The 71,723-nt window shown below is 40.4% G+C and overlaps 2 protein-coding genes across 3 annotated transcripts; one reads left to right on the forward strand and one right to left on the reverse strand.

The window, feature by feature from the left end:
- The first annotated feature begins 595 nt into the window (after positions 1-595).
- eif4e2 (eukaryotic translation initiation factor 4E family member 2) lies at positions 596-38,189 on the forward strand. 2 transcript variants are annotated; one of them, XM_043702381.1, is made up of 7 exons: positions 597-724; positions 8,635-8,749; positions 12,144-12,278; positions 20,080-20,184; positions 25,422-25,574; positions 33,160-33,296; positions 37,030-38,189. In XM_043702381.1, the coding sequence occupies exons 1-7, from the start codon at positions 705-707 to the stop codon at positions 37,067-37,069; spliced, it is 705 nt and encodes a 234-aa protein (XP_043558316.1). In that variant the 5' UTR covers positions 597-704; the 3' UTR covers positions 37,070-38,189. The 2 variants fall into 2 exon arrangements, with proteins under 2 accessions (XP_043558317.1, XP_043558316.1); XM_043702382.1 differs by lacking the exon at positions 20,080-20,184 and having other exon boundaries at positions 596-724.
- Positions 38,190-51,765: 13,576 nt separating this feature from the next.
- On the reverse strand, positions 51,766-64,158 carry LOC122556322 (phospholipid scramblase family member 5). Its single transcript, XM_043702947.1, has 7 exons — positions 63,753-64,158; positions 61,919-61,993; positions 61,222-61,414; positions 59,075-59,186; positions 58,223-58,322; positions 52,305-52,363; positions 51,766-52,220 (listed from the first exon to the last, which is right to left on the reverse strand). The coding sequence occupies exons 1-7, from the start codon at positions 64,156-64,158 to the stop codon at positions 52,194-52,196; spliced, it is 972 nt and encodes a 323-aa protein (XP_043558882.1). The 3' UTR covers positions 51,766-52,193.
- Positions 64,159-71,723: the final 7,565 nt, after the last annotated feature.

Consider the following 71,723-nt stretch of genomic DNA (forward strand, 5'->3'; position numbering starts at 1 on the left):
CGCTCTCTGGGTGGTCCAAAACCTGCTGATCTTCCAGCTGAAGGAGTTGACCCCGAGTGAGTGTTGCAGACTGGCACATTCCATGGTCCAGGTCTATGTGTTGAGGGACGCGCTGAAGCTTGGAGCAGCTGCCGCTAAGGCGCGGTGGGGAAAGACCACTGTGTAAAGTCTGCCTGCCTAACGAAGAACAGGGGGCCCATGCAGTCATTTGGGCTCTGCTGACGCCTCAGCTAATTATATGGGAATATGATCAAAAAATGTACAGACCTGTATAAAAATGATAAGTTTTGACCTCTGTATGTAAATGTTTACGTACGTATGGCATGACCAATTGTACAGACAATCAAATTATTTATGAATAAAGTATATTTTTTAAAAAAAAAAGGTATCTCCAAATCGTTCGTTCTCCCTCCACTTTTGGTTGAATGCCACCATCTGCACACCTCTAACCTGGTACTCCTCACCTTTCTTTCCTACCTGCCTCTCCCCAACCCATGTCGCGCTATCACCTAACCGTGCCGCTTCCAACGGACCAGCCGCTCGCGCACCGAGCTGATGAGGTGGAAGCCATCACGTGCCGCGTCCCCGGATGTCCCGGGCTCCGCCTCTCAGGTGAGCGCGCAGCTGCAGTTCGAGCGGCTGCTGAAGGGGAGTGTCCCCGAGTGAGAGAGCGTTCTCTCGCTGGCCCGCCCGGTGTTAACACCATGAACAACAAGTTCGATGCGTGAGTCATTGGTTTCCCTTTCTCTATGTCCCACACAAACATTTCTTCTGAATCTTATCTCGGTATTTGCGGCCTGTCCCGGGACGTTTATTCATCTTTTTTTTTCCCCAAGACCTTTCAAATTGCCGCCTGCAGGGCCGCATTCGTGTTCGGGCTGTGGGACCTCCTGTGTGGCTCAGTGATTCCGATGTCTAACCGTAGCGAGGAGGCTCTTGTAAAACAACCAACCCTGAAATATCAGATGCTTCCATTAGTCTCTCCGTGCGAACTCATTTATACCGAAATCAATATATTAACATCTTCAACATTTTGAAATTAACATTGTTTTTCTCGTTTATGTTTTGTCAATAGGTTTGGCATAATTTGAAAGGACATTGTGTTTTTAAGGGTTAATGTTGCCGAAGATCTGAGTACCCTATAACTGCTTTAAAGCAAGACGCAATAACGTCCATAGCGGCTTTTTGGTTCTAGTACATAGATCGCTACATTTCATGAACAAATGCGGTGAATAATCCAAAAGGGTAATAGAATATTACCATTATGCTAATATCTAGTTGACTAGGAAACAAGGTGCTAGAAGCCATTTTTCAACCATACAACCATCTGGTATGAACTGCTGTGCTCTTCCAGCACCACTAATCCAAAATCTGGTTTGCAGCATCTGCAGTCATTGTTTTTACCTACCTGGTAATACATGCCGAGAAGCTTGAGTAGTTCCCTGTATTGGATTGGACATGGAACAAGTGAAACGTAGATTTACTGGAATTACATAAAATCAAAACGCTGCGGACGATGGAAATCTGAAACAAGCACCCCGAATGTTGGAGAAACTCGGCAGGTCTGGCAGCATCTGTGGAGAAAGAAACAATTAACGTCTCCAGTCGCATGACTACCTCAGAGTCCAAACATTGACTTCGGGCGGGATTAAACAAGTTACAGTTGTAGCTGCTGGAATTTAAAATATTGAATAGTCATTGAATTGAAGTTAACAGATATTAAAGGGAGTGCAGAGGGAAGTATTTTACTGAGAGACTGGAGTTAAGAATTAGACCTAGTCTAAAATTTTAAGCTAGGTCTTTCATGAATTATATTAGGGAACCCTTTGACATTTAAAAGATGGTAAAAGTTTGGAATAAATAACTATAAATAACAATTGAAGTTAGCTAAATTAAGTTTAAAACTGAGTTGATTGGTTTTTATTAAACATTCCAAATCACTAGAAGCAGGTTATTACATTGCTGTACATGGGAATTTGCTGTGTGGAAATTAGGTCACATTTCTTACATTACAAAAGTGACTACCCTTCAGAAGTACTTAATTTGCTGTAAAGCATTTTGAAATTGAGTGAATGGAGAAATGGCAGATGAAATTTACTGCAGAATAGTGCGAAGTGATTTGTTTTTATTGAAATCCTGCTGGAAGGCAGTATAAAATGAAGGGTGCAAGAGTAGGGAGACTTGAGTGTATACTATAAATGCATAAATCTGTCAAGGTTACGACAGGTTTAGAATATGGTTACTAAAATGTGCAGCACTCAAACCTTTGTCAATGAAGGCATAGAGTATAAAAGCAAATAAGTGTTTGAACTTGTATGAAACATTGATTGGATCTCAACTGATTTATTATGTCCAGGTCTGAACACCAGACTGTAGGGAGGAAGTGAAAGTATTAGAGTGCAGAAAAGATTCATGAGAATGAAATTCAGTTGCATACATTGAAAAAGTTGGGACTGAGAGGTTGAAATGAGATTCAAAGTTTGGGAGCAGATTTATAGCTTGGGTGCTCATTGTTGTGGTTCTGTTCGCCGAGCTGGGAATTTGTGTTGCAGACGTTTCGGCCCCTGTCTAGGTGACATCCTCAGTGCTTGGGAGCCTCCTGTGACCCGCTTCTGTGATGTTTCCTCCGACATTTATAGTGATTTGTACCTGCCGCTTCCGGTTGTCAGTTCCAGCTGTCCGCTGCAGTGGCCGGTATATTGGGTCCAGGTTGATGTGCTTATTTATTGGATGAGTGCCATGCCTCTAGGAATTCCCTGGCTATTCTCTGTTTGGCTTGTCCTATGATAGTAGTGTTGTTCCAATCGAACTCATGTCATCTGAGTTTGTGGCTACTAAGAACAGCTGGTCATGTCGTTTCGTGGCTAGTTGGTGTTCATGGATGCCGACCGTTAGCTGTCTTCCTGTTTGTCCTATGTAGTATTTTGTGCAGTCCTTGCATGGGATTTTGTACACTACATTGGGTTTTGCTCATGCTGGGTATCGGGTCCTTCGTCCTGGTGAGTTGTTGTCTGAGAGTGGCTGTTGGTTTGTGTGCTGTTATGAGTCCTAGTGGTCACAGTAGTCTGGCTGTCAGTTCAGAAATGTTTTTGATGTATGGTAGTGTGGCTAGTCCTTTGGGTTGTGGCATGTCCTCATTCCGTTGTCTTTCCCTTAGGCATCTGTTGATGAAATTGTGGGGGTTTCCGTTTTTGGCGAATACATTGTATAGGTGTTCTTCTTCCTCTTTTTGCAGTTCTGGTGTACTGCAGTGTGTTGTGGCCCTTTTGAACAGTGTCTTGATGCAACTTCTTTTGTGTGTGTTGGGGTGGTTGCTTTCGTAGTTTAGGACTTGGTCTGCGTGTGTGGCTTTCTTGTATACCTTTGTGGTGAAATCTCCGTTACGGTGTTCTCTGTACCATCACGTCTAGGAATGGGAGTTGGCTATCCTTTTCTTCCTCGCTCGTGAATCGGATTCCTGTGAGTGTGGCGTTGATGATCCGGTGTGTGTTCTCTATTTCTGTGTTTTAATGATTACACAGGTATCATCTACATATCTGACCCAGAGTTTGAGTTGAATTTGTGGTAAGACTGTTTGTTCTAACCTTTGCATTACCGCTTCTGCTATGAGTCCAGAGATGGGTGAAACCATGGGTGTGCTGTTGATTTTGTTCATATTTGGTTGTTGAATGTGAAGTGTGTTGTGAGGCACAGGTCCAGTAATTTGAGTATAGGTTGATCGGTTCCCAGTCTTGTTGTCTGTTCTGTATGTCCAGCAGGTTGGCTATTGTTTTTCTGGCTAGGGTTTTGTCGATAGAGGTGAACAGGGAATTCCTAGAGGCATGGCATTCATCCACAGATTCAATCAATAAGCACATCGACCTGGACCCAATATACCGGCCACTGCAGCGGACAGCTGGAACTGACAACCGGAAGCGGCAGGTACAAATCACTGTAAATGCTGGAGGAAACATCACAGAAGCGCTTCACAGGAGGCTCCCAAGCACTGAGGATGTCACCTAGACAGGGGCCGAAACGTCTGCAACACAAATTCCCAGCTCGGCGAACAGAACCATAACAATGAAATGAGATTGTTGGAGGCAGACAGAATCATAATGAATCTGGACAGAGTAGATAGGCAAAGCTATTCCCATTGGTAAAAGGATTGAGAAACCATGCAAATTTAAAGCACTGGCTGCACAATGTTTTTCCTGTAAGGACTATTTAGGATCTGTAATGCATGCTTGAGATTATGGTGGAACTAGGACCAATCAAGGTGTTCAAGAGTGAATTTACTTTTACAGAGAATATGTTCCGATTCATAAAATGATAAAGAATGACCAGGCACAGATTTCAAATGATTTGCAAAATAAGTAAATGTGATGTGAGAAGAAACTTGCTTATTTAGCAAGGGATTTTTTCTGGAATGCACTGCATGCACTGAGTCAGGATCAACTGACACACTTGAGGACAGTAGGTGTTTATTTAAATGGAAATAACATGCAGAATTATGGTGTGGTGGCTGGCGAATGGCACCAAATCATGATGCTCACCTGAAGAGTCAGTACAGATCTAAAGGATCTGTGTCATATCAATTCTATGATTCTATAATCCAAACCGACGATCAGATCTCTTCTTAACCTTTGTTGCTTAATAAAGAGTCTTGCATTCTTTAGTTTTTCCTCACAGAAAAAAACTTGTCTTATACATCTATTACATAATCTTGACATCTTTCTTTAACTTTAGGGTGACCAAGCCATGATACCACATTTTGACTTAGCATAATTTTCTATAAGTATACTATTACGTCTTTGATTTTGTACACTAACTGATTCATAAAACCTAGGACCCATTTGCACTGGTACTGAAGACACTAGTAGGACAAGAAAAAAAGGTTTTGTGAAAAACTCTGAACAGTTAGGAGCTAAATTAAAAAACGGCATATCTAAGCTAATAATCTCTGGATTACTATCTGAGCCACAGACAATTTAGCATAAACCAAATAAAGTCAAGGAGTTAAGTGCATGGCTCAAAGATTGGTGAGGGTAGAATGGCTTTCAGTTCATGAAGGTGCTGGTAATGGGGAGAAGGGAACCGTTCTGATGGGATGGGCTTCACTTGAACTATGTTGGGACCCAGTGTCCTGGCAAATTGAATAGCAAGGGCTGCAGAGAGGGCTTTAAGCTAACTAAGGTTTGAGAGATGCAAAGTGTAGTTTTACAAAACAAAAGGATATGATGGAATAACAGGTCAGTTATTTGGATAGCAATATTCAGCGCAGGACAGGAAACTACAGAGTATACATTGTAAAGAAGCAGTAAATAAGGTCAGAAGGGGAAAACATTTTTTAAAAGAGCAACATTAATGACTCTTGATTGTGCGTAGTAATTGAAATAAATAGATTAATTGACCACACAAATACATGTTAATAGGTATGATATTCTAGGCATTATGGATATAGTTTTGCATGAAGCTAAACATTCAGCGATACATGATCTTTCAAAAGGACGGGCAGGAAGGAAAGGGTGGAGGATAGCATTGTTAATACAAGGGGATGGAATAAGTACGATAGTAAGAAATTATCTTGAATTGGAAGATGTAATACCCATATGAGTGGACATTAGAAAAGAAGACCCTTGTAGGAGTAGTCTATATGTTCCCTTAGAGCAGCAATGTAGTGGGACAGAGAATAAATCAGGAGATAAGGAGAGCATTTAACAAAGGCATTATGTTAATCATGGATGACTAGTCAGATTGGCAGATGAAGCAATGAGTCAGAATTCATAGAGTGTACAAAGGACAATTTCCTGGAACAACATGTTGTAGATCCAACAAGGGATGAGGATACTTTGAGTCTGGTAATGTGTAATAAGGCAGGTTTAATAAGTTGTCTCAGAGTAAGAGATTCCCTTGGGAACAGATACCATAACATGGTAGAATTTAGTCTTCTGTTTGAGAGGAAGGAACTTGGTTTGGAAACAATTATGCTAAAATTAAATAAGGATAATTATAAAGGGATGAGGACAGAGGTATCTGGAGTCGATTGGGAAAAGAGTTTCATGGCAAAGACAGTTGAGGAACAATGGGAGACATTTAAGAAATGGTTGACTCACAGCAAAGACAAATTCCAGTGAAGAGAAAGGATTCTAGGAAGTGGATAAGCGGGCCATAATTAACCAGGAAAATTAAGGATAGCATTAGATTGAAAGAAAAGAAAACATAAGATATAGCAAAGATTAGTGGTAAACCAGAAGATTGGGAAGGTAAAAAACAGGAAAAAATAAACTTTATGTAAACTTGCTAGTATTATCAAAACAGACAACAATAACTTCTTTAAATATATAAAAAGAAAAAGAGAAGCCAAAGAGAACATAGGCCCCTTAAAGCATGAGGCTGGCGAGGGGGGAAAAAAGGGAAATAAGTAAATTTGAATAAATGCTTTTCATCAGTCTTCGCAGTAGAAGACACTAAAAGCATTCCAAAATTACTAAATTCCTAACTTCCTAAAATTACTATAAAGTTACTAAATATTAGTATCAAAAAGCTTCACATGGTCAGGAAGGAGAGATCAAATCCAGAGTAAGACACAGCGTGATTGAGTGTATAATTTGGAGGCAACATGCGAATATAGTGCAGAAAGAAAGAGTTGTGTTTTTAACTTGTTTTTTTTGGATCATAGTTTGTAAGATTTTTTTTTAACAGGATAAATTGAAGCCCAGAATCGGGCACCCAGCACAAAAGCATAATATCGCAGGTAAATTATAAGTTAATTGGTTGGTGATAGCTACTCATTTGACTATTATTATAGGTTAGTTTCAAATTGAAGGTAAACAGGTGAAATATTTACAGGCTACAAAGTATGAATTAAAGGGCAAGTATGATTTTTCAAAAAATATTTAGGAACTAAGTAATTAAAATAGAGATGCTGGGCCAGATAATGTATTATAACTACATAATATAATAAAGCAGAGGCAGTATCGCTTCATGATAGGGAAATTATGCCTGACAAATTTACTAAAATTCTTTAAGGAAGTAACAAGCAGGAGAGCTTTAAGAAAAGTGATAGATTTGGATTTTCAGAAGGCATTTGATAAGATAACCACACATTAGGCTACTTAAAAAGAGAAAAACCCATAGTGTTGGAGCTACTACATCCTCATGAATAGAGGATTGGCTAACTAATAGAAGACTGAGTGGGGGTAAGAGGGGGCATTTTCAGGCGAGCAATCTGTAACTAATAGTGTGCCACATGGATCAGTTCTGTGTCTGCATTTATTAACAATATAATGACTTGGACGTAGAAATTGAGTATACATACAACAGTCAAGTACGGGATGACACACAAAGTAGGTGAGAAGGTACATAGTGAGAATGAGACAGAATCTGTAGAGGGATATAGACATAAGTTGGCTGATGGAATACAATCAATTATTTTTCCCAGTGTGGGGAAATGTGAGGTTATGCACTTTGGCAGAAAGAATAGAGGGAGTGTCTATTAATTTTATGGAGAAAAATTGCATGAATCTATGAAATAGAGTGATTTGGGAGTCTTCATCCATGAATCATAAAAAGCTCACACTGAAATTTTGCAGGTAATAGGGAAGGCAAATGGAATGTTGGCTGTAGAAATAAATGAGGAAAGTGAGGACTGCAGATGCTGGCGATCAGAGCTTCCTGAAGAAGGGCTCATGCCCGAAACATCGATTCTCCTGCCCCTTGGATGCTGCCTGACCTGCTTTTCAGCTCAGTGTTGAAATAAATGGAAAGGAATATAAAAGTGTAAAACTAAATGGAACTTTTCAAAACACTAATGAGACCATACTTAGAATACTATGAACAGTTTTGGGCCGCTTATCTGAAGAAAGATGTACTGACATTGGAAGCAGTCCAGAGAAGATTCTCTTCAATACGACTGAACTCCCAAAACTTCTGAATTTATTTAATTATATTAATTGCCTTACAATTTGCCATTTGAAAGTCAATGAATATATTCTAATCTTATAAGAATTTTGAGTCTGTATTGTATATTTAACTGACACTCATCTATCTACTTAAACAACACAGAATAGAATGGATATTTATTAAATTGGGAACCAATACGAGACCAAGACTCAGGAGTTTGCAGTAACAGCAGGACACGGTAAAGAAGCTACCTGATGAAGGAGCAACTGCCGGAAAGCTAGTACTTCCAAATAAACCTGTTGGATTATAATCTGGTGTTGTGTGATTTTTAACTTTGTCCACTCCAGTCCAACACCGGCACCTCCATATTGTGGGATAGTCATTCTAATCATAAATAGCATATTCCAAACTTGCCTTGACCATTGGGTATTATAAAATTATGGTTTGAACAGTAGAAGGAGCAGTTAACTTAGAACAGTCCCTGTGAAATTTTAATTGCAGTGGCTTTGGTTGCATTATTTATTGAAGAAAATATGTGGAATTGTTTTGTCAGGCAGACTGGTTAATGTTGCATTTGCTCTCGCTGCTTGCAGCATTATATGCCAGACAATTTTGTAAGCAAAAATAAGTATGCAACATATTGGTACAACTATTACTGATTTCGTAGAGTTGAAATGGATCGTTATGCTGTTGCTAAATAACACTCTTAACCCATACTAGACAATTGTATCAAACTGTTTCTTCATTTTGTAGTTTAAAAGATGATGACAGTGGTGATCAAGATCAAAATGAGGATACCCACACACAGAAAGAAAATGAGAAGGAAAAGACAGACAAGGAGAAGACCCCAAACAGTACCAAACGAAAGGTAAGAACATCGAGGCACACACTGAAACAGAATGAACAGCCACACAAAATGAAGACAGACCACTGGACCCGAAATGTTGACTTTGCTTTCTCCCCATAGATGCTACCAAACCTACTAAAATTCCACAGCAATTTCTATTTTTGTTTCAGATTTTCAGCATCCATTCTTTGTTTTTGTTTGTTTAGCCATACAAAATGTGTTGTTGAAGGAACAGCCAGCTCACAGTCAGACTCTGCTGAATAAAAGGACAAAATATTGACAGCTGATCTGTGGTGGGTTCATAGATAGTTTTACTTGCCTAATTACTGTGGAGTAATTCTTAAAGTTTGAATGGGATAACTGTTGGATGGTGAATTATGACCAACTAAATATGGTCTGTAATATGCTACAGAGCAGGAGGGAAGCAATTGGATCAAGAAGCTTGACACCACCTAGGACAAAGCAGCCCGCTTGATTGGCACCACATCCATAAGCATCCACTCCCTCCACCACTGACGTTCAGTAGTAGAAATGTATATTCGCCATAATGCATTGCAGCAATTCACCAAAGATCCTCAGATAGCACCTTCCTAACCTATGATCACTTCAATCTAGAAGGACAAGTGTAGCAGATACATTGGGATATCATCCTGACTTGGAAATGTATTGCCGTTCCTTCACTGTCACTGGGTCAAGCCCTCGAATTCCCTCAGTAAAGGATTTGTGGTTCTACCCACAGCAGGTGGACTGCAAAGGTTCAAAAAGGCAGTTCACCACCACCATCTCAAGGGCAACTAGGGGCATCCCACAAATAAATTTAAAAATTGAATCTTATTCTTGCATTGGGAGTACTGTTATAAAAAATAATTTCCATTCTTCTATTTATGTTCTAAATTAACTGTTGGAATGTTAGTTACAATACAGTGTTTAATTTAGAATATAAATATAAGGATGAAAAGCTGTGCAAATAAGAATGTGGTCATGACTAGTCTGATACTCATTTATTAGATCCTTTTTTCTCTCAAGTTTTAATAACAAAGTAGATGAATGTTTCCCTGTGCATTTATGCTACTACTATTGTGTTGATTTAAAAATAATTTCCATTTCAGTGACAGAAAAGGAACTTCACTTTTATATTCAGGCTTGTATAATGTTATTTTGGGAGTGTTATTAAAGATGTCCTTGATGTGAAGCATAATTACACGTAATGTGAAACCAGTTTAAAAAGTAATGAAGCAATCTGGTGAATTCAAAATTTCCAAAACTTACTTTGCTTGTTTTATTTTAAGTCTAGAATTGAAAAAAATAATACTTAACTGCCAGGCAGCTGAGCTCTGGGATTTGCTGACTACAAATTACACTCTAGCTACCAAAATGCAAACTGCCAAAATACAACTTGTAAAGACCATAACTGAAATGAAAAAATAGGCGTGTTTTAAAACCAAAAGAATATGAAGTTATTGCTGGACTTCTGAAAACAATTCCTGAAGCTCATTGTGTGTGGTGTTTGCATGGCTACTTTGTTCAAGCAGTGGGGGAAACTGTACACAGCATGAAACTGGGATTGGTGGAGAGACAGTGGAGATTGAGAAGGATATTGATGTGCAGAGTAAGATTTGGCTGATTAAAAAGTAACTGATTGGTTTGTGAAATTGTGACCTGATATGGATGCTAGAGATTGTCAGCCTGATGATAGCTCTCTGGTTCACAGACAACTGCACAGCTTATGGGTGTGAACAATACAGTGAGAAGCCTTTGGACTGCTGGAAGGACAGGTGCTGAGTGTGAGACTTTTTGCAGTAAAAATACCTGAAGCCTAAATAGAGTTTTAATTCCCACCAATTTACTGTACGTTATTGCATTTAAGCAGTATCTAAAAAAAGTTTGTAGTTAGTGTACCAGTTGTCTTGTATCTCTTGTGAAGAAGAGAAAAGAGATTAAAGAACAAAAAGTCCTGGCAAGCAAAAGGATCATTTCAGCAAACCCTGTGGATTGATGCTATTGAACAATGATTTCCAGTCTTATAATTGGAAGTGCAAGTTTTCAGAGTGCTGCTCCTTCATCAGGTAGCTAGTTTCCAAATAAACCTGTTGGACTATAGCCTGGTATTGTTATTTTTAACTCTGTCCACCCCAATCCAGCACCAGCACCATCACATCAGGATTTCGTCTTTTATTCACCTCCGCCCATGAAACCCAAGTTTGTTTTTGTTTGTCTGTGTCTGTCTGTATATATGTGTAAGGGTTTTAAAGTTAGGGGGAGTGATGTTAGAGTTGTAACTAGTAGAGCAATATGTTGATTGTTCATAGCTGTTTATTTGTGATTAAAGTTCACTTATTGGTAATAAACTGTAGTTCTTATTAAGTACAGGAACCTAGTCAGTAGGTTCTCTCAACTTGATTCCAACAGGCATGTGAATTGTGGTCTTTGCATGCTTTGATTAGATTATTAATTTGTTTGGCAACCCCAGAGTATTGGGGCTTGAAAATCTCTGCACTTTCCGAAGGGCATCATAACAAAGTAAGTTAATTTAAAGTGTTAGAAGGTACCAACAGTGTATGAGTAAACAAGGAAGAAACCTTTTTTTAAATGATGTCATTTAAACAAAAGTATTCGTTAACAAATGTCAGAAAAAAGAAAGAACTACTAATCTACAATGTGATATAAACTCCACTCCTTTAAAACCCAAATAGACACACACTCATTCACAAATAAGACAGACAAAAAAACAAGCATAATATTTGGCAAATATTACGGGTGGAAAAAGTGGACAGGAGAAAGGATTTCTGTAGATCAAATGTCCAGATGACGATAGTGAGTTAAGTTGTCTCTCACAGTTCTTTTGATTTTATTAATGTTGACATGGTGTGTGGAGAGTGATGGATGTTCTTCATTTTGATAGTTGATCAGGTCGACCTTCGTTTTGTATGAGAAGTCTTTCTTTTGAATTACTTGGGGTTTTATTTTTGTCTTCTCCTCTCACAGAGAAGGGAGAGAAATGATTTTTGTTGCTGGCTTTGGATGTTTCTGGCTGCGCTGCCTTCAAGTTTTTAACAAATTGCAGCTCAAACAAGTTGAGGGCTGTCACCAGGCAATTTTTCCTGAACTCAAAGACTCCTGATACTGCTTTATCTCAATAATCTATCAAACCCATTGCTCCAGAAGCAACATAGTCTCGTATAGCTGCAAATGTACCACACAACTTAGATTTTTGATTCAAATTGCAAAACACTCTATTCATATTTCAGCTATATAGTAGTGTCCAACTTCCATTCAATTTATAGTCCAAAAGGAGAAAATATGCAGTCCCTTATATTGACTAGAAGTATGACCATCTAAGAAAAAGAGTGTGACTCTTTACCTCCATTTTGAAAACATTTGCTGCACTTTCATTTTAATATGTTATTCATTGCAGGCAGTGGTCCCTGGTCCAGGAGAACACCCACTACAGTACAACTATACATTCTGGTATTCCAGACGTACACCAGGGCGACCAACCAGCTCTCAGAGTTATGAACAGAATGTTAAACAGATTGGAACATTTGCATCTGTAAGCACTCTTTTTTTTTGCTATTTATGCTATTACAATAGGAAGTATTTTGCTGCCGAGTTTTCTTTACACTTATTTTGTTCACAAAAAAATTTAGGATAATTTGTTGGAAGAAAAATACATCATTAGAAAGATAAAAGCAGTTATAAATACTAAGTAAATAAAGAACTGGTGGAGGCTTAAAGCCAATTGCTTCATTGGATTTGCCAAATTCTTTCTAGGCAGTGTTGCCGAGAAAGTTAACATTTTTCTGTGATGGGAATGTATGCTGCACCTTTATTTCAATTTGTTTACGTGTTTCTCGCTCTGACATTTCTTAATATTTTCATTAATATAAATTTTAATTTCAGTGGACTAATTGTCTTTATTGAACATTTCTAAATAACTTGAATTGACATAGCACAATAAAAAGATAATGAATCTTTTGCCTTTGTAATTCTAGTTATCAGTTACTCATTCCTAATCTATTACTATTTTAAAACAACACCATCCATCGCTTAGATGGAAAGTTCCAAGTCAGTTTGGAAGAAACCAAGGAGATATTTTGCTCTTCTAATATGCTCTCAAAATAAAACCGAAAATGGTTGACACACTTAGGTTATGACATCATCTATGGAGATTAACAATTAATGGTTCAGGTCTGTAACCTTATCATAAGTTTTAAGCAAGGGGTGGATGAAACAAGCCTAAAAGGAAGGTCTGTGATCTGGCGAAAGTCAGGAATTCCTCAGCCATTCCCTTGCACTGTCAAAGGGAATGTTGATGGGTAAGAAAAGAAACAAAAGTTGTGCCTCTGACAGGTTTATTGCTTGACTGAAACAGATGAAACTAGCAAAGGAAAGCAATCAAAATGGAGCACCAAAATTGTCAGAAGTTTGTAGGCCTCATGTTCATTCTGGAAAGCTGGAAAGTGCTTAATTAAAAGATGAAGTGCTTTTCCTCAACCTTGTGTTGGGCCTTTCTTGAACAGTGCAATTGGCCAAACAAACAAATATTAGCAAGAGACAATTAAAATGACAGGCAAGCGGAAGTTCAGTCATGCTTGTTGAGTGAACTTTGGTGCTGCTGAAAGTAATTGCCCAATCTGCATTTAGTCTATCCAATGAAGAGAATTTTGAATAGCAAATGCAGAATGCAAGCTTCTAATAAGTTACATGAAGAACATGGAAGGAGAGTTTTGGATCTCTGAAATCTGGCAGATGGTATATAGTGTGGGGAAAATGAACTGATCCACTATCACTGTCACAATTAAAATGTGTGTGATTATAGTGAATGCTAATTTGTCTTTAAAATGAACAAGGAATCATGCAAAAAGTCACATAACTGTACATGTAAATTTCAGCTTGTTTTGGGACCAGACAGTAGTTGTCTCAAGAAGAAATCACAGGGCTTTTTGAAATTTTGTGAAATGTTGAAGGGTAAATAGAAAGACCTCGAGAGTAGTTTTCCTGAAGGTATAAATAGCTCTTTCTATCTCACCACAACCTGACAATGAAAGTTAATAAAGAAAATGACTGGGGCAGATTTAAACAAAATAGTTAATGGGTCTGTACCTCCAGTCTAAGTCAACTGAACACCGAATATAGAAGCCTTATTTGGTAGTCTTGTGATGGGCTGTGAGAAGCTATCTTGGTTAGATCCTCCCAGGAAGTACTCTGAGCAGCACCATCAGAAAGAAGATGCTTAGGGAGCTGGAAGGAGGTAAACCAACAGGACTGCTATACTGAACCAGACAAAGTGCTACAACTAGCAGTGATGTAAAAGCAAAACACAGGAGTCTTCATTCCATCCCAGAACCTGTTCTGCTCAGTGTGAGCATCATCCAACTAACTGTTTGACTTTAGTCATCACCACATCCCATTTAAGACTGAAGTGAAGAGAATTTTTTTCCTCTGAGAATCTTTAGTCTTGGGAGTTCTCTTCAGAAGAGAGTAATGGAGGGTGTGACATTAAATATATGGCAAAGCTGGGTTAAATAGATTTTTGAGCATGAAGGAAGTCAATTGTCACGGAGGAGGAGTTTGACAGATGAGAAAATTAGTTGTATCTACAGTCTGCCATGTTTTTATCAAATAATGGTGAATTATTGAGAACTCAAATGACCTCCTACTGTACCTAATTCGTGTGAATTGTATCATGATTCTGTGGGGCAAGGGGAAGAAGTGACTCAAAAATGTGGTGAACATGATCAAGGACCCTATTAGCTGTAGTGGCAGGGGAATCCTTCTTTGGTTTGGGAAAAAAAAGAGACATTGAATCAGTAGAGATGCACTGGGGACAAAGGAACTGGGAAAATGAAACCGAATTCTTACAATGTGTAGAAAGTGAGAAAGTGTAGTCAAGATAGCTTTCGGACCAGTGGGCTTATAATAAATATTAGTTGCCAGAAATGAATTAAGAGAAGTTAAGGAAGGGAAGAGTAAAATATGAGACATAGCTCTCAAACCCTTTTGAGGTCCTACTTGTATTTCATATATTTTTGTCCTATCTGAATTTTCACTCTTATTTGACTATGAATTAAATTGGAGATTGTTTGAACAAATCCTTCCAGATGATGATGACAATGTTTTCAGTTATTACTGTAAGTTCAAAAGTAAAACTCTCAGTCTGACCTGAAGTGGCAGCAAACAATTTGCTTGTTTCAGGATGCCTTGTCCAATGCCCTGTGAAAATGTGATTTAATTTGTGGGCTGGCTTTAATTGTGAAATGATTGACATCTTCCTTAGTGTTTGATCAAAAGGTAAAGAGGGATAGAAATAATTGATAAGTTGGTCTTGCTGTCCTTCTATTTGGCTTCGAAGTGGGATTGATATCAAAGAATACTGAGGAAGACCTTTAAAACATTTTTTTTAAACCAAAGTTGCAAATTGCAAACATACTGCATAGAATGGTGAAAAACTTTACTACTTTTATTGTCTTGGAAAAAGGCACAGTGCTTTTAAATATTGTAAACTCGTTAAATTTACTGATATTACTCAATTTTTCATCTGTTAACCTTCTGAGTAAACTTCAGTTATAACGTTCAACCTAAATGTGGGCTCAATATGGTGTTTTCCAATTAGCAGAGAGATCAATAATGTGTAGTGATAGCCTATGCTATTTTCATTGCTGATTACAGTACAGGTTTCATTCTATGCTTGCAATGTGTTATCCTGATTTATATACCTGCAGTTTGCTTTTCCAGAATGCATTACAAGTAAGATCATGTTGAGTTTATTAAGAGAAAGCTCTCGTCTGCAGTGAAAATTAATGCATTAAATATGAGGAGACTGTTGCATCTGCACTGAACATTTTGTTTATTCACTCATGAGACATAGGTGTTGCTGCTTTATTCACTCATGAGACATAGGTGTTGCTGGCTGGCTAGCATTTATTGCCCCTTCCATATTGTCCTAAGAAGGTAGTGGTGAACTGCCCTCTCGAATTACTACAGTCCATGTGCTTTTGGTAGACCCATAATGCCCTTTGGGAAGGAATTCTTCAAGTCTTGAGTGACCTTGTACTTTTGCTCTGCTCCACATTCCTGACAGCAGACTCCCAATTATCTAATATTGTAGGGATAAACTATCCCCAAGCCTCCCAATTAGATTCCAATCAGTAACTCACTCCCAGGTATCTGTTATATAACACCCAAACCCTCTATTACATTCTAGTCTGTAATTCACTCCCAGGCATATGTCATTCTATATTCAAAACACACCCAAAACCCTCGATTGGTGGATACCTGCTATTCTATATAGACAACTCTGTAAGTAACAGTTGAGTTCCAATCTGTAACACATTCCTGGGTACCTGTTATTCTATAGGTAAACAACCCCCAAACACCTGTAAACGGTTATAGTAAGGCCCAGAAACCAGTGTTAATTGATCCTATTTTATTGATAAATTTATAATTAAAATTGTTAACTTAGTACCATAGGATTTATATGTTACTTTTTTGTATGTTTGATCCATTTAATATTTGTCATTTTCTGCTATTTGCTGCTTTTATCCTTTTCATCACCTTCCAGGACTGTCTGGACAGTTGAGGTCTGTGTTGCTATGGTTCTCATTGTGGCAAACACCCAATTTGGCATTGCTTTTCCTGTTAAAGAAAATTGCCTGTGCTCATTCCATACTGGCATTTTTCAAACCATCAACTACCCAAAATAGACTTGTTATTACATCAAAAGTGCTCATATTTCATTGTTCATAAAGGAATGTTGACATTTTGCTGTTTGTACATAATTACTACTGCATATAATCCTCAAGTTATCTTACTGATATGATTACAAAGATAGTTTATAACCATCATACCTTGTTTATAAAGTTGCAAGTCAAACCAACGCGATGAATTCCAGTATGGACTTTTTCATTTGATATATTTTAACAAACCCATTCAGATATGTTATTACACACTTGGCGACATGGTGGCTCTGTGGTTAGCACTGTTGCCTCACAGTGCCAGGGACCCGGGTTTGACTCCACCATTGGATGAATGTCTGTGTGGAGTTTGCACTTTGTCCCCACGTCTGTGTGGGTTTCCGCTAGGTGCTCCGGTTTCCTTCCACAGTCCAAAGATGTGCAAGTTATGTGGATTGGCCGTGCTAAATTACCCATACAATTCAGGGATGTGTAGGTTAGGTGGGTTAGCCATGGAAATTGCAGGGTTACAGGGATAGTATAGGAGGATGGATCTGGGTGGGATGCTCTTCAGAAGGTTGATGTGGACTGCTTAGGCTGAATGTCCTGTTTCCACATTGTAGGGATTCAATAGATTATATGGACTTTTGGAACAGGCGGGATTTGAGTTCTTTGCCCTAGAGATAGGGGCATTACTACTACACCACAAGAACCCTTCCAACTCCTTCAATTGAGTAGAAATCTTCGAAATGACCACCTGGTCCACAGGTAGGAACACAATCTCTGTGATCCACAAGATCTGCCTTCAAGAGCAGGTGGAACTTCAGATTAATATCTCAGCTGAATGGCAGGAACTCCAACACTGTGTGTTTGGCTCTTCAATACGACATGAACTTGCAACTTGTTCAGAGATTTTACTACACAGCTCTCGAACAGGTCGGGTCTTGAATCTAGGCCTCCTGGCTCAAAGGTGGAAACATTCCTACTGTGCCACAAGGTCCTTGACTCTTTAATTCGATTCTTACTCTATTTATTGACAATATGTGTCATGATCATTGAATACCATTGACACAATTATGTCTGACTAACTGTCACTGTGGATTTCACAGCTGATCATTTGCATTTGATGGCCAGAAATGTGTTTATCTGACAAAAGATTAGTTTGCTACTATGTTGTATGGTTAAGCTCAGCCTCAAATTAAAAATTTCACAAACATATTTTACCATAATCTGCCTTATCAAGTTTATCTCTCCACAAATGCTACCAGACCTGCTGAGTTTCTCCATGACTTCCTGCTTTTATTACTAACAGATATTGTTAGTGCTGTATTATTGTAAGTATTCATGCTGAGAAGATCTTGCTTTACAGAAACATTGCAATCCTAGTAATGCAAAAACAAAATATAGCAAATAGAGTCATAGAGATATACAGCACAGAAACACACCCTTCGGTCCAACTCATCCTTGACGATCAGATTTGCTGAATTAATCTAGTCCCATTTGCCATCACTTGGCCCATATCCCTCTAAACCCTTCCTATTCATATACCCATCCAGATGCCTTTTAAATGTTGTAATTGTACCAGCTTCCACCACTTCCTCTGGCCGCTCATTCCATATACTCACCACCCTCTGTGTGAAAATGTTGCCCCTTAGGCCCCTTTTATATCTTTCCACCCTCACCCAAAACCTATGCCCTCTAGTTCTGGATTCGCCTACCCCAAGGAAAAGACTTTGTCTATTTATCCTATTCATGCCCCTCATTATTTTATAAGCCTCGATAAGGTCACCCCTCAGCTTCCGATGCTCCAGGGAAAACAGCCTCAGCTTATTCAGTCTCTCCCCTTTAGCTCAAATCCTCCAATCCTGGCAGAATCCTTGTAAATCTTTTCTGAACCCTTTCGAGTTTCACAACATCCTCCTGATAGGAAGGAGACCAGAATTGCACACAATTCCAAAATAGTCCTAACCAACGTCCTGTACAGCCGCAACATGACTTATCAACTCCTATTCTCAATACTCTGACCAATGAAAGCATACCCAAACCCCTTCTTCACTATCCTATCTACCTGTGACTCTACTTTCAAGGAACAATGAACCTGCACTCCGAAGTCTCTGTGTTCAGCAACACTCCCTAGGACCTTACCATTAAGTGTATAATCCTGCTATGATTTGCTCTTCCAAATTGCAGCACATCTCATTTCTCTAAATTAGACTTCATCTGCCACTCCTCAGCCCATTGACCGATCTGATCAAGATCCAAGTGTACTCTGAAGTACCCTCTTTCACTGTCCACTACACCTGCAATTTTGGTGTCATCGACAAACTTGCTAACTATACCTCCTATGTTTACATCCAAATCATTTATATAAATGACAAAAAGTAGTGGACCCAGCACCAATTCTTGTGACACTCCACTGGTCACAGGCCTCCAGTCTGAAAAGCAACCATCCACCACCACCCTCTGTCTTCTACATTTGAGCCAGTTCTGTATCCAAATGGCTCCCTGTATTCCATGAGATCTAACCTTGCTACCCGGTCTCCCATGGGAAACCTTGTCAAATGCCTTACTGAAGTCCATATAGGTCACGTCCACTGCTCTGCCCTCGTCAATCTTCTTTGTTACTTCTTCAAAAAACTCAATCAAGTTTGTGAGACATGATTTCCCACACACAAGCCATATTGATTATCCTTAACAAGCCCTTGCCTTTCCAAATACATGTAAATCCTACCCCTCAGGATTCCCTGCAATAACTTGCCCACCACCGATGTCAGGCTCACCGGTCTGTAGTTCCGTGGCTTTTCCTTACCACCTTTCTTAAATAGTGGTACCACATTAGCCAATCACCAGTCTTCTGGCACCTCACCTGTGACTCAGTTATACAAATATCTCGGCAAGGGGCCCAGCAATCACCTCCCTAGCTTCTCACAGAGTTCTAGGGTACACCTGATCAGGTGCTGAGGATTTATCCACTTTTATTCGTTTGTGTTAGAAATATAAAATTAAGAATGGTGGAAGTCAGCAAATTGGGCAACACATGTGGGAAGTGAACAGCGGATATAAAGTCAGTTCTGATCGAAAGTCATCAATCTTAAATTTTAATTCTTTTTTCTTCCCCATAGCCACCTTACTATTATGATGTGCAAGTGTTTCATCATCAATTTATCCAGAATCAAAATATGTTCTTATGAGCTACTAGTAACTACTTAAAGAAGTGCCTTCATTTCATTTTAAGACCATCATCAAATTTCCCAACACAAACTCAAAGTTGAGTTTAATAAATTCTAAAATTCTCAGTTAAGACCATAAGAATGGGAACTGGAGAAGGCTGTTTGGCCCTTTGAGCTTTACTGCCATTCAATAGAATCATGGCTGATCTGATATTCCTCACATTCACTTTCCTGTGTTTTCTATGCAACCATTGAATCTCCTACTAATTAAGAATATATCTATCTCATCTATACACAAAAACTCTGCCCTCTCAGCTCTCTGGCAAAAAGTACCAAAGACTTTCTACCCTCTAAAGATGTTCCTCCTTATCTCAGTCTTAAATTGGCCTTTTTTTTTCTTTGTGGCTGAGACAAATCTGGAATTGACAAGCAGTACTTTTAAACAGTTAGAGGATTCTAACTATTCATTGCAACAGTGTGAGAATTACATTTTTATTTTTATTTTCAGGTTGAACAGTTCTGGAGGTTTTATAGTCATTTAGTTCGACCTGGTGATCTCACAGGGCATAGTGATTTTCACCTGTTCAAGGATGGCATTAAGCCAATGTGGGAGGTGAGCAGCAATCTTGACATGTATGATTAAATTAATATCATTTGCTACATATTTATTCCTGTGACATTCACAAATGCAATCATGTTTTTTGATTATACTCATTTCGGAATGCATCTATAAAAAGAAGGTGCTCAGGATACCTGAGTCCCAGCTGCCAAAGCAAATCTTCTTTGCTCAGCTTAAGGAAGGCACACAAATGAGAGGAAGACAAAGGAAGCATTTCAAAGACTCCCTGAAAGCTTCCTTAAAGAAATGCAACATTGATGTCAACCCATGGGAGACCCTTCTTCAGAAGAAACCAACTTGGGAGAACCTCCTGTATGAGGGGACACAATTCTTTGAGAACACTCATTGGTAAGAGGCAGTATAGAACAGACACTAGAGAAAGGAATGTCAGCGATCTCCAGACCAAGGCCCAATTCCACCTCCCAGTAACGGCTGCCAAATGTATGGTAGGAAATGCAGCTCTAGATCAGGCTCATCAGCTGCACAAGGACCCACAGATTTCATGGCCAATGGCAGGGAATTGCCCAGGTGGACAGTATGATGATCTTGATCAGCTCCTTGGGAATCACTAATTCATTCCTTGTGGAGCTTGCCTAGCTGGAACTCATGACTGGAGCCCTTTCTAAAGCATATTCCAGAGGCTGCAGTGGTAGTGTCCCTACCTCTAAGCCTGGAGCCCCAGGTTCAACTCCCACCTGTTCCAAAGATATGTATTAACATCTTTGAGCAGCAAGATTAGAAAATATCTTGAAGCATTCGAAAGGGTTCCTGTGCTGCAATGGTGGTGGCAATAACGACATCACTGATTTGATTAGAAGAATTGGTGGGCAGCACGGTGGCACAGTGGTTAACACTGCTGCCTCACAGCACCAGAGATCTGGGTTCAATTCCCGCCTCTGGCAACTGTCTGTGTGGAGTTTGCACATTCTCCCCGTGTCTGCGTGGGTTTCCTCCGGGTCCTTCAGTTTCCTCCCACAGTCCAAAAATGTGCAGGTTAGGTGAATTGGCCATGCTAAATTGCCCTTAGTCTCAGGTCAAGGGGTAAATGTCGGGGAATGGGTCTGGGTGAGTTGCTCTTCGGAGGGTTGGTGTGGACTTGTTGGGCCGAAGGCCCTGTTTCCACACTGTAAGTAATCTAATCTAATCTAAAATAGGTTACATAAAAATTCTAAAACATACTCTGAGGGTGCACAGGTAGCATCCCGGGTTCAAGTCCAAACTGTTCTAGAGTTATAACAAATATAAACAGGTTGCTTAAAAAAATAAGAAGCAGACCCACAGGAGCTCTGGTGGTGTCCCTGGAACAGGTGGGACTTGAACCCAGGACACCCAGCTCAGAAACAAACATGTGTAATAACATTGCTGAATAGGTCGATTTGGAAACAAAAATAAAGTAGACCCTGTGGAAAAGAAATTAGCAGAACCACTGTGGCAGGAAAGAACTGAAATATATACTGAGTTAAAATGTAGTTAGTCGTTTAAATATCATTTGGAAAGATAACTCATTTCAAGATGTAAATAATTGCAACATTACTTTGTCTTTGTTTAGAACATGGTGTTAAAATGTAGAGGATTATTGAGTAAAGGTGCAATGATTTTCAAAAAAAAAAGTAGTCGCAAAGATGGGCCTGCAGAACTGTCTGTCCTGGGCTGGGAGTAGTGGCTGTATTGTGGTGTTCAACAATAAACAATGTTCCTTTCCAGTCAGGCTTCCTGAGTTATTAAACATAGCCATGCTCGTTACCGAGTAATTGCCGATGACGAATACACCTATTTATAAGAAATATCTTTGTCTATTTTAATTAATATGTCAGTTCATTTATTTTAAATAGGTTAGTAGCTTTTGCTAATGGTATTGAGTTGGAGCAATTTTAATCCGTATCATTCAGGTCAGATTACAAAAATAGTTTTCTAATTATGTACAAGCATGAAATCATCCAAAACTTGTTGTTTAAATGAAACCAAAGGCTGCTACAGTGAAAGGCAAGGCTGGTAGGTGTGGGGAATGTTGGATGACCAAAGCAGTTGAGGTTTTGGTTAAGAAAAAGAAGGAAGCATATGTCAGGTATAGACAGCAGAGATCAAGTGAATCCTTAGAGTATAAAGGCAGTAGGAATCTACTTAAGAGGGAAATCAAGAGAGCAAAACAGGGGCATGAGATAACTTTGGCAAATAGGGTTAAGGAGAATCCAAAGGAATTTTAAAAATAAGTTAAGGACAAAAGGGTAACTAGGGAGAGTATATGGCCCCTCAAAAATCAGCAAGGCAGCCTATGTGTGGAACCACAGGAGATGGGGGAGATACTAAACAAGTGTTCTGCATCAGTGTTTACTGTGGAGAAGGACTTAGAAGATATAGAATGTGAGGAAATAGATGGTGACATCTTGAAAAATGTCCATATTTCAGATGAAGAGGTGCTGGATGTCTTAAAAAGCAAAGAAGTGGATATATCCCTGGCAGCTGATCAGATGTACCCTAGAAATCTGTAGGAAGCTAAGGAAGTGATTGCTGTGCTCCTTGCTGAGATATTTTTATCATCGATAGTCATAGGTTAGGTGCCGGAAGACTGGAGGTTGACTAACATGATATCACTATTTAAGAAAGGTGGTAAGGAACAGCCAGGGAACTACAGATGGGTGAGCCTGATATCCGGTGGGCAAGTTGTTGGAGGGAATCCTGTAGGGCAGGATTTACATGTAATCAGAAAGGCAGGGACTGTTCAGGGAGAGGCAACATGGTTTTGTGCGTGGGGAATCATGTCTTATGAACTTGATTGAGTTTTTTTGAAGAAGTATGGACAAGTTGGACCAAAGATTAAAACAATGGCTGCAGATGCTGGAAACCAGAATCTGGAGTAAAGCGGCGCTGGAAAAGCACAGCAGTTCAGGCTGCATCCGAGGAGCAGTAAAATCGACGTTTCAGGCAAAAGCCCTTCATCAGGAATATCCTATGACTCTCTGACTCTAAGTAAAGAAGAGGATTGATGAAGGCAGAATGGTGGACATGATCTATATGGACTCCAGCAAGGCATTCAACAAGATTCCTCGTGGTCGACTATTTAGCAAGGTTAAATCTCATGGAATACAGGGAGAACTAGCCATTTGGATACAGAACTGGGTCTAAGGTAGAAGACAGAGGGTGGTGGTGGTGGAGGGTTGCTTTTCAGACTGGAGGCCTGTAACCAGTGGTATGCCACAAGGATCTGTGCTGGGTCCACCTCTTCATCATTTATATAAATGATTTGGATGTGAACATAAGAGGTATAATTAGCAAGTTTGCAGATGACACCAAACTTAGAGGTGTAGTGGACTGCGAAGAAGGTTACTTCACAGTACACTGGGTTCTTTTGATCAGTTGGGCCAATGGGCTGAGGAGTGGCAGATGGACTTTAATTTATGTGGGGTACTACAGTTTGGAAAAGCAAATCAGACCAGGACTTATACATTTAATGGTAAGGTCCTGAGGAGTGTTGCTGAACAAAGAGACCTTGGACTGCAGGTTCATAGTTCCTTGAAAGTGGTGTTGCAGGTAAATAAGATAGTGAAGAAGGCGTTTGGTATGTTTTCCTTTATTGGACATAGCATTGAGTATAGATATTGGAAAGTCATGTTACGGCTGTACAGGACTTTGCTTAGGCCACTTTTGCAATATTATGTGCAGTTCTGGTCACCATCCTATCGGAAGGATGTTGTGAAACTTGAAAGGGTTCCGAAAAGGTTTACGAGAATGTTCCCAGGGTTGGAGGATTTAAGCTATAGGGAGAGGCTAAATAGGCTGAGGACGTTTTCCCTGGAGCTGAGGGGTCAGAGGCTTACGGGTGACCTTTATAGAGATTTATAAAATCATGAGGGGCATGGATAGGATAAATAGATGAGGTTTTTTTCCCTAGAGTGGTGTCCAGAGCTAGAGAGCATAGGTTTACAGTGAGAGGAGAAAGATTTAAAAGGGTCAACTTTTTCACACACAGGGTAGTGTGTGTATGGAATGAGCTGCTAGAGGAAGTGGTGGAGGCTGGTACAATTGCAACATTTAAAAGACATATGGATGGGTATATGAATAGGGAAAGTCTAGAGAGATATGGACTAAGTGCTGGCAAATGGGGCTAGATTAATTTAGACTATTTGGTCGCATGGACGAGTTGAACCAAAGGGTCTGTTTCCGTGCTGTACGTCTTTATGACTGAATTTCAAGTCAGCCAAATTCTGTTCTTAGCCCTTAGTTTGGAGTTAAGCCTATGTATTTGTTTTACTTGTGAAAATTCATGACTTAGCTGCTTTGTTTTATTTCTAAAATCATTCTTTTCATTCCTACATAATGCCTAATTTCAATGGAACAAATACTGACCGTGAATAAAGACTGCCAACACTGTGAATGGACTGTAAAGACGGAGATTTCAAGCCCAGTTAAACAAATTATTTGTATTTGACTTAATGGACGGTGTTGTTTGAAGTAAATTATATATTTAATGATCATTGCCATATCTTGTTTTGTTTCATAGAATCATACAGTATAGAAGGAGGCATTTTGGCTAATTTGCCACTGGCAGCTACTCATATGCAGGGATCCCACTTCCCTGTGTTTTACCCATCATTAGCAAATATTTCCTTTTCAAATATTTAACCAATTCCCTTTCGATAGTGAAGAAATGGAAATGAGTACATTTGCTGATGAAAGGGATATAGAGCTTTATACTAAGCTATATTAGAACAGAATTCTAGGATTGTGCACCATCTAACATTCTCCATAAGTAACCATTGTGTTGGAGGAGGAGAACCAAGTCATGGCGACACGATCACTGTTCAGAATGGATGTTTTTGTGTCAAATCTGCAGTGAGGATTTTATGTTAAGGAGGGATATATCTCTGTGGTGATAGTAATAATGTGGCTTTGGCCAGTCCAGTTTTAATGCTGTGGGCACTGTGCTAAGTTCGGTAATATAACTGAGAAGAAACATTGCTATCCAAAAATTAGCTATCCAAACTAATCCCTATATCTGACGCTTGGTCTTTGAGAGGAAATTGAAGTTAGAAGTAAGGCGATAGTTCAGAGAGATTGAGTAATGAGTGAGGAAATTGTATCACCTGCTGCTTAATTGTTCAAATTATAAGAAATCACAAGGTAGCAGTTCACCCTTTTCACTTGTCCGTAACAGCAGATTTTGTACAAAAATAAAATGAATGGACGATCATTAAAAAAAACCTTTGATTTAAGGTATTTTTTATCTTTTCCAGGATGAAGCTAATAAGAATGGTGGAAAGTGGATAATCCGTTTGCGAAAAGGACTGGCATCACGTTGCTGGGAGAACTTGATTTTGGCAATGCTTGGTGAACAGTTCATGGTTGGTGAGGAGATATGTGGAGCTGTTGTTTCAGTTCGATTTCAGGTATGCCATTTAATTTATTTGCTGCTTGGAATTTTGTATGAACTGTAGCACAAGTTTAATCACAATGTTAATTGCTTAATTTTTTTAAAATTCCATACACCTACCATAATGCTTAAAAATGCTTCTGCTTCAAGAAATGTTTATGAGCCAGTTAGAGAATTAAAAATTGTATTTGGTAAATGTTGATAAGTAATATTCTATTGCAACAAACAGGATATCCTGACTGAGGATCAACGGTATTAAAATTATTTGTTTTAATTTTCAAAAATACACAAAGCATAAGATATCTTTATATACATAGTCACTGAAGCAGTTCAGTTTTGTACAGTAGCATATGAAGAAACAAGCATTGGAGTTTGAATCAAACAAGGCATTTCTTATTTGTACAAGACTACATTAACATATTTGAGGCACCTTAGGGGTCCCATAACTGAATGGACCTCCATTTATCTTTGGCAGAAAGACCTTAGATAATGGTCTTTCCCCACTGTGCCTTGGTGGCAGCTGCCCCAAGCTTTAGTGCATCCCTCAGCATGTAGTCTTGGACAGTAGAATATGCTCGTCTGCAACACTGAGTGAAGGTCAACTCCCTGCCCTGGAAGACCAGCAAGTTTCAGGCAGACCAAAGCGCATCTTTCACCAAGATGATGGTCCTCCAGGTGCAGTCAATCTTTGTCCCGGGGGACAGACGGTAGAGCAGAGTCCTGTGTCACGGAGTTGCTTGGGACGAACCTTGGCAAAAATCACTGCATCTTTCTTCAGACTTCCTTTGTAAAGAAGATGTGTGACAGTCTCTACCCCCCTCTCAGTTGCCTCCAAGGCAGCTTGCTGTGGCGCAGAGGGTCCAGGCTTACTTGAAGGATTTCTCGCCACCAGCCAAGCAATGCCTTGGTGGTTGTTGATGAGTTCTGGTGATGAGACAGTCTGCCAAATGACTTTGATAGTCTCCTCAAGAACGATCTAAAAGGATCCACCCTATCCTTTTCCCACAAGGTCTCAAGGATTCCAGATGCCAACCATTTCCTGATGGACTTATGATCAAAGATGTTTTTCTTCGCAAATCTCTCCTGAAGGACAGTTGATACAGAACTGTCCAAATCACACCAAATTTAAGTTACTAACTGTCAGTGAAGTGTTTTTTTGGTTAATCTTGTCAATCTGAATTGAGTTCCTTTTGATTGTTATGATGCAGGTTAGATATGGACGTATTAAGCAATTCACCCTCACTCCAAAAAGAAAGCTAATTCCACTGAAGTGTACTGACAAATTAAAATGTTGAACCCTGCTTAGCTAAGTAATGAAAAACAAGCTATTTTTAATTATAGTTCTTGAAGTCTGCTCTAAGAAGATCCAGAGTAAACATAACTTTATTTAAAATTTTAAGTATTTTCCTTGATTTAACCGTAAACTACGAGAAAATAAGAATCCTATTTACTCAGCAGTACATTCCAGAAGCTTACTGAGAATCCATTGCTATTGAAGTTCATTGTATCTTTAAGTATAAAGTGTAAGATCTCTAAAGAAAGTGAGCATCTATTTCTCTATCTCCAAACCATGCCCGAGAGCTAAAATATATTGAGAAGGAAAGTATCAAAAGTAAGCTAAAGATGTAAGAAAACCATCCAGAAAACTAGCATAAACTAGTATGGCCCCCAAAATGATTGAAACTCAAGAACAGTATTGATTAATGATTTTTGGATGGAAACAATGAGGCCAGATTTTCTGACTGTTAAACTTGGCTGCATTGAATTGCTTAGGTATAACATAAAGAAGAATATCAAACGGGATTGAATATGGGACAGAGGTGGAATCAAATATTAACATTGCAACCTGTCCTAATTTCCTTCCCTTCAATCGACAGAGAATGGGCAAGCTTCATTATTAACATGTGATCTACTTTGTGCAATATTTCTTTTCTGCAGTAGCCCAAGCATTCAATGTTGTGTAGGATACTAATGGGAAAATCTGCTCTGGACAATTATGCGGATTTTGTAACTTAAGCTGTTGCCATATCAGCACTACTTAGGTTGGGAAAAAAAGATAAACTCAACTGAGACCTGGAAAGGAGAGTATAAACACTTAAGATGGAGAGATATCCTTGGTAGAATTACTCAGATGTCAGCGTTAGGACCTTTGCCCCTCCTGATTTATTTTAATAACATAGAACTTTATAACTGGTCCACCATTTCAAAATCTGTGGACGATACAAAACTTAAAAGATTTATGAATGTGAGAAGGATAGTGTAAATTTCAGAAGAGCACATAGCTTAATGGAATGGGCAAGCAAGTGGCTGATGAAATATGAGTTTGAGTTAGATTTATTGTTGTCGTATGAACCGAGATACAATAACAAATCTAGTAGAACCTTTCAGGAAAGTGACCAAGCATCTGGATGAGGGTAGACAGTTGATGTAGTTTATACGGATTTCAGCAAGATATTTGACAAGGTTTCACTTGGGAAATTAATAAAAAAAAGGGAAAACTTCATTGGATCCAAGGTAACTTGGCAAATTGGGTCCGTAATTGGTTTAGTGGCAAGAGACAGAGTGAATGGTAGAAAGCTGTTTGTGTGACTCGAAACCGGTATGAATGCCACAGAGGTCCCTTATTGTTTGTGACATTTGTAAATGATGTGGATGAGAATATTGGTGGTGGGTTGGGGGGGGGGGGGAAGCGAGGGTGATAAGTAAGTTTGTGGATGACACAAAGATTGGCTGATGGTTGATAGAAAAGGAAGATGTGAAGGATATAACTGGATTGGTCAGATGGTGGGATCAGAGGCAGACAGAATTTAGCCCTGATAAACGTGAGGTAATGCACTTTAGAAGAAGGAACACGACAGGAGAGTACTCAATGAATGGTAGGACACTAGGAAGCCAAAGGAAAAGAAGAATCTTGGGTTGTTTGTCTATAGATCCCTGAAGGTGGCTGGACAGATTAATAGGGTAGTTAAGAATGTGTATAGGATGATTGCCTTTATCAGTCATCGCATAGGGCAAGGGAGGTCCTCTTGGAGATTAACAGGACCTTGATTAGGGTGCAGCTGGAGTATTGTGTGAAGTTCTGTCACCACAATGTAGGAAGGATGTGATTGCATTGGAGGTGGTGCAAAGGAGATTCAACACAATATGTTGCCTGGGATGGAGTAATTCAGCTATGAAGGGTGGCTGAATAAGCTCAGGTGTTTTCCTTTGAGCAGCGAAAGTTGAGGGGGGAATCTGATAGAGATGTACAAATTATGAGGGGCATGGACAGGGTGAAAAGAAAACAGCTGTTGCCCTTAGTTAAAGGACCAGTACCATAGGGACATAATTTTAAGGTGAAAGGCAGGAGATTGAGAGGGTTTGAGGAAAAGCTTTTTCACCTAGAGGGTGGCGAGGAACTGGAATGAACTGTCTGGGAGGGTAGTTAAGATGGGAAACTTCTCAACCCTTTTTTTTTTAAAGAAAAAAGGCCTTGCAAGACCACTGAAAATGTCATAACATTTAAGACAATGGACCAAATGCAAGAAAGTGGGACTAGTGTAGGTAGAGGTATATTTTTGCCAGTAGAGTCTCAATGGGCAAAGAATATTGGTGCATCCTCAAATGGAGCATAAGTCCAGTTCTGCACACCATGATTAAGAAAGTTGTTAAGGTATTATAAAAAATGACTTGAGGGAAGAGGGAATTAATTTACATAAATGTGAGCAGCTGGGGTTGTTTTCCTTAGAGAAAAGGTTGAGGAGATTTGATAGAGATGTTCAAAATCAAGAAGGGCTTGGACAGAATAGGTAGGGAAAAATGGTTCCTATGGGTGAATTGATTATGAAAAGGAAAGCATAGATTAAAAGTAATTGGTGAAAGGAGCAATGAATGTGTGATAAAAATCATCTTGGTGCAGCAAATGGTTGCGACCTGGAATGCGTTGCTTGAGAGTACAGTAGAGGCATTTAGGAGGATTATCTAGAAAGGAAGAAAGTGCAGGGCTATAGGGAGAAGACCAGGATGTGGCAATGTGCTTCTTTTACAGAGCCAGTCTGGGGATGAAATGCTAGATAGTCTCTGTGCGGTGACTATTCCGTGATTATATAATCCATTGAACATGTGCTGAAATCATATGTTTTAGTTAATTTTTAAGTTCTTCTATACTTTACATTTGGTAGATGTTTAACTCAAATCCTTGCATTCCTTTCCCTTTTCAATAAGTTAATGCTCTTACCCATTTCCTTTAAGTCTGACAGTCTCCTTCCTCCTGCTGCCCAATTTGACATTAACACTTGTTAACTCCCTCACCATCTCCATCACCACTGACTTGCCAGGAATGATGTTAAAACCAGAGATTCGTTTCCAGTCTGTTGCTGTGAGATAGGTTGGATTAAGATTGAGGACCGAGGAGTTTGATCTGTATAGATTTTTCACAACAACTAGACCAAACTATTTTTGACTACTTTTTAGATTTGTCAATTAGGCAGTAGTGATGGATTGACTTGAGTTAAGTCAAGAAGTGCTAACAGTTTCAGGATCTACATTGTACATGCAAGAGGAGCAGTGAGGGGAAGGAGTTTAGATTTCTTAAAGTAGGTATTAGGCACTAGGTGGTTAGACATGAAAGACTTATGTGGAGAAATGGTAATGCAGGAATTTTTAATCTTTGGTACATAAGATAAATAATTTTGAATACATATTTACTTTTCTGGTGATCATTGATTGGTATTTGTTTAAAAAAAATTGGCAGATGTTTTTATAACTAAAGGGGGTTACAACTGTTTTTGAATTTAATTGACAGGTAATTTATGGTTTTCTTTGTTTCTTTGCCTTAAGTTTAGTTATTGCTATTTGCACTTCAGTAAAACCTTTGATAAGGTTCCACACGGTAGGCTGTTGGAGAAAATGCAGAGGTATGGGATTGATGGTTATTTAGCAGTTTGGATTAGAAACTGGCTTTCTGAAAGAAGGCAGCGAGTGTTGGTTGGAAAATATTCAGCCTGGAGTCCAGTTACTAGTCGTGTGCCACAAGATCTGTTTTGGGACCACTGCTGTTTGTGATTTTTATAAATGACTTAGACATAGGCTTAGGTGGATGGATTAGTAAATTTACACATGACACTAAAGTCGGTGGAGTAGTGGACAGTTTAGAAGAATGTTTCAGGTTGCAGGGAGACTTGGATAAACTGCAGAATTGGGCTGAGAGGTGGCAAATGGAGTGATGCACTTTGGGAAGAATAACAGGAAGGCAGAGTACTAGGTCAATGGAAAGATTGTTGGTAGTATGGATGTGCAGAGGGATCTTAGAGTCCATGTACATAGATCCCTGAAAGTTGCCACCCAGGTTGATAGTGCTGTTAAGAAGGCATACGGTGTGTTAGGTTTCATTGGTAGAGGGATTGAGTTCCAGAGCTGTAATGTCATGATGCAACTATACAAAACACAAGTGTGGCTGCACTTGGAATGTTGTGTACAGTTCTGGTCGCCATATTTCAGGAAGGATGAGGAAGCATTGGAAAAGCTGCAGAGGAGATTTACCAGGATGTTGTCTGGTCTGGAGGGAAGGTCATACGAGGAAAGGCTGAGAGACTTGGGTCTGTTCTCATTGGAAAGAAGAAGGCTAAGAGGGGATTTGATAGAGACATACAAGATGATCAGAGGATTAGATAGACTAGGCAGTAAAAATCCTTTTCCTAGGATGATGATGTCAGCTTGTACGAGGGGGCATAAGTACAAACTGAGGGGTGATAGATTTAAGACCGATGTCAGAGGCAGGTTCTTTACTCAGAGTGGTAAGGACATGGAATGCCCTGCTTGCCAATGTAGTTAACTCAGCCACATTTGGGAGATTGAAACAATCCTTGGATAAGCATATGGATAATGATGGGATAGTGTAGGGATAATAATTCACAGGTCGGCGCAACATTGAGGGCCAAAGGGCCTGTTCTGCACTATATTGTTCTATGTTCTACGTTCTATCCAACATTCAGTGTTAGGTGAGCAGGTATTTCCTTCAACTAAGTATCTGGAAGACCAAAGCCATTGCCTTTGGTGCCCACCTAATATTTCTCTGCAGTTATCAATGCTATCACTCCAAATAGCCATTGTCTGAGGCAGATCAAGACTATTCGATCCTGAGATGAGTTACCAATCCTGTAACCACTCCATCACTAGGCCCACCTACTTTCATTACCATAATATTATCCCTTCTCCCCATTGCTCCATTTCGTGTGCTACTGAAGACATCATCTATCCCTTATTACGTTTCGAGTCAACAATTGTAATGTTCACTGGCTGGTGTTTCACATTGTACCTTCTGTAAACTTTGACTCAAAATTCTGCTCCCCATTACTTAATTTTCACTAGGAAATTGCCTCTTAATTTGTTAGACTACATTGGCTCGCAGTTAATCAACCCCTCAATTTAAAAATTCTCATTCTTATTTTGAAATGTCTCTGTGGCCTAACCATTCCTTATTTGTGTAACCTTCTCATGTCTGAGAATCCTCAAAGATTTCTACTGTCCTCCAAATTCAAGTTTCTAGTACATCCCCAATTTTTTTTATTCTTCATGTTCAGCATCTTGACCCTAGGCTCTGAAAGAACTTCAGGAACAGTGGCAGAAAAGGATAGAGCTTCCGGAATGTGATTCAGCAGTAGAGAAATTTAGCAACAGTAACATCGCCGCAAAGTTATGAGTTTGATTTTTAAGCAGCTGCTGTAAAGGAATGTAATCTTGAAAAATGGAAATTTCTAAACTAGTAAATGGAAAGTAAGAATTTTTAGGCATAGGTGAGGGAGCTGATTCATGGTAAGGGTAAGGAATGTCTACTTTCTACTAATTTCCAGGTTAAAGTAAGCAGTACATTTTGGTGCAAACATCATATAGAGACAGTATAAATTAAAGGGTATGCAGGAACAGAGAGACCTTAGTGTATATGTGCATAATTCATTAAAGGTGGAAGGACAGGTGCAGACAGCAGTTAATAAAGCATACGTTTTCTAGGCTTCATTAATCAGGACAAGGGTTTTCTTACTGAACTTGTATAGGACACTGAACAAGCTGGAGTGGTGTGCACAGTTCTTGGTGTTAAACTTTAGGAGGTAAGTATGAGAGAGAGTGCAGAAGAAGTTGACGGGAATGGTTCCATTTATGAAGTTAGAGTGCTGAAGTTGGGACTGCTCTCCTTTAGAGAGAAGATTAAAAGGAGATCTGATAGAATAATTTAATGATTATTTAAAGAGAAGCAATGCTCTGATTTTTAAGAAAAAGGCAGGGTATTTGCACTAAGTCACAATGCACACGACCAGTGCAGACACAATAGGCTAAATAGCCTCCTTCTGTGAATTCTGTGCTCTAAAGCTGTCCACCTCTCTCTTTAAGCATGCTCCTTAAAACCTGTTTAATCAAGCTTTTAATCACTTGTATTGTCTCCTGTTTCTGAAGTTTTGTTTGATGAGGGCTTCTGCGATGACCCTTAGAATGTTTTACTGCATTAAAGGTCCTGCATAAATCCAAATTTCTTTTTGAAATGGTAACAGGACTGTTTTTGACTAATCTTTTAGCAGTGTGAGATCCTCTGGAACTGATTACACATATTGATTTTTATTTGTTGCTAGGAAGACATTATCTCCATATGGAATAAAACAGCCAGCGATCAAGCAACTACTGCTCGCATACGAGACACATTACGACGTGTCCTGAATTTACCACCTAATACTATCATGGAATACAAGACACACACTGACAGTATCAAGTGAGTGCGATGAGAAGCTAGCAGAATAGTTTCACCTAAAATGTTTATATTGGGTGGTGAACTAAAAGTTTTGAAATGCAAATCAGTATGAAGTGACTTACGAGGGAATGCAAGTGACAAATAAATAGTCAGTATCAAGCACTTGTAACAGTGGCACCAATACTGTGATAGTAAAATGGGAAGAGTTGACATTGATATTACTTTTTCCGCAGATTCAGTCAATACTACTTGAATCAATCTGAAATAATTTTTTTTGTTTTCTTTTAATTCAGTTCAAATTATTGGTTTGAAAGATGGATTATCGTTACTTTCAGGATGCAAAGGTTGCTATTCATTGAAGTTGCATGTAACATTTAAGCTAACTTGTGAACTAAGATTAGAAGGAAGGATCTTTAAGCTGCTGCTTGATATTGCATGAAGTGAATCGAATTAGGTGAAGACTGACCACTATCTATGATGCTGGGGACCTCATCCACATTGTACTTCTGGCCGAAGATGGTTGTAAATGCTTCTTTCACTAAGATCCATTCATGCTTTGAGTCTGTGGGTCAGGAAGTCGAGGATCCAGTTACAGAGGGCAGAGCAGTGACCTATTTCTCGGAGTTTGGAGGTTAGTTTGGTCGGGATTATAATGGAGCTGTAGTCAATAAGTAGAAACCTGGTGAAAGTATCCTTGTTGCCCAGATATTCCAGAGATGAATGTAAGGCTTGGGGAATGGTATCTACCATGGACCTCTTGCACCACCAGTAAGCATATTGCAAGGGATTGAGGCAGGCTGGAGGCTAGATTTGATGTGAGCCAAGACTATTACTGCTCTAAGCACTTCATAATTATGGAGGTCAAGAGCCACCAGGCAGTAGTCATTGAGGCTTGTTGCATATGTTTTCTTCGGTACAGAGATGATGGTGGTCTTCTTTAAGCAGGTGGAGACTTCAGATTGTAGCAAGATACAGTGCTTTTTAGTTGGAATGTTGCATTGTTTCATTTGAATATTAATGACCACTGAGCTCTGCATTAATCTCTCATATTATTGTTCAATAACTTTAAATGGCCTGTCAATTAATTAATTAGCTTAGAAAGGTTGCACTAATAAAGGAACATAGGTAGAATCATGTAGAGGAATATCAGGGTGTGTTCCATGGAGATATTGGTCTCCACTTCCAAATGTTAAAAATGGCCTCTCAACTTTTGTTGTTTTGGGGTGGGCAACCTGCCTTGTATTCTGTCAATTAGTTATATGAGTTCAGTCTGCCATTTTTGGTTCTAGAATAATCCCAAAGATTGCTACCCTGAAGGGTCTGCATCTTTATTTGGAATATATCTCTTTGGATTTTTTTTTCCAGAAATTCAAATTTACCTCTGTCCTTTGATTCAAAATTGAATGCCACAACTTCCGAATCTGACCACATGTCCTCTGTCCTCCAATTTTTCTTACATTCTCCTCTAGATTATTCTGGAATCTCCAATCAAATTTGGCTATATGAATTAAGAAGGGAAAGTCAGCTAAGATTCTTGTTGATCATTGTCTAGACTCCTGTGTGGATGTGGTCAGATTGATCTCGGCTCAAATTATTATACTTCTCCCTGGAATCTAATAATTTGCCAATACTTGATGTCCAGACTTGAACTTGAACCACAATGCTTGTGTGTAATGATAGAGGCTAACCATTACTGTATGAGAGACTAATTGTTTGAAGAGGAGAGAGGAAAAACATTTTTGTTCATGATTAATTTGTAATTTTAGCCTGTGTTATGAACTTGTTGCCATGTTTTCCTCCGTTCTGATGGCTCCATTCCCCGCTGTGCTGTGCAAAGAGAACTGTTTTCTCTTCGACTGATTAAGTAAAGAAATCCCTGAGAATGAGTTCTATGGAACGAGATTCGGAGGTCTAGGCATCTTTAAGCAATGTGTAAATACCATTCCTCTGTCATTTCTTACCATTTCGAGAGAATTTGATCCTTTAGTGGCAGGAATATTTCTGTTGCCACTTCTCAAAATAATCTTTAATAAACCTGTTGGACTATAAGCTAGTGTTGTGACTTTTAACTTTGTTCACCACAGTCTAACACCAGCACCTCCACATCGTGAATATTAATCTACTTTATCAAAGCAGTACAGTTTAAAAAGAAACTTCTTATTTGTGAGCTTTAGAAGAAAAATGGAAAACTTGTACTTTGTTTAAGGCCATTTTAAGAATATTTAGCAATACGAGAATAGAACCATTAGGTTAACTGCTGCTAGGGAAAACAAATGTTTGGCAGGAGGCAGCACTGGAGAATGCAAGTAGTGAAATTAATATAATGGAATAGATTCACAAAGCTTGCTGACTAGCCATAGACTCATAGAGGTGTACATCAAGGAAACAGACTCTTGGTTCAATTCATACATGACAGATATCCTAATCCCAATATCTAGTCCCATTTGCAAGCACTTGGCCCATATCCCTCTAAACCCTTCCTATTCATGTACCCATCCAGATACTTTTTAAATTTTGTAATTGTACCAGCCTCCACCACTTCTTCTGGCAGCTCATTCCATACACACACCACCCTTTGTGTGAAAAAGTTGACCCTTAGGTACCTTTTAAATCTTTCCCCACTCACCCTAAACCTATGCTGTCTAGTTCTGGACTCCCCCAACTCAGGGAATAGACTTTGTCTAATCACCCTATCCATGCCCCTCATGATTTTATAAACTTCTATAAGGTCACCCTCAGCCTATGATACTCTAGGGAAAAATAGCCCAGCCTTTGCAGCCTCTCCAGGTCAAACCCTCCACCCCGGCAACATCCTTGTAAATCTTTTCTGAGCCCTTTCAAGTTTCACAACATCTTTCTGATAGGAAGGAGACCAGAATTGCATGCAATATTTCAAAAGTGGCCTAACCAATGTCCTGTACAGCCGCAACATGACCCCTCAACTCCTGTACTCAATACTCTCACCAATAAAGGAAAGCATACTAAATAAACACCTTCACTATCTTATCTACCAGCGACTCCACTTTCAAGGAACTATGAACTAGCACTCCAAGGTCTGTGTTCAGCAACACTCCCCAGGATCTTACCATTAAGTGTACAAGCCCTGCCCTGATTTGCCTTTCCAAAGTACAGCACCTTGCATTTATCTAAATTAAATTCCATCTGCCACTTCTCAGCCCACTGACCCATCTTTCAAGATCCCATTGTACTCCAAGTGTACTACTTCGCTGTCCACTGCACCTCCAAATTTGGTGTCATCTGCAAACTTATTAACTATTCCTCCTTTGTTCACACCCAAATTATTGATATAAGTAGTAAAGGCAAGGTACAACATTTTAAAGGTATTTGGATAGGAAAGGTTTGGAGGATTATGAACCGAATGCAACCAAATGGGGCTAGTTCAGTTCAGAATAACTGGTTGATATGAACCAGTTGGGCCAAAGGGCCTATTTCCATGCTGTATGACTCTATGATTCTAAGTTAATTGTATTGTTTCTTTTAGTGAAGTAAAATTAGTTGAAAAAATACTGATACATTCTGGAAACTATGGGCAAAACATTTTGTGAAGCAAATGCAATTCTAAACCAGTCTGAAAATTGAAACTGTTTTCTTTTTACATAGAGTAAAAACTTCACATATAACAAATGCCTTGATGTTTGTAACTGTTAGTAGTTTACACCTGCAACTGAAATTTCATACAGAAAATATGCTGTTGAATGTATAAAATAAAGAATTCTCTAATCTTCTTTGACAGAGACAATTCCAGCTTTCGAAATACGAAAATCACCTTATGAAAACTTCACTGCACTCCATTTGTTTAGTTGGAATCTATGTCCTGCTTCACTCTAGAGGAACACTACATTTTTTAAAACAAATTTGGAATGGGCTGATGTTCAATGTCAATGCCAATCAGGATATCTTTACTTCAGGAAAGAATTACTCTGCCATTGGTCATATTAGTTGTTCTGAACTAATCAGACTTTTATTTTTGTTTTTTAAGTCATTGATTCTGCTGTGCTCGTGTCTTCCATTTCAAAAATGTTCTGGATGCTTCTGTTTTGAAATATGTGAATATTGTGAATGTCTATGTTTCTGGATATTAAGTATTACACATGAAGAAAATGGCTGGAATTTAATGACCTCCCTTGTGGTGTATTTTGGGGGTAGGGCATTTAATCAGGTGGCTGGGTAGTGAGTGGGGACCCTGTTGCCTTCCTGCCTCCTCCCAGATTAAGTCCATGATGAGAAGGCAATGCCCAATTAAAGATCCCATCACCACTGTTGGTATTAACCCAGGAGCAGATGGAGTGCTAGCCATGTATTCAAAGATTGTCCATGCCAATATTGAGGGATCATGCATGAAGAAGGGAGTAGTACGAGAAGAACTAATACTAAAGCCCTGGATGGATGCTGTATCTTTAGCAACCACTGCCTTTAGTGCTAGAGTGCAATATAGTTACTGGTCTCTGATCAGCTTGCAGAGAACAGAACTTTCATCCCTAGGGTATCTTGTTATGGTAAAGACCTATTAGGATTCAGTAAAGAGCCTGAGTCGCACCTAATTCATACAACCTTCTTTGAAAAAGGCTCCATTGAGCGCTCTCTGGCTGTCTAGCTGGCAGGCAAGACTCCTTTCACCTCTAAAAATCACCCAATGAATCTGCTTGCTGGCTGTGTATATAAATTATTGGTTTCACCTGACTTGATGCATTTTCATTTCATTCTCTGATCTTTCTAATTTATTTTCTCTACTTTTTTTAAAACATTTATCCTCTTTGTTCTTTTGCTTTTATGGAGTATTGCTACATCTGGTAAACAGTCTTTTATTTGAAGATGTAAATGTTTGAATTGGAAGTAAAACATTATTTGTTTGTTTGGTGCTATTTTGAAATAAAGAGCACTTCATGACTGAAAGCATTTCATGTGTATTCAATTTGGCCTTTGCCTTTGGTTTACTATAGCACAGATATTTAGAATGAATAAGTTACAAATTGAATATTTAAGATGATAATCACATTGGCCTATATAAAGGGATTGCTGGAAAAGCGCAGCAGGTCAGGCAGCATCTAAGGAGCAGGAGAGTCGACGTTTCGGGCATGAGCCCTTCAGGATTCCTGAAGAAGGGCTCATGCCCGAAACGTCGACTCTCCTGCTCCTTGGATGCTGCCTGACCTGCTGCGCTTTTCCAGCAACACATTTTCAGCTCTGATCTCCAGCATCTGCAGTCCTCATTTTCTCCTCCTATATAAAGGGATGTATGTTTTAAAATTTAGAAGGGCCCAGTGAAATTTGGAGAAACAGAAACCTAAGAGAGATTCAAGTATCATTTAAGAATTTATGTAGTGATCCCAATGTTAGATCATACCAAATGTTGTCAAATAATTCACTTTTGTTATAACTCATGACTGGCTAGCTGAATTGTCCTAACCACCAATTCATTTGTGATTATTATGTGTCACTATGTGATCAGAGATGCAAACTGATTTGTTAATCAAGGTAAAGAGAAAATAGGATAAAAGATAACATATTAGAGGATCGTCAACAGGACATTTACGGAGGTATTTCATAACACTCATAAAAGGTATATTCCACTGAGATAGGAAAAACTCCAGAAAAAGGATGCAGCATCTGCTGTTAACTAAAGAAGTTAAGGATGATATGAAGTTAAATGGAAATATATACAGAATATTTCTGAAAAGGTTTGGGAAATTGGTGATTAACACTGTGGTTAGCATTGATGCCTCGTAGCACCAGAGACCCGGGTTCAATTCCCGCCTCAGGCGACTGTGTGGAGTTTCACATTCTCCCCGTGTCTGCGTGGGTTTCCTCCAGGTGCTCCGGTTTCCTCCCACAGTCCAAAAATGTGCAGGTTAGGTGAATTGCTATGCTAAATTGCCCGTAGTGTTAGGTGAAGGGGTAAATGTAGGGGAATGGGTCTGGGTGGGTTGCGCTTTGGCAGGTCGGTGTGGACTTGTTGGGCCGAAGGGTCTGTTTCCATACAGTAAGTAATCTAATCTAATCTAAAAGTGAGCTTTGGTGCTGTAGAGGATGAGCTTAGAATTTAACAATGGAAAACAATTAAATAGCAAGGATACTTGAACAAGTATTTGTAATCTATCTTCATAGTAAGAAACAAAAAGCATTCCAAGAATAGTAGAAAAGCAGGAAGCAAAAGAGAGGGAGGAAATTTTAAAAAACATTACTCTCACTAGAGAAGTGGTGTGAGGAAACTAATGGCATAAACGCTACTAAGGGCATAAAGGCTACTAAGGTCCCTGGACCAGGTGTCCTGCAAGGTAGATCTAGAAGTGCCTGCTGAAATAGAAGATTACAACCATAGAATCCATTAACGTTCACTACATTATGGAAAACCCCCAGCAAGTTGGAGAACCACAAATGTAACACCAAATATTCAAGAAAGCAAAGAGATAAAATGCAAGGTACTGTACGCCAATTTGCCTAATATAGATCATTAGGAAAATGATAGAATCCACTCTTCAGGAGGTATTACCAATAAAATTGGGTGGAATCACCATGGTTTTGTGAAAGAAGCTGTGCTTGACCAGTTTTAGTTATTTGAGGATATAACAAGCAGGGTGAATAACGGGAAACCAGTAGATATAGTGTGTTTAGATCTCCAAAGATATTTGATAAGTCCCATAAAAGCTTATTACACAAATTGAGAGTTCGCAGTTTTGGAGACTATCTATTTTCTTAGATAGAAGATATAATTTATAGCAAACTTGCTACTGACAACGTCCCAGAGGTCATCCATATCTGTAATGCAAGGATGAATGTAAATGAGTATTCAAGTTGACTGGGATTGGAGTCAATGCATGGGAAATGCTCACTGCTGACCAAAGTGCCTTGATACAAGCTGTTAGGAAGTGTGTGGGAAAAACAGGACAAATCAAGTGACATGATCACAGAAAGAAAGAACCCATTGGAAAATAAAAATGTTAGCCAGCCCTCCTGTAGGAAGGCTGTTGTGAAATTTGAAAAGATTCAGAAAAGATTCACAAGGATATCAGTTAAGGGAGAGGCTGAATAGGCTGGAGCTGTTTTCCCTGGAGTGTCAGAGGCTGAGGGGTGACCTTAAAGAGGTTTATAAAATCACGAGCGGCATGAATAGGGTAAATAGACAAGGTCTTTTCCCTGGGTTGGGGGAGTCGAGAACTAGACAGCATAGGTTTAGGGTGAGAGGGGAAGATTTAAAAGGGACTTAAGGGGCAACTATTTCACGCAGAGGATGGTGCGTATATAGAAATGAGCTGCCCGAGGAAGTGATGGAAGCTGATACAATTACAAGGATAGGAAGGGTTTAGAGGGTTATGGGCCAAGTACTGGTAAATGGGGACTACATTAGTTTAGGATATCTGGTAGTTGAAACTTTATTGCTGGAACAGCACAGCAGGTCAGGCAGCATCCAGGGAACAGGAGATTCGACGTTTCGGGCACAGGCCCTTCTTCAGGAATGAGAAGAAGGGCCTGTGCCCGAAACGTCGAATCTCCTGTTCCCTGGATGCTGCCTGACCTGCTGTGCTGTTCCAGCAATAAAGTTTCAACTTTGATCTCCAGCATCTGCAGACCTCACTTTCTCCTAGGATATCTGGTAGGCATAGATAAGTTGGACCAAAGGGTTTGTTTCCATACTGTACATCTCTATGACTCTGACCAATTGTAACAGCTCCGGATAGGAGGCTACTCAAAGAAACTGTTCAACTAACTGAAAGGATTTGCAAACTAATAGGAAACAGAGCTTGGATAACTTGCTTTGAATATGGTTTAAAATAAACTTAGATTTTCTTTCTTAGCACCTTATCAATGTTGGATTCTACCTTTGTTAATCTGTGTATTTACCTACAAACTGTGTTTTTCCACAGTATCAAGCCACTTACCTTGAATGTGTAATTGCCACTTTCCTAGCTAAAAATGTATTACCTCAGAAATTTTGAAATTGAATTCCATCTGCACCTTATATTTGGAAATCAATTTCATAAGTGAACAGATGAGACTTGCTTTGTTTTACTTTTACATCACCAGATAGTGCCTGTTGGTTGCCTAATTCAGTGCAGCAGTCCTGGAATCCTTCCTCTGTCACCCTGTTGAGGAGCAGTGTCTAAATTCTTCTAGATAGCTGTGGCCCTGGGTTTGGAAGGTGCTGTTCATTGAGCTTTTTTGAGTTCCAATTGTGCATCTTGTAGGTGGCACACATTGCTGCTACTGAGTGCTGATAGTGGAGGGAGTGACTGTGGATATAGTCCAAATCAAAGATATTACAAAGTTGTGGATGATGTCAAGCTACTGGAGTGTTATTGGAAATTGTGCTTATCCAGGCGAGTGGAGAATATTCCATCACACTTCTGACATGTACTTTGTTGATGTTGTACAGGCTTTGTGGAGTCAGCAGTTGAGTTATTTGATTCAGAATTCTTAGTCTGTCACCTGATCTTTTAGCCACAGCATTCATATGGCTAATCCAGTTCAGTTTCTGGTCAATAGCAACCCTCAGGATATTGATATTAGGATATTCAGCAATGGTAATGCCATTGAATGTCAAGGGACGATTGTTAGGTTGTATCTTGTTACAGATGGTGTTATGGACTAGGCCAGACCACTCAAAACCTTCCAAAGCATGCAGCCTAGACATAATTTTGCAATTTGTTTTGGTAAGTGTGCAGTGAAAATTACCTGGAGTAAGTTAGCTAGGTTGACTACCCGGTTTTAAAACAGACAAAACTTTATTTCCAAAATTACACAATGAAACACAAAGAACAGGATAAAGAACCCATACAGAATTCAGTCTATCCAAGCTAGACTAAATTATGCTGTTCTAAATATACACAACAGTCCCAATAAGCAAACCCCTTACCACAGTAAAAATTAGACAAAAGCTTACAGGTTGAAGGTAGAAGGCAGAAGGAGAGTGAGTTTAGCAGTCTTTCTTCACACAGTCCACTGCTGAACTCCCTAACTAGTTCTGGACTGAACTGCTCATCTAGAGAGCTGGCCATGCCCCCTTGACTTACACAGGTTACTTCTAAAAATATAAAAACTTTGGCCTAAAGACTCACCTGTTTACGTATAAGTAAAAAGGGTTTTCAATATCCTTTTATCTCTGTACCAATCCCAGCTATTTCAGAGGTAAAAACAATGACTGCAGATGCTGGAAACCAGATTCTGGATTAGTGGTGCTGGAAGAGCACAGCAATTCAGGCAGCATCCGAGGACAGGCAAAATCCACCCAGCTATTTCAGAGCCTGGAGTGTTTTATGACCCATAATAAACAAACCAAGGACACAGTATCCTTGAGGAAAGGAACAACTTTTAGAAAAAAGGACCAGCTTTGTGACACCTCCCCCATTTTTAAAAACAAATCATCAATATCCAAACCTGGTTTCACTTTTTAAACCCTTCAAAAACAAACTGGTGTGTAGTCTAAAACACACATATAAACAATACTAACTATACACGTGCAAACGTGCACAATCATATGAATTCAGGCCGTGGCACACCCATCACCAAACACCTCTATATCTCATTCGAGTCTTGATAACGCATCGGCAATCATGTTTTCGTGACTTGCCACGTGTACAGTTGTCAAATTGAATGGCTACAACAACAAACTTCATCTAAATAGTCTGGCATTGTTGTTCTTAAATTTTTCCAGAAATGTCAATGGGTTATGATCAGTGTATGCGATTGTCTCCGATGCATTGCTGGTAATATAAGCACTGAAATGTTGTAATGCCAACACCAAACTCAAAGTCCCTTTCTCCACTGTTGAATATTTCTGTTGAAGAATGTTCAACTTTCTGGAAAAACACCCGATGGGTCTTTCTATCCCCCTGTCATCCTCCTACAGGAGCATCGTACCGACACCCACATCACTGGCATTGATACCCATCTTGAAAGGCTTTGTATAATCAGGTGTGGCTAATACTGGGGCAGTGGTTAACACGGTTTTTATGTTGTCAAATGCCTTTTGACTCTACTGTCCACTGAAACGTCTTGCCCTTTTTAAAAAATTTGGTGAGTGGAGCAGCCACACTGCTAAAATTCGGCACAAACTTTCGGTAAAATCCACTCAATCCAAGGAAACGTACTACTGCTGTTTTCGTCACAGTTTGGGGAATTTCCCCATTTTGTTTTCGCATTCAGCGGGGCCATTTGTCCCTGTCCAATAACATGGCCCAGGAAGGTGACTTGGGCTTTGGCAAATTCACTTATAGCTAGGTTTACCATCAAGCCTGCCTTCCAAAATCGATCTAACAAGTCTGATAAATGCTGTAAATGTTCCTTCCGTGAGTGACTAAAGATCACCAGGTCATCAATGTAAACGACTCAGTTGGATAATCTGACAATGACCTTATTAGTTAGTCTCTGAAATGTGGCCGGAGCGATGTTAATACCAAATAGCATGACTTTGAACGTATATAGTCCATTTGGCATTGCGAAAGCTGAAATCGCCTTTTCTCTTTCTGACAGAGGTACTTGTCAGTAGCCTCTGAGCAAGTCCAACTTAGAAATGTAGGTTGCTTGTCCCACTTCTCTGACACAGTCCTCCAACTGCAGAATTGGATATGCATCAGTCTTTGTAACATCGTTGACTTTGTGATAGTCCCATCTGGCTTTAACACCGTGACTATGGGTGAGCTCCACTCACTGTAACTCACTTCGGTTGTACCATCTTGAAGCATGCGCTCTATCTCCTTCTGAACTTGTGCCAACTTTAGAGGGTTATGCCTATAAGGATGTTGCTTAATCAGAACAGCAGCTCTTATATCTACATCATGTGCAATTAGGTTAGTACTTTCTAGTTTATTTCCGCATATCTCCCCATGTGATAGTAATAACTCTTTCAGGTCATTTTGATTTCCTTGTGGAAGGTGCTTAATGATTTATCTCAATTTTTGACTTCCTCATTGTCCAATTTGATCTGAGGAATGTCCAATTCAGAATCCTCTGAATTTGGTTCTTCCCTCTGTGCTGTAATCATTAACAACCTCTCTTTCCCTCCCTGTCAAAATACTTCTTGAGCATATTCACATGATACACAGAGATTTTTTCCTGTCTGTAGTCCTTATCAAGTGGTTCACCTCACTCAATTTCTTCTCAATTTGATAAGGTCCACTAAACCTTGCTTTTAAACGTTCACCTATTACTGGAAGTAACACCAATACCTTGTCCCCACTTGCAAAATTGTGCATTTATGAGTTCTTGTCTGCTTGTTTTTTCATTGTATGCTATGATACTTTTAAATGCTGTCCAGCCAACTCTCCAGCTCTATTTAAATTGTTCTCTAAAATTTGACTCTTAGTCCAAATGGGTGGTCTCTGAATTCTGACTTATTAATTTCTCCTTAATCAATTTTTAATGGTCTTCTTAATTCATGCCCAAAAATTAATTCAAATGGACTGAATTTGGTTGATTCATTTAGTGCATCTCTGATTGCAAGAAATACAAATGTAACTCCCTTATCCCAATCATCTGGCTAGTCCTTACCATAAGCCCTCAACATGGTCTTTAATGCTTGATGGCATCTTTCTAGCACTCCCTGCAATTTTGGATGGTATGCAGTAGATTTGAATTGTTTTATCCCATCAAATCTACAACTATTCCCTTGAATAGTTTGTATGTGAAGTTTAATCCTTGATCTGACTGGATCTCTGTTGGTAGTCTGTATCTAGTAAAAATGTGAGTAATTCTTATACAATTCTTTTAGCTGTAATATTGTGTAATGGTACTGCCTCTGGAAATCTAGTTGATACATCCATTATTGTTAATAAGTACTTATTCCCACTTTTTGTTTGAGGAAGGGGACCTACACAATCAATCAAGATTCTAGTGAAAAGTTCCTCAATGCTGGAATAGGTATTAAAGGTGCAGGTTTTATTACTGCCTGTGGTTTTCCAATTAGCTGATATGTATGACACGTCTGGCAAAATTCAATTACATCCTTGTGTAGTCCAGGCCAGTAAAAAATGTCTTTGTATTTTAGCCTGTGTTTTCCTCACCCCTAAATGACCTCCAAGTGGCAGCACATGTGCCACTTGCAGCACCTCCTTTCTATACCCTACTGGCAAAGCAATTTAATGAATCTCTGCCCATTTCTCATCTGCTTGAATATGCGATGGTCTCCATTTCCTCATCAAGACATCATTTTTTAAGTAATATCACACAGGAATGCATTCACTCTCCTCTATATATGCCTTTTGATACAACGGTTTTAATTTCTCATCTTTCTGCTGTAAATTAACTTAGCAGAGCTAAAGATACTTGCATGTTTACCTATTTACTCCTGCTCTGTTCCACTTATCTGATCAAAAAGGTCCCTGATAAAGCTATTTCAGCTTCCTTACTTGTGGCTTTTGAACTCTTCTGCTTCAGCTTGTGCCTCTGTGATCTTGTGACCACACAATCTAGGAAGATCCCTGGATAAACACCCTGTATTTCTTCAGTTGCGTGAGTCTCCACTGACTTTTCAATTAGAGTAGACAGCATGCCTACCAGTGAATCAGCTATATTATTTGCAAGGACAAGTTGTATTCCTGGAGCTGAGAGTTTGTCCAGTACTCCTACCACAAATTCTCCACTCTTCTCTTGACACTCTAGCCTCGCTTTGCATAAGTGAGCACTTTTTGTCTCACCATGAATTCCTGTTACCAGTACGTTTTCTGACAACAGTCCTTCAGGATTACATATCTCCTCATCCTTCAGCATCACGGGCTGAGAGGATCATGTCCCGTAATATTGTAACCTCTTTACCAGCTACTCCTGGCCTATGTGAATAAACTTTACCCTTGCATGTATATTTTTTAAGCAGATCTGGCACTTCCTCCTTAACCAATCTCTGATCATCTTGTATACTCTGAGGCAGTTGCCTATCTTCCCTTGTGCTTTTTGTTACCAGTCCAACAAAACTCCCAGGCTTGTCTGGTTTTCCTACATCTGACTTTCTCCTAGCCCACCAACACTGTGATTTTGTGTGGCCCACTTTACTACAATGAAAATACCAGAGCTTTTTAAGTTCTTTGTCCCCCTCAAGGGTTTCTCTCTTACCCTGTGGTAAGTTATCCTTATGATCTACACTGAGATCGATCTTTCCATTTCTATGTGAGGATTTCTGTTTGCCCCAGTTTCTAACCCTCATGGACTGAAATTGATTCTGGAAGCCAAACTGCGTTTTATGAACCAGCTTGTAATCATCAACCACTTCAGCTGCCAACCTTGCCGTTTTAACTCTCTGCTCTTCCACATGAGTTTGTGCTGCTTCAGGCAGTGAATTTTTGAATTCCTCCAAAATAATTACCTCTCTAAGGGTATTGTAGGTTTGCTCAATTTTTAAAGCTCTTATCCATCTATCGAAATTACTCTGTTTGATCCTTTCAAACTCAATATAGGTTTGACCAGGGTCCCTTGATCTATAGGCTTCTAGTACAAGCTCATACACACTTAAAATGGCATTTTCTTCCTCCTCATACTCCCCAGATACCTCCTCTGAGAGTGATGCAAACACCTCATTAGCCCAACCCACAAGTTTTGTTTGGATCAACAAAACCCACATTGCCTTTGGCCACTGCAGTTGTTTAGCCACCTTTTCAAATGAAATGAAAGAAGGCTTCCACATCCTTCTCATCAAATTTAGGCAATGCTTAAACATACTTAAACAGTTTCTCACTAGGCTTCTGACTACCAGGGGCTTGCTCATCCTCACTGTCTTCCTCATTAAGCCTTTATCTCCAGCCTTTTAGGCTGACTTCCCTTTTTAAGTGTCAGTTTTTGAAGTTCAAACATTCTTTCTGTTTTCTCTTCTGCTGCCCTCTCCTTTTCTCTCTCTTCTACTGCTCTCTCTTTTTACTTCTCTTCTGCTTTTAATTATAATTCAAATTGTTTCAATCCTCCTGCCCTTTCCTTATTTGTTGTCTCTCAATCTAGCTGCTTTATTTGCAATTGAATTCTTGCCATCTGTATAGATCCTGATGGTTTCTCCAGCAAGTTTAAATGCTGAGCTACTGCTGTAATTATCTCTCCTTTCCACACAGAAGGAGGCAGTTCCAACTCCAGCTTGTCTGCTAATTCCTGCAGCTTGGTCTTATTCACCTTTTGCAAAACTTCCAAGTCACCACATTCACTTGCAGAAAACTTTTGGTGACTGTAAGAACCATTACTATCCCAAGCTTTGTCTACCCAACCAAACCAACACTCGAAATAAAGACACTAGCACCTACCACTCACTGTTTAAAATCCCACAAAGAGCCCCCAGTCTGTTATGGATTAGGCCAGACCACTCAAAACATTCTTAAGCAGACAGCCCAGACCATAACTTCGCAATTTGTTTCGGTAAGTGTACATGAAAATTAGTAAGTTAGCTAGGTTCACTACCAGGTTTTAAAACAGACAAAAGTTTATTCACAAAATTACACAATGAAACACAAAGAACAGAATGAAGAACCCCTACAGAACTCAGTCTATCCAAACTAGACTTAAGTATGGTGTTCCAAATATACACAACAGTCCCAATAAACAAACCCCTTACCACAGTAAAAATGGAACAAATGTTTACAGGTCGAAGTTAGAGGGCAGAAGGAGAGAGAGTTTAGCAGCCTCTCTTCACACAGTCCACTGCTGAACTCCCTAATTCATTCTGGACCGAACTGCTCAGCTAGAGAGCTGGCCATGCCCCCTTGACTTATATAGGTTACTTTTAAAAATATAAAACTTTGATCTAAAGCCTCATCTGTTTACACACAAACAAAAAGGCCTCTCATTATTCTTTTATCTCTGTACCAATCCCAGCTGTTTCGGACCCCCGGAGTGTTTTATGACATGTCTTAAACAAACCAAGGACACAGTATCCTTGAGGAAAGGAACAGCTTTTTAAAAAAAGGACCAGCTTTGTGACAATGGTCATTGGCTGGTACTTGTATGGTGTGAATGTTACTTGCCACTTATCAACTCAAATCTGGATGTTGTCCAGGCCTTCATGAATTTGAACAAGGACTGCTGAAGATACTGATCTGTGGAGGGACAAATGGTGCTCAATATTATGAAATCATCAGTAAATATCACCACTTCTGATATTCTGATGACCTGGAGCTGAGATGATTTATCCCCAACAACTACAATCCTGTATCTTTACAACTGATATGAATGCAGACAGCAGATAGTCAACATACCCACTCCTCCTCCACCACTACCAGCCCCCGCGCCCCCAAAGGTAAATTTAGCCTCAATGTCAAGCCCAGTCAATCTTACCTTCCTCTGGAAGTCAACTTTTTTGTTCATTTTTTAATCAAGTCTGCAATAAGGTGGTGCTGCCAGAACCTAAATTTAGCAAAGTGAGCAAATGCTGTTCGATAGTTATTGCTGTTGCTAAGCGAGTGCTGCTTGTTAGCACAGTTAATGACCTCTTGCAATGTTTTACTGATGATCAAGAGTAGATTAATGAAGTGGTAATTGGCTGAGTTGGATTTTTTCTGTTTCTCGTAGACAGGACATACCTGGGACATTGTCCACATTGTTGAAAAGATGCCAATGTTGTAGTTGCATTGGGCATGATTTGGAACTGCTGATGTTGTACTAGGATGTACAAAGTTAAAAATCACACAACTACATTATAGTCCAACAGCCTTATTTGAAAGCACTAGCATTCAGAGCGCTGCTCCTTCATCAGGAGGTTGTTTAAGTTTAAGTTTGATTCGGGAGACACCGAGATCTGGAGAACAAGTCTTGATTATTATTGTGGAATGTTGTCAGGGCCCACAGTCTTTGTAGTATCCAGTGTCTCCTGCCATTTCTTGATACCACGTGGAGCGAATGGATTTGGCTGAAGACAGGCATGTGTAATACTAAGGACCTCTGGAGGATACTGAAATGGATTGTCCACTCAGCACATCTGGCTGAAGATTGTTGCAAATGTTTTAGCCCTTTTTTTCCACTGATATGCTGGGATCACCCATTATTAAGGATGGGGCATTCTCCTCTATTGAGTAGTTTAATTGTCCATCACTATTCATGACTGGATGTCTACTTAGATGGCTGTCATTGTCAAGTTATGGTGAGATAGGAAGAGCTATTCACATGTCCATTGAAACTATTGTTGAGGAGTTTCTGTTTAACTTTAAAAGGTTTAATTGAATTTCAAAAAGTGTCTTGTGATTTTTTTCCTGAGATAAATACAGTCTAGTCCCAATATCAATTGAACCTGCAAGTGTAGTCATGTGACTGCTGGGATCCAATTTTCTAGGTTTCTTTGTCCATTTGAAAAACTGATTGGCTTTCTTCACATTATATGTTACACACTTGTGACACTTTATTCAAATTATTGTTGTTCACATTGAGCAAAAGTGGCCTCAGGATAGAGAATTTAAATATAATTCCGAGATTCCCTGCAATTCCATGTGCTATTTCTCTCCAAAACCTTGCAAAATCTTTGTATTTTTTATATCTTCCTTTAACTTAGCTGATTTATCTGAACTGGCCCTTTCAGACATAAATGATTTTTATTCCTTTATGGAATGTGACAGTTGCTCATAAGGCCAGCAATTATTGCTCACTCCTGACTGCCCTGGAGTAGGTGGAAGTGAGCTGACGTCTTGAATTGCTGTAGTCCTTGAGGTGTGGATACACCAGAATTTGTTTTGGAATGAAGATCCAGGAATTTCACCCAGGAATGATGATATAATTGAAATCAGAATGGTGGGTGGCTTGGAGAAGAACTTGCTGGTGGCAGTGTTCCTGGTTGCTTGTGTTCCTATGTATTGGCTGTTCATGCCATTCCAGGTGATAAGAGGTCACAGGCGAAGAAGTTGGTCAAAGGAGCCTTTGATCCTTTGATTGCACCTTGTATATGATACACAGCTGCCACTGCAGTGATGGAGAGAAGAGTCCCAATTGTATTCATAGGTTGGACATATAGAGGTGAAAGAAGTCCTGGGTGTGGGTTGCAGGCTGTACTAGGAGTCAGGCCAGACATGCTGTAGATTGCATAGAAAGCCTGCCTCAAGGTTTCAGCACTCTAGTCAATGTTTAAAAAATAAAGATGAAGGCATAAAACATCCCTCACCCTAACACATACTTCCATTGCCCACTGAAGCCCCAAACCCAATCTCCCTATCCTCCTCATTTTCCTGTGTCACCCTTTGCCCATTTACCCATCCCCATGGCCCTTTGTAACACCTGTACCACCCTATACCCATCTACCAACCCTCATATTGCATCACCCCCCTCCCACCCAACTCCATGTCTCCAATTATCCTCATGGCACCTTTAAAGCCACAATTTCAAATTGTACCTCCTACTCACAGCAAATCGTACTCTTACTTCCATCTCTTTGCTAACCTATGTGGCGTTCACGATGAGAAAACCACGCTGAAAGTTCTACTGATAATGTCACTATTGGGACAAAAGTCACTCTAATCAAAACAACAAAAATATTCGATACACTGAAATTCCTTAAATTGATCCATTGTAAAAGCAAGTATTTCACGAAGAGCTTAATCCATTAAAGGTTAGTTCCTTATATAAACAAATATTTCCAGTCAACAAGCAGTCGGAGCTGTCCATCAAAATCCTTACTTGATTGGTGCCTCATTGTAAACATGTTAGTTTGGGAAATTAGTAATGCAGCATAACTGTTATGTCTTATTTGAACAAGTATTCTAAACTGCCATCACATTTTTTAAACGTGCTATTATTGGACAGTTCCTTGACAACTACAGCAGTCTCAATGAGTTTAAGCACTTTTTATTCAAAATACCTTCCCTTCACTGGAAGTATCCCAGTTTTGGATCCAAAGTAGTACCTTAGCTCTCTACAGGGGAGACATTTAAAATATTCTCCAGCCCTCACGTCTCGGACTCCCAATATATCCCTCAACCCCACATACGCTACTTATGCCCCATAAATACCAACCCATGCAATCTAATGCCCTCTATCCATCCTTCTGAGTCCACCATATGTCCCCTACCCATCTCCATGCCCCCAGTCCACAATGCTAACTTAATGCCTACTTCCACCCATCATTCTTTTCTTCACTTGTGCTGACTCATTGAGTATGCAAAAATTACCATGCACAAAAAAATCTAGATCGATTATTACTTAAATCTAGACACTCAGCATTCCAAAATCTGACTTTAGTGATGCAGCTGGTAAATTAAATGACTGGGTGGCTCTAGGAATGAGGCATGGATAAACAATGGCAAATCCTCAATCACACCCCCAGTGGAAATTAGAAATACCAAGTTTGGGAGCAGGACTTGGGATTCCTGATTTCTTCTAGCATTTTTGCCATACAGACATTATCTACCTTGGAGAAAATTGAGCTTGAATGTTTAAGGTGCTGGATTGAGTGCCAATCAAGCAGACTGCTCTGTCCTGGAGTTCCTTGAGTGTTCCTGGATCCGCATTCATCCAGGAAAGTGAGAAGTACTCTGCCATACTTCTGACTTGTATCTTGCCAGAGATAGACAGACTTTAGGGAGTCAGGAGGTGAGTTATTCATTGCACAATTCCCATCTCAGACTTACTCTTGTAGCTGCAGTATTGATATGGCTGGTGCAGTTAGCTTTCTCGCAAACTAACAAAGTGTTGATAGTGGGGAATTCAGCAATGGCAATGCAATTATATGTCAAAAAGCAATAGTTAGATTCTCTCTTGTTGGAGATGGTCATTCCCTGGCTCAATGTATTTTCTTTGAACAACAATAATATGCTTTATAATTGATGTTTCATATACAGGTAGTTAAGGCATCTCTTGATCAAAGAAATACAAAAATGTTTACAATTGTTTCAAGCCAAACAGGTATATTTACATGAACTGAAGTGTAATTTATTTTCAATATTTTGCACTTCAACATTTAAACTTTTTTTTATCAAACAACCTTGCTTTTGATGGGGATGAAAGGAATCTTGAAGTTCAGCTCATTTCAAAGAACATGTAGTTCTGTAAAGAAAATACAAACATAGGATGGTAAAACTAACTAAAATTTTAACACTGAAATAAAGTTTGATCATAATTGCAACTTACAAGTAAGAAGGCAGCAGCCAGCAAAAGCACTTTTGCGTTTGGATTCATGTTGACTGGAACTATATTGAAAAACATGTAAGTAAATGCACCAGGATCAGTTTTCAATCAAATATCTTAACAAGAGCATAAAACATAACATACAGATCAAATGAGTCTTTTTGTTTTACCTGAACCTCCCTTACTTATCTAACTGTCAAAATAATCTTTTATTCCTTTTTTTGTCATTTATGTATTTAACTTAGTTCCAATGAAGAGTCACTGGACTTGAAGCAGATGTTGCCAGACCTGCCGAGTTTCACTAGCAATCTCTGTTTTTGATTCAGATCTCCAGCACGGGCAGTTCTTTGTTTTATTTATTTAAGTATTTAGCTTCCCTTAAGTGTATCTGTACTATCCACTTCAACAACTTGTGGAAACAAAATCCACATTCTCAATGAATAAAAGCAAAGCATTGTGAATGCTGGAGATCTGAAATAAAATGCAACGTGAAGAAACTCAACAGGTCTGGCAATGTCTGCGGAAAGAGAAGTAGAGTTTTGAATAGAATACGACTCCTCTAAAAATAAGAGTTTCTCTCTCCAGAGATGCTGCCAAACCTGCTGAGTCTCTCCAGCTTTTTGTTTTTATTCCATATCATCGTCACTCTGAGTGCAGATGCTACTTCTGAATTCACAATTTTATTTCTTAATCGGTAAATATTGATCGCCTCCAAAAAACCTTTCAGCATTGTAAAGATCTCTAAGTTTCCATCAGCCTTGTCTTTTGATTAAGTAACTCAGCCTATTCATCATTTCCGGCTATGAATATGCTGACAGTTGTGCTGGCATTCTTGGAATTTTATTATTTTGATGCCTCTACATTATTTTTATGAAATAATGGCCAGATCTGCACACAGTATTCTGAATGTAATCCAAGGTTTAGTACAATTTTTGCCTAACTTCCTACTTTTCCATTCTATATCTATAGAAACTATGTTTGATTTATTTTTAATGTCCTTCTTAAACCACATCCTTACTCAGTGGTTTTTATGTTTGTGCTCCCAGATCAACTGCTTTATCCTAGTTTGTTCCTTGTTTTCCTTGCAATAACCCCTACAAGCTCCATGGAGAATTATTAATTAATCTCCATGTGAAACTTGATGACTATGAGTTCCCTTGGAAACAGGCAATGGCCTGCCCAGCTAGAAAGCATCACTTGAGCCCTTTATAAAGCATCCCATGTATGGGGGAAAAAAAGCATCCTTGAAAGGTCAGTTAGAAATTATCAATAAAGCATTCAGCAATTGATAGTTAAAAACAGAAAAGAAAAAATGTCACAGGGATTTGGTGCTGGGAAAGTCATTTAGTTGCATGTGATAACATCTTCAGAAATAGAAAGAAACAAAAAGCATCCCAATGCACCTGCAGAACTGTCTGTCCCAGGGTAGAAGTAGACTATGTACTCCTTGAGTAGTGGCTCTATTTTGGTGTTCAACAACAAACAATGTTCCTTTCCAGTCCTTTCAGGACTTCCTGAAATATTATGCACTTCCTTATTTTCTTCCCAAATATAATCAACTTATCTGCATTGAAACTATTTTTTCAGTATTTCAGTTCTGCAAATTTCTTAATCTCAACATTTATTTATGTGTCATTTTACAAGTCAACATTGAAAATTCCATGGTGGAAAGGGATTGTAAATTGGTATGGTATAATGGATGCAGGTATTTCCAAATCGTTAAGTCATATAGGATATGAGGACACCATTCATCTGATTTTGCCTGCAACTCTGAAGGAGCTGTCCAAGTAGTTTTATTTTGTGTTCATTCCCCATAATCTGTAATTTATCTATTTATACAATTCTCTCTTGCATGTTCCTATTATATCTGTTTCTGCTACCAACTCAAGCAGTGCATTCCAGTACATCAAACACAATTGTATATAAAAATGATAGAAATTTTCCTCTCCTGTTTATCTGCAATAATTTCAAATCTACCTCTCCTGTAGCTATAAGCCTGCCCACTACTGAAAACTGGTTTTCCTTATTTATTTCATCCAAACCTTTCAAAATTCTACTAAAACATCCTTTAAACTTTACTGCTCTAAAGAGATAATCCTAGCTTCTTTAATCTCTTCAAAAAGTTGCAGTTCTTCATCCCTGGTAACATTCTAGTAAATCTGCTCATCCATACATACCTGTGCTCAGTTCACTATGGGAGTATGAACGTACTCAACATACCCGAACATTCAATATAAAACAGCTCTCCTTATGTTTGTTTAGGAAATATTCATTCTGTAAGGTATTGCCATTTTGTGAAATATAAATCAGCAGTATATAAATATTATCTCAGTACACTGATCAATGTTGTGAAGCAATCAAGGTCTTTCACACCAGGATATGAAATTATACTTTTACTATGCTTGCTTGTTTTGCCTTTAGCAGATATAACTTACTGAACACAGAAGATTTCTTCTATATCAATCACAATATCTTTCGAATTTACTGGAATGACATGATTTGGTATGTTAGGCATTAAAGTTCCAGCAGGAAAGTTTGCATGCCAGAAAACAAACAAGAAAATAAAGTACCCACTGGTCACTATTTTCTACCTAACCAAATAGATAGATGGGAAATTGTATGTTTTGGAGTCTGCTTGTTTCAATATATATTCCTAAAAAGGGAACTTCTGCATTGGGAACACTAAAGAAGTAAGTTGATCTTTGTATAAGGAGTTAGCAAGCTTTATATTGGAATTATAACTGAAAACGAAGGGTCATCAATTTGAAAGGTTGGGTTGAATTTTGTAAAGGTCTGATTGATGTGAGCTATGGTGAGATTTATGCCAGGATTGGGCAGAATCATCAGCAAAGCCTATTTTGACAGCGGGAGCATTTTGGCAAGTGAGTTTCTCACTAAACAGCTGCGAGCTACCAAATAAGGGGTTTTATAACTTCTCAAATATTTACTAATGCCACGACATAACTCATCTATATTCAGCTTCCTATCATACCACAATCACTGAACAAGCTACATGTTAAGAACCTACAACATGGAAGCCAGAGCAGGATTCTGATGACTTTAGTTTGCTACTGGCTACAGAGAGCCTCTCTGTTGCTCAACACCAAATACCATCTCAGGGCATGACTCACAGCCACCAGCCACATCCCTTGTCCACTAACATTGGCATTCAACATTTGCCAACCTCTCCTGACTGTCATGGCATCTCTTGGATCCCATTGCAGGCTGCTCAGGAAGGACAGATTTACTTTGAAGGATGTATCAGCAACTAGCTTTGAAAGGCTGCTCCAAGGACAGCTCGTGCATGGACAGGCACTTACATCTCAGGGCTGCTCACCTGCTCTCAATGCAAGCTCACTAGTACCAACCACCATTCCTGCCTTGCTTTGCCTTGTTGTGCCAACCAGCACAGTCACACAACCAGGCACAAATAGTCCTGTGAGTCTATAGTGGCTAATCGGGGGCTATGATTGGGGAGATGTCTCATCAGGGCCTGTCTGATTAGGTCATAGAGATCTACAGCACAGGAAAAAAAATCCCCTCTGCCCATTGCATCCATGCTAGTTAAAGCAACCACCTCAAGTGAATGGGCCGTGGTCAGTCTGTTAGGTCTGTCTATAGAAACTAAGAGGAAAAGAGGTTTGTTGGGGAGTAGCAATGTTTCATGCAATGGGGTGCAGATGTGTACATCTCTTTAGCAGACTGGTGGTGCTGGTATCTGGCTCTCCATTACGGCTGCTAATCTGTCCATGGAGGCAGCCAGATGATTATATGACTCACTGCACTCCTGCAGCTTCTGGGCAATGAAGGGTGGGACTAGATTGGGTTAGGATATCTGGTCAGCGTGGATGAGTTGGACCGAAGGGTCTGTTTCTGTGCTGTACATCTCTATGACTCTATGACTCTAAGACACACTTACCTGTCTGCTGCTCCTGTGCCTCCCTGTGCATTGTGCCAAAGCTCCCGATTACTGACATCACAGAATGCTGTCCTGCCTGGAACTGAGCAGGTGCTTGGTCTCTGATCAAGAACTAGTGCACTGAAGCATTTCTTCCTCAACCAACTATGGAGTGTCACAATGAGGTCCTCACCTGATTGTGCCCTCAAATTTTCTAACACTAACGTTTCCACAACAATATCAATATCTGAGCTGGTGGAAAGTGGAAGGGACAACCTTGCTGATGCTTCCCCTGAGGCCTCCATATTCCCTTCTCTGGAGGTCAAGGATATGGCTTATGGGGGAATCATCCATTTCTCTGCAGAGGTGGGGGGGGGGGGGGGGCATCCCAGTAGGAGCTGAAGCCTAAAGAGAGACAGAACTGCCACTGACAATTATTACAGTTGGTGTGCAATGAGACAGTAGGATTAATGTGGGGCTTGCAGTGGAATGAAGAGTAATATTATTTCTTCAACCTGTTCAGAGATGTTATTACATATTTCCACACTGTCGGGAATCTAATCTAATCTAATCTAATCTCGAGAGCCACCTCCATGCTTACTCAGTTGGAGGAACATGGATGCCTCAGCATCTCCACAGGAGCTTTCCTGGTCTTTTCCTGCAAGAGCCAGAATTCATAGGGGATGAAGAGTCAAATGTTAGGCACCCTTCCACCCATCTGGTCCCTTTCTGTCTTAATGTGAGCTGTCTTCCCCTGGAATGAGAACAAGGAAGTGCTGGAGAGAGGTGAAAATGGCAGGTGTAGGCGGTTAAAATGTAGTGTGGTGTTCTGGACGAGAGAGTAGGCAGTGCAGAGGCCTTTGGAGGTAATGGTGTAAAAGGTTGGAGGGGAACAAGAGCCAGTGAGAGAGGATATTGTGGGCAATATTGAGAGTGATACAGTGTGATCCTTGGTGGGAGGTAGGTTAATAGCAGAGATAAGAGTGAGTGTGAGGTAGCAGAGAGGCATGTGGTACTTATCCTGGCAACTCACATCACTGCTGGCCATTCCTCTACACTGTGGAGGTGGCAATGACCTACATGCCAACCTCAGACCAGGCTGCCAGAGTTGGGTGACATGATGTCTTCTGTTATTCCTCCAGGAAGAGGATGCCCCTGATTTGCTCCACTCCCTTCACTGGGGCCTCCAGAATACATCAGAGAATCATGGCACAATCTTCACTGTCTCCAATATGTTCAGGTGATGTCCTTGACTGAGTAGTTTCGGAATGCCAGTCCTTGTCTGGGTGCACAGCAACCTTTTAAATATGGTGCAGGTGCCAAATCTTTCAGCAGATACTTAGTGAATGATGAGCTGCTCCAGGAATTATGTGCCGTAAATTGGGGATAGAATCAGACATGGAGATGATATTGAGGTGGGATAGGTAGTTAATAAGACACGTTTGATAAGTTACTGTGAGAAATCTCTCTAGATTCACAGTGAAAATGCCTTCAAAAAACTAAACACAACTTGCACAGCCAAAAAAAAAATACATTACCCCAATAAAACTGTTCTCTATCTCCAGATACTGCCAAACTTGAGTATTACCAGCATTTGCTGATTTAATTTCAGATTTCCAGCAACTGCAATATTTTGCTTTTGTATTAAGGTTTGATTTGAATCCTTTCGCTCAAAAGCACTAACACAAAAACACAATATTCCTTACCTAAAATATGAATGTCATTATTTTTTAATTATTAAGGGCCGTATTGCCCATCAAGTGTTCAACTACCTATGGAAGCACCATCATTCTGATTGTAATGGAATTTGTGCAATATCTTTTGCATCATTGCCTTAGTGTTGATTTTGCACTTGATTATAATCAAAGTATTGCCACTAAAGAAAACGTTGATGCAATTTCATTGCATTCTTGTATAAACACAAGGCAAAACATCAGATCAGGTGTCATGTGATAAAAATTGGAGTTTTTAAATCAATAAATGTTTAAACTTCTGTTAACTATTCCTTATTAAATGTTCTTACAGTCTACTCCAAAGTATTCATGGTCCATATTGTATTCTGAATTGTATCCTTGCCACCGTTTCCAGATTGATCCCAAATGGTTCCCAATCTTGGATGTAATCTGTAATGTTATGGACATGTTATTTACAGATGGGAATGGTAAGACTATAATTGATACCAAAGTGTCTGTTATATTGTCATAAAATTGCAACACATCTTCACATTGTTTAGCAGTATCTTGTGAACCAATACGAACCGTGACCATTTTAAAATTTGATAGTTATAAGTAATTTTAACTGCTAACAAACAAATAAATCTATTAGAAATGAAACTTTCTTATAAATGAGTGACAAAATTCCCCCCAAATTGGAGAAAACATGAAGGAAATAAACTCTGCTGCTATTTTAAATGTCTCAAACTCCAACAATTTATTATTTTTGGATTGATGATCTGAGATGGACTAATCATATTTCTGTCTTTCTTTACAGTTTAATATCTAGTTCAGCATGAGACTTCTAGACACTCATTTGATGGAGATGTTCATGGGAAGAAGGGCTCATGCCCGAAACGTCGATTCTCGTGCTCCTTGGATGCTGCCTGACCTGCTGCGCTTTTCCAGCAACACATTTTCAGCCATGGTGATTCAATGGCAATTATAATTCATGTCACTCATCAGCCCAAATCTGAATGTTGTCCACCCATGATGCAAGCAGACAATGTTAACTGCAAATGGATCTGAATACTGTAATCATCAGCAAGCATCCCTACTTTTGGTCTTATGAGACTTAGTCTGTAATAGGGAAGGTATGAGTATATTCAGAAAAATACCTTTGGCTGACTCGGTATCATTCTAATTATGTTGAGTGTTAGTACCTTAAATTCCTGGTCTGAATAACAACGGCAAGGACAACAGGAGCCATGAATTTTCATAATCCCATGTCCATTCTTATCACAGATTTCCAACAATGGTGTGAACATGCTCCATCTGAAGCCAGGGACACAAAGGAACACATTCACTTTAGGGCTCAGTACTTGTTCAGCATTCTGTAGACTAATATAACCTGGATGGATGCAAAGTCAAACTGTTTCAACAGTTGTTTATCTTTTCACCTTCCTCCAAATGCTACAGTTTATAAATAGGTATCCTTCTACAATAGATCTAAATTCCTGCATGATGAATTAATTGCTAACTCATTTTACACAGACTCCTTAATGTTGCTGCAGAGAAGTATTTTCATCCTGATTTGCTTGTGTTCGTGCATGCACGATAGGAAAACTATACAATTTCTGCAGCACTTAGTCATGTCCTCATAAAATGTGATACCATTTAGCTATTAACTGTATTAAACTATCCCTGTTCTGCAGAAGTCATATCAGACAAGAAATGTCAACTCTGCTTCTGTCTGCACAGATGTTGCCAGACTAGCTGAGATTTTCCAGAATTGTCTATTTTTATTTCACTTATCTAGTATCCACAGTATTATGCTTTTCACGCTGTAAGCCAATTAATTTTATAGTAAAAATGCAGATTAGAAAGTTCTGACTTAATTATGTTTTGTATGATGAGGTGGATGCAGTAAATCAATAGGGGAAATTGATTTGATAAACTGTTTCTCTGCTTTGTGTAATAACAGCAATAATTTGTGTTTCTATAGCACCTTTAACAATGTAAAACCATTCAGGAGTATTATTAAATAGAATTTTTTGTCAGAAATATAAAGAGGCAGAGTAATTTAAAATAGGACTTTCAGAACTTAGGGTTGCGGGAGCTGGAGGCATGGTTGCCACCTGTGAAGAGATTAAATTTGGGAAACTCTCAAGGCCAGAATCGGAAGATATTTCGGAGGATTGTAGGTTTGAAGGAGATACAGAGCTGCTGGAGAGCAAGACCATGGAGGGATTTGAAAGTATGGATGAGGAATTTAAAGGTGAGGCCATTGCTTAACAAGAAGTCAAAGAAGATCAGTAAGTAAAAAGGTGATGAGTGAACAGGACATAGTGCAAATTAGGATATGGTAAATAGTGTCTTGGATGAACTCAGGTTTACAAAGCGTAGCAAGTTGGAGGCCTCTTGGGAGTGCAGTGGAACACTCAAATCTAAAGCTAACAAAAGCACAACTGAGGGTTTCAGCACCAGATGATTAAGACAGGGGTAGATTTCATCAGAGTTATGAAGTGGAACTATGTTGTCTTTGTGATAGCATAAACATATCTTTGAAAGTTTGCCTCGGGATCAAATATTGTGAAACTGTCTGGTTCAACCTCACAAGGACAGAGATGGTGCTGGTGGCTAAGGAATGGAGTTTGCAACAGGGAGAGAAGCCAATAGCTTAATATTTCACTCCAGGGAAATGATAAAAGCATTTGAACCCATGATGCTGCAACTTAATTGAACTAAACAATTAGACATACAATTAGAAATATAATAATGCGTGCAATTCTTGGCTCCCTCCTATCAGAAGGATGTTATGAATCTTGAAAGGGTTCAGAAAAGTTTACAAGGATGTTACTGAGGTTGGAGGATTTGGGCTATGGGGAGAGGCTGAATAGGCTGGGGCTGTTTTCCCTGGAGCATTGGAGGCTGAAGTGTGACCTTATAGAGATTTATAAAATCATGAAGGGCATGGATAGGATAAATAGACAAGATCTTTTCCCTGTGATGGGGGAGTCCAGAACTAGAGGGCATAGGGTTAGGGCGAGAGGGGAAAGATATAAAAGGGACCTAAGGGGCAATGTTTTTATGCAGACCGTGGTGCGTATATGGAGTGAGCTGCCAGAGGAAGTGATGGTGGCTGGTGCAATTGCAGCATTTAAAAAGCATCTGGATGGGTATATGAATAGGAAAGGTTTAGAGGGATATGAGCCAAGTGCTGGCAAATGGGACTAGATTAGGTTTGGATATCTGTTCGGCATGGATGAGTTTGACCGAAGGGTCTGCTTCCATACTGTGCATCTCTATGATTCTATAATTGTCCTTGTAGTGGTTAAGATAAATAAGAGCAAAGCCTGATAAGACTTACCTCTGCTTAATTGCACCAATTTGTTCTTTCTGTGCATTGAACACATTTATCTCCATTAGGCAGCATCCACAACAGCAGGCATCTACCCGGAAAGGTCTGGCAAAGTGCAGTACCTCCTCTGATTGTAGGTTATAGATCTTTATGCAACAGGACCGAGCTGCACCACACAAGTTCAAACACAGGCAAGTAGTATCTGAAGAAGATATAGAACTGATGAAAGTTCATTAAGGGGTATAATGTTCTTTCAAATATTCAGTTAACATTGTTTTCCAGGTTTCAAATGAAAAATTTCTTATGACTCTATTTCCTACTGGAGCTGCTTTCCCTGGGTTCAGTGTTAACTCTTCAGGATTCTTAGCATGTAGTATGCATAAACTATAGCGCTTCAGTTTCCCATTGTGTTTTGGAGTGTACAACTTTCAATCCCAAAGGAACTAAAACTCACCTTTAAGAATAACCTGAAGCCAAAAGTATATCCCCAGAAAAGTTCCCAGCACAAGGAACTATTGTAATGCTATAAACAAAAGGTCTCAAATCTCGTTGACATTCTACCCTAAATTCCCTTAAATATTTGCACAATTTTCAATGTGTATTCTGTCAGATTTATTTCAATTTCCTCTTCATTCATACAACTCATTTTCATTTCTACACAGTAATTTTTTTGTCAATTCTATTGTTGTTTCACCCAAAACATTACCTTCTGATGCTATGTACAGTTGTTCACCTTTTTGAGAGGTGATAATGTATGTTCTGCCAGGGTCACAGGTAAGACCTGAAATGGAAATGGAGCAATGATAGATTATCAGCAAATGCTCCAGACTAAATATCATCACAACTTCTACATTATAATTAAGTAAAAAAATTATCAAACATAGTAAATGAAGGTTAGTCAACTTCATTTTGTATTTATTCCCAATATGCATTTTGTGGTGGTGATCTTGTCTCATAAACTTGATTGAGTTTTCTGAGGAAGTGACAAAGATCATGGATGAAGGTAGGGTAGTAGATGTTGTATACATAGACTTTACTAAAGTATTTGTCAAGGCCCCTTATGGTAAGCCGGTCCAGAAGATTAAGTCTTATGGAATCCATTGTGTACCTTGTATCTGTAGATGAAGCTTCTGTGGTGCCATGGCCTTGTTTCTGGAGAAACCAGTACCCTCACCAGTTTCCAAAATGTTGTACTAATCAGCAAGCAGGAGAAACTGAGGAGATTCCTGTATAACCTGCCTGGTTCTCCTATTCTGGGTAGCAGTCACCCTTTCCCTCTCTGCTGGCATGCTCCTAACCTGTGGTGACCACATTCTTGGATGTGCTATCCATGCAATCCTCTGCCTCGCGGATTCATGTTCGAGACTCCAGCCACTGCTCATGTTCCAAGACCAGGTGTTTAAGCCAGTGACACTGTACAGATGTGTTTGTCTATGGAAAATAGTATGTCCATGACCTCACACATGCCATGGAATGTACATTCCCCTTGACCCAGCTGACCCGTCATCTTGTAACGCTAAAACTACTTGTTACCCTAAGTATAAATATAAACATATGATTAAAATCTTACTAGTAACAACTTTATTTTGCCTATGTTAATTTAATTTTCCTTTGGTTTCCCTTATTATTTTATTTAACTTTGGCTTGATTTAACTTTACTTTCCATTTGATAGTTTTCCTTACTGAAATCTATGTAGATACTCCTTCTTGAAAAATTATCTTTTTTCTAGTATTAAGCTATTTAAACTCACTCCCTAAAAGTAGTTTCTCACCAACTAATGCACCTCAGGTTTTCCTATGATATGGCTCTTGGATTTTTAGCCTAGTTGCTGAGTAGCCCTGAGTGGATAGGTCTACCAAGATCCAGTTGTCTCTGCTCCCAGAGAGAAGATACTGAGCCTCACACTATCTTTATCCGCTGCCAGGTACAGGTTTATCCTGCAGGTCTGGGCTGTCTCCTCTGCCAGAATGTTCCTAGCCTTGTTATCCCATTGTCATCCAATCCCTTGTTCAAAAAAATCTGCCTTCGAACACTGCTAAATAAAAGATTAAAATTTTTGCTTTGCTTCTTAATCCATGCTTTCTCTAATTTTTCTTAACTCTTCTACCACACCTTGATTTGTTTTCTTTCTTTTGTGCACATTACATTAAAGCTGCTTGGTAGGTATAAACTGTTCACAATCTTGAAGACTATTATATAGAAAACTGAATGCAATTTGCAATTGAGCTTTAGATTACTTTACTTTAGATTACTTACAGTGTGGAAACAGGCCCTTTGGCCCAACAAGTCCACACCGACCCTCTGAAGCGCAACCCACCCAGACCCATTCCCCTACATTTACCCCTTTACCTAACACTACGGGCCATTTAGCATGGCCAATTCACCTAACCTGCACATTTTTGGATTGTGGGAGGAAACCGGAGCACCCAGAGCTATCTGATATTTCTCAATGGTCTAAAACTATTTAAACACTGTACGTTACTAATGCTATAAATGCATGCTGCACAAAGTAACTGATTTAAGAAAATTCTATACGCGCCTTGGTATTCAGCCTTTGCTGTGATACAAAGCTGATAGAGTTTGAAGAGTGGCTGTAATCCAAGAAATTCCTGCATGGTCCCACATCCTTTTACATCCTTCGGGAGTGAAGACGTGTGAAAACACTCTTCTGTTTTGGAATCATTAAATTGCATCTGAAAGGAACACTCTTCATTTGTGTTCTCAAAATTTCCATCAGCAATTTTCTCATCCAATACTCTTGATTTTTCTGAATTAATCCTGCTCGAGTCAAAGTGTTGCCATGTAGCACCTGAAAGTACAGTATTATCCGATAGTTCATCAGTTTGTTCATTTTTCTTTCTTTCTAGTCTACCTAAAAGATTTTCAATGTGTTTTTCCCTTTCTAAAAATCCAAAAGGGGCAGGTTGTGTGGTTACTGCAGCCATTTCTGCCTGCTTCTTCACATTTGTTTAAAAAAAACCTCTCAAACTTGCTATCAGATTACCAGAGTTACCATCACAACAGACTGGATTTTCATTGTTTTTGTAATAAAAGACTCACTCAAGCAAAAAGGCGAACTCTTCCTCAGGAGGGCAACAGCAATGTTAACAAAGCCCTTCAGAAAAGAAAGACAACATTGAATATATTAGAATAAATTGTGGGACAGAGAAAAGATTCCCAAGAAGTTCTGTTCAATTTCACAAGTCTGTGAGGTAAAGTAAGCTTGCACATTTAGTTATAGGACAATTAAGAATAAACACTGACAACAAAATTCTATGAAATTCTAAATGACAGAATATATCAGCTGTATTCTGTGCTTACCTTTAGTATTCATAAAGTTGGTCATCACTTTAGGACTGCACTGTCACAGCATTCATGCGCAATTTCCCTCAGCTCAAATATGTACTGGGGCCGCCCAGACAGGTAGATGGTTTGTGACACAGTGAATCACAAATAGGCAAAATCAGGTGGTAGAATCAGGACCAGCAGCGCAGAGACCCTACTACAGGGAAAGGACTTTCCAAGCTCTATTCAGCCAGATACCAATGCTGACGCTCAGGAGTTGTTGGCACAGAGGGCAATTCTGGAGCAGCTGGAGCAAATGCGATAGTCTATCAGCATTTTCAGTTACGCGTGCAGAATTAATGAGAAATTTCCTAGCAGGATTGCCTTTATGTCTCGAGCCTTTCGCCTGGTATCTGTGTTCATGGAAAAATTGGCATTGCATATGGAGTGTCACTCTCAGTGTTCAACTGACTGCATGCTCAGAATGTACCTAGACTACACCTCCTCCCACCCTGCCCCCTGTAAAAACGCCATCCCATATTCCCAATTCCTTCGTCTCCGCTGCATCTGCTCCCAGTTCCAAAACCGTAAAACCCAGATGGCCTCCTTCTTCAAGGACCACAATTTCCCACCAGACGTAGTCGACGATGCCCTCCACCGCATCTCTCCCACTTCCCGCTCCTCCGCCCTTGAGCCCCGCCCCTCCAACCGCCACCAGGACAGAACCCCACTGGTCCTCACCTACCACCCCACCAACCTCCATGTATAACGTATCATCCGCCGTCATTTCCGCCACCTCCAAACGGACCCCACCACCAGTGATATATTTCCCTCCCCTCCCCTATCAGTGTTCTGAAAAGACCACTCCCTCCGTGACTCCCTCATCAGGTCCACACCCCCCCACCAACCCAACCTCCACTCCCGGCACCTTCCCGTGCAACCGCAAGAAATGCAAAACTTGTGCCCACACCTCCCCCCTTACTTCCCTCCAAGGCCCCAAGGGACACTTCCATATCCGCCACAAATTCACCTGCACCTCCACACACATCATCTATTGCATCCGCTGCACCCGATGTGGCCTCCTCTATATTGGGGAGAAGGCCGTCTACTTGCGGAACGTTTCAAAGAACACCTCTGGGACACCCAACCAACCAACCCAACCACCCCATAGCCCAACACTTTAACTCCCCCTCCTACTCCTCCATCGCCAGACCATGGCAACACGACGGTTGGAGGAAGAGTGCCTCAACTTCTGCCTAGGAACCCTCCAACCACAAGGGATGAACTCGGATTTCACCAGTTTCCTCATTTCCCCTCCCCCCCACCTTGTCTCAGTGAAATCCATCGAATTCAGCACCGCCTTCCTAACTTGCTATCATCTTCCTGACCTCTCCGCCCCTACCCCACTCCGGCCTATCACCCTCACGTTGAGCTCCCTCCACCTATCGCATTTCCAAAGCCCCTCCCCCAAGTCCCTCCTCCCTACCTTTTATCTTAGCCTGCTGGACACACTTTCCTCATTCCTGAAGAAGGGCTTATGCCCGAAACGTCGATTCTCCTGTTCCTTGGATGCTGCCTGACCTGCTGCGCTTTTCCAGCAACACATTTTCTGCTCAGAATGTCACTTTCAACAGGATTGCCCTGGCATTTACTGCTTCATTGTTATTGCGACAATGTGCTCCCCAATGCTTGGCTGCAGGGTGATGCAGGGGGTCTGTTAGAAGGATGATGAAGAAAAGAAACACAGAACTAGAATTAGGGGTCCTGTTCAAAATGATTCCAATCTATGCCATTGCCCAGCACCCAGCTCCACTTCAGTCAAATCCCCACATATTGTCTCCTGTCTGGGAAACTGAGTCTGCTCTTGCATGAGTGTAGGTGGAACAGCAGGACCCTCTCAGGTTGACCAAAAGCATGTGAGCAGTCAGTGCAGGTGGCCAATGCTTGCTTCTAGCAGAGATTGTACCATGTGTTGGAGAAGTAGAAAAGTGTAGGCAATGGATTTGAAGTTGCACAAGGGTGTTAGCTCTGTTACAATAATCTTCATGTTCGTGCACTGTCACATTTATGTCACCACTACATTGTCCTGTCGTGCCCATCTTTGCCTGTTATCTGCCAATTCACCTTCTATCTTGTGAAAAATGATATGACAAGAGTTAATGTCAAATAATAGGTGTCTCTGAAATGGAGGGATTGTTGTTTATAGGATGACCCTTGTCCTGGAAGACCACTGGGTTTGGAATTTGTGACCCATGTGGCAAACACTGCTTCAGTTTAGTTAAGTGCCTAACCACAATGCTACTGGTGACCTCACCACATCACGTTCCTCCTCCTATACATCCCACCCTTGCTGCTGCACTAATTTTGTAGGGTATGTAAAAGCAGTATCATTTTGGCAACCCTGTCTGCTACATAAAGATAGATACCTGTCCAGAAACCTGAATCACATTGTCATCATGAGGACTACTTGCTGTATAAGAATGTGAAATAACATTGATAACAATCCTAGTCAGAAAACATTTCTTCATCTTTCCTGAACATCATTATTTGGATGCACACAAATGTCACAAACAACATCTTTGGAAGGTAGCCCTTGTCTCCAGCAAGTTAATCACTAACTCAGATCCCCTATCAAGGAGGCTGGACAGCTGCAGGATGGATCCATTGTGGCAATTCCCTGGGAATCTAGTCCATATGTGCATGATAACCTTTTAGCGTTTGCCAACTAGCTGAACTTTGATAGTGTGAAAATGTTTCTGGTTGATAAAGATTCTCAGGAAAGAAATCAAGGGCTGTGATGAATTTGTCTGCCCTGCTTATCTGATGGGGGCTGCGGATCACATTCAGGCTGAAGGTGGAAATTGGTCAGTTCATGGTAATTTCAAATTTTAAAATCTGCCATCCAGTCTCAAACCTACTCACCCCATCCATTTAAAACTCCCCATAGATTCACCAAGCATCCAGTAGAAATATTAACATGGGACATATAAATGAAAAATACAATAGGTGGAATGCAAGAATTTAAAAAAGCACTTTAGATCAAGAGGTAAAGAAAGGATCCTCCAGTCGGTTGAGTTGTTCTAAGGTTTATCTAGCCGCTCCTGGGACAAAAATGAAAAATCTAATAATTCAGGCCAGAACCAGTCCTCTCAGACTGTACTAATTGAATAAACAACCTGCACAGAACACATTTTACATTGAAAAAGAAGGTAGAAAACAATTAATTTTATTTAAACAACACTAAAATGACCCTGAATGTCAAGGGAAAATGAGTTTTTAACAAACTACTGAGAACTAGACAATTTTATATCAACAGAATTTAAAATCAGGAAAGATTCTGGCTATGCTAAAATATGAGGTTCCCTTGATTTCATGATGAGCAGCATTATACCTGGCCTCTTCAAAGACATTGTTTGTACTAAACATTGGAGAAGCTGAACTGAAAGGACAACTAATCAACAGTGAAGGAAGTCTGTACTTTGGATATTTCAACCAATTTACATATTAAAAGCACTTTACCCATGTCCTCTTTTTGGTTAGGTGGACAAAAGGATCCAGAATTTGATTTGCAGTTCAACTTGATTTTATTAACAAAATATTCCTTATTAAGGATTTCTCAAATTCCCCAATATTTACTCTCTATCTACCTATGTATCCATCTGAAGGACATGACCTGTAACGATTTATGTGTTTGAACTGGGCCACTGGAATCTCCTTCCTTTCTTACACAGGACCAGTTCTTTTTCACAAAGGTGGGTCTCGCAAGGTCTTCTCTCACTCTCTCTTTCTCTCACTCTCTCTCTCTCCTCTCTCTCTAGGTGATCAGAGCTCCGCTGCTGGGCCAGGTTAAGTCTCCTCTGAGGGGTGGTGTCTAGATGTGTGTTCATATCCCACACCTCTGCAGACCCTCCAGAATGTTGTGTGATCTTTAGCAAATGGAGTCATGAGCTGGATTCTAATTATCCAAATGGAGTTACACATATAAAGCGTACATGCTGAGGCAGTCAAGACACCAGAACAGAAACGAAAATGTGTTGCTGGAAAAGCGCAGCAGGTCAGGCAGCATCCAAGGAGCAGGAGAATCGACATTTCGGGCATGAGCCCTTCTTCAGGAATGAGGAAAGTGTACCAAGCAGGCTAAGATAAAAGGTAGGGAGGAGGGACTTGGGGGAGGGGCATTGGAAATGCGATAGGTGGAAGGAGGTTAAGGTGAGTGTGATAGGCCGGAATGGGCGTGGGGGCAGAGAGGTCAGGAAGAAGATTGCAGGTTAGAAAGATGGTGCTGAGTTCGAGGATTGGGACTGAGACAAGGTGGGGGGAGGGGAAATGAGGAAACTGGAGAAATCTGACTTGCTACCACAGCCACATCTCCTTCCTCAGCAACTGCCTATGGAACCGACTGATCCCGCACGGACTCCGGACTACATTCAGACCAATAAAATTTGGACCCAACCAGGACAACCAGTACCTACAACAAATCCGAAGCCTCCAGCAACAGACCTCCCTCCGGATCCTCCGCTCCACACTTGCAGCCATGCGCCGCTACCTACATTCCCTGCAATTAGCCCTACCCCAGCTCAGGACAACACTCTCACAGACTTGCAAAGGACCTCTCCTGTTCTTCATCCACAGAAGAATCCATATACTAAACAAACAGTTCTTCCGAGCCATATCGGAAATTAAAGACAGTAAGTACCAAACATTTTCATGTATTTACCCCCACACTCTGGGTTCCTCAACTGTTCCAGAATCTTCCATCAGCCTCCGAAATCACTCGGGCGCCATTAACCATGCGACCGCTGCAGCGCCCGCGGCAGTAACTGCCGCCGCGAACCATGAAGTCACTTCCGCAACCACCGACCTTGCAGCCTTCGCAATCGCCGCCCAGACAACCGCCTCCACGATTGCCAGTAAGACCATCGCTGACAGATTCGCGGCTTCCGCGGTGTCCACCACTATCGGGAACAATGCCGTCGCCACAGCCACTTCCGCCCCTTGGGTTGCCATCACCGCAGCCACTTCCACCCCCAGTGACATCACTCACCTGCACAAGGACCACTCCGCATGCGTCTCCGCACCCACGCCGATTTCCGTCACCACGCCTAACCTCGCCCCCACGCCGATCTCCGTTCGCACGCCTAACCCTGCCCCCACGCTGATCTCCGTCCCCACGCCGAACCCCACCCCCGCCCCAATTCCCGCCCCCATGCCTAACCCCACCCCCACTCCCATCTCCAGCCCCACACCAGGTCCTAGCTCCTAGCTCTGCCGTGTTTTCACCATCCCTCCAGAACTACCCATCTCTGAGGATGAAAGATCAGTCCTCAGCAGAGACCTCACCTTCATTCCCTTATGCTCGCGGATTAATGAGTTCAACACGTGGTGAGACATTGAACAATTCTTCCGCTGCCTTCGCCTCCGCGCCTACTTCTTCAACCAGGATTCTTGACCACCCTCTAACGACCCCTTCTCCCACCTCCAACACACCCCATCCACCTGAACACCCCGTGCTGGCCTCTTACCCGCCCTCGATCTCTTCATAGCCAATTGCCGCCGCGACATTAACTGCCTCAACCTCTCCACCCCTCTCACCCACTCCAACCTCTCACCCTCGGAACGTGCAGCCCTCCACTCCCTCCATTACAACCCCCAACCTCACTATCAAACCGACAGACAAGGGAGGCGCGGTAGTAGTTTGGCGCACCGACCTTTACACCACTGAGGGTAAACACCAGCTCGCGGACACCTCCTCCTACTGCCCCCTTGACCATGACTCCACCTCTCACCACCAAACCATCATCTCCCAGACCATCCATTACCTCATCACCTCAGGGGATCTCCCATCCACCGCCTCCAACCTCATAGAACAACCCCCACCGCCCGTTTCTACCTCCTGCCCAAAATCCACAAACTGACTGCCCCGGCCGACCAATTGTCTCAGCCTGCTCCTGCCCCACCAAATTCATCTCTGCATACCTCGACACGGTCCTGTCCCCCTTAGTCCAAGAACTCCCAACCTATGTCCTGGACATCACCCACGCCCTCCACCTCCTCCATGATTTTCGCTTCCCCGGTCCCCAACGCCTTATCTTCACCATGGACATCCAGTCCCTGTACACCTCCAGCCCACATCACAAAGGACTCAAAGCCCTCTGCTTCTTCCTTTCCCGCCATACCAACCAGTACCCTTCCACTGACACCCTCCTTCGACTGACTGAACTGGTCCTCACTCTGAACAATTTCTCTTTCCAATCCTCCCATTTCCTCCAAACCAAAGGAGTAGCCATGTGCACCTGAATGGGCCCCTGAGGAAGGGCTTTTGCCCGAAACGTCGATTTTGCCTGTCCTTGGATGCTGCCTGAATTGCTGTGCTCTTCCAGCACCACTGATCCAGAATCTGGTTTCCAGCATCTGCAGTCATTGTTTTTACCTGGGCCCCAGCTATGCCTGCCTCTTCAGATATGTGGAACAGTCCATCTTCCGCAGCTACACTGGCACCACCCCCCACCTTTTCCTCCGCTACATCGATGACTGTATTGGCGCTGCCTCGTGCTCCCACGAGGAGGTTGAACAGTTCATCCACTTTACCAACACCTTCCACCTCAACCTCAAATTTACCTGGACCATTTCAGAATCCTCCCTCCCCTTCCTAGACCTCTCCATTTCCATCTCGGGCAACCGAATCAACACGGACATTTACTATAAACCGACTGACTCCCACAGCTACCTAGACTACACCTCCTGCTACCCTGCCCCCTGTAAAAACGCCATCCCATATTCCAAATTCTTTCGTCTCCGCCACATCTGCTCCCAGGAGGACCAGTTCCAATACCGAACAACCCAGATGGCCTCCTTCTTCAAAGACCGCAATTTCCCCCAAGATGTGATCGACGATGCTCTCCACCGCATCTCCTCCACTTCCCGTTCCTCTGCCCTTGAGCCCCGACCCTCCAATCGCCATCAGGACAGAACCCCACTGGTCCTCACCTACCACCCCACCAACCTCCAGATCCATCGTATCATCCTTCGTCATTTCCACCACCTCCAAACGGACCCCACCACCAGGGATATATTTGCCTCCCCTCCCTTATTAGCGTTCCGAAAAGACCACTCCCTCCATGACTCCCTTGTCAGGTCCATACCCCCCCACCAACCCAACCTCCGCTCCCGGCATCTTCCCCTGCCACCGCAAGAAATGCAAAACTTGCGCCCACACCTCCCCCCC

This window comes from Chiloscyllium plagiosum, chromosome 13 (genome assembly GCF_004010195.1).
Source record: "Chiloscyllium plagiosum isolate BGI_BamShark_2017 chromosome 13, ASM401019v2, whole genome shotgun sequence".
Taxonomy (NCBI): domain Eukaryota; kingdom Metazoa; phylum Chordata; class Chondrichthyes; order Orectolobiformes; family Hemiscylliidae; genus Chiloscyllium; species Chiloscyllium plagiosum.

Bases quoted from the DNA above. Each gene is read 5' to 3' on its own strand.
- eif4e2 (XM_043702381.1), top strand. From the start codon at position 705: ATGAACAACAAGTTCGATGC. The intron at 12,279-20,079 runs GTAAGCACTCTT...TTTTATTTTCAG, and splicing joins AGATTGGAACATTTGCATCT to GTTGAACAGTTCTGGAGGTT. The intron at 33,297-37,029 runs GTGAGTGCGATG...CTTCTTTGACAG, and splicing joins ACACACACTGACAGTATCAA to AGACAATTCCAGCTTTCGAA.
- LOC122556322 (XM_043702947.1), bottom strand. From the start codon at position 64,158: ATGGCTGCAGTAACCACACAACCTGCCCCTTTTGGATTTTTAGAAAGG. The intron at 58,323-59,074 runs GTACTAACACTC...ATAACATTACAG, and splicing joins ATTCAGACCAGGAATTTAAG to ATTACATCCAAGATTGGGAA. The intron at 52,364-58,222 runs GTAAGAACATTT...TTTTCAATATAG, and splicing joins TGAATACTTTGGAGTAGACT to TTCCAGTCAACATGAATCCA.